Source organism: Sorex araneus, chromosome 6, assembly GCF_027595985.1.
Source record: "Sorex araneus isolate mSorAra2 chromosome 6, mSorAra2.pri, whole genome shotgun sequence".
Taxonomy (NCBI): domain Eukaryota; kingdom Metazoa; phylum Chordata; class Mammalia; order Eulipotyphla; family Soricidae; genus Sorex; species Sorex araneus.
The window spans coordinates 119,646,883-119,718,971 of NC_073307.1; the positions used below are offsets into that span (position 1 = coordinate 119,646,883).

Consider the following 72,089-nt stretch of genomic DNA (forward strand, 5'->3'; position numbering starts at 1 on the left):
TCCGACCACTTTGAAACTCCTCCTTTGCTCTGAGCTGAAGGGAAACCGAGGAATTCCCCCTAGAGATCTTCCCTGCAGCCAACTTTCAGGAATCTGGCTCACAAAGTAAAGGGGTAAGGGGGGGGGGGGGGAAGAAAAGAAGATGGAGTCAGGGTAGTATCTACGGAAAGACCCACGAGTTCCCCAGAGAAAGGGAGAAATGTTAAACCCCAGCTCGAAAGAGAAAAAGGGAAAGTCCTACAGATCATGAGAGCAGCAGACCTGAGGGCAGAACCCTGTCCATGCTGGAAAGAGGAACGCGCACGGCCACGCCACCTCCCTGCTACTCTGGGAGAAGACCCTGGGTACAGGGGGCATAGTCCTGGGATCCCCCTTTGGGGCGTGCCAGCCTGCCACACACCTCCATGTGTGTTTTCTGCTGAGCACAAACTTTATTGGTTGCTCCACTGCCTATCTGGGATTCAGAATACAGGGGCTCACTGCTGAGCTAAGTCATATCTTGCCACCTGGCTTCCAACAGTTCAAGATGACCATTTTGAGCTCCCCTTACATGACTTTCATCTGTCTCTCAAGTGAGCTCCAAAATCTGGTAGTAAAATGAGGGTTGAGGGGGGTGCTTTTACTGAGTCCACAAAAATCCCAACAAGACCAACAGACCCATCAAGAAAGAGGATTAACGTGAGCGAAACGATGAGATAGCAAAAACAATTTCCATTCACCCCCTGCCTGCCTGCATGCCTGCATCTCTAAATCTTGACAAAGCCCACATAGAGGACTCAGAAGAAGCGAGGGCCTTACCTGTCACTCTGCTAGGTTCCTTCGCTGTCAGAAACAGGGGCAGGGTCTGTCCAGGGCACAACCGCCGTCCAGAGGATGCCAGGCCAGTTCCCCACTGGAACAGGATGCCACTTGCTTCCCAAGAAGAGGAAAAGAAGACAAGACTTACTTCTCTGGATCAGACTTTACAGCTTGTTGACCCTCACAGTTATGGAAGATGATCAATTCACTCCAGTGAACATGCATCTTGGGGGAAAGTCATGGTTCAAGTGACTTCCATAGGAAAGATCACAGAATCACCACCAGGCTCATCACAAGTCCAAGCTGCAGGGCAACTGGAAACCATCAGATAAAACTTCAACAAAACAAAACTCTCTCCACAAGATTCCAGAATTACTGGAGTGACATCTTGTGCATGATTAACCTGAAAGGGTAACTCAAACTGCAGGTCTAGTAAATGAGTAAGTCTGTTCCCCTATATTTTCTAGATAAGAAAGCTGAGGTCCCGAGAGGGGATAAGATTTATAGAGGATGAGATTTACAGAGATGAAATTTAAAAGGAGTGAGATTAGACAATGTCAGATAAAGACCAGATAACAGAGAAAAACAGCTCTCTTGCTTTTGGACCCGGCTGTGGAAGGAGCATGATGGAGGGGCCCGAGGGAGCGCCCTCGGACCCCAAGCAGCCCACTGAACTAATTCCGGCATGGGACCAGAGACCCCATGGCGTGCTGAAGCTGTGGGACCCGGGCATCCCCCAATTCTTTTAACCTGTCTCTCTCTCAACTCCTCCCTCCTGAGCACAGCGCAGGGGCCGCGGTTTTCCTGAGCGCAAAACGGAGTCGCCGATTCAGCCAAAACAGGACGTGAGCGCGCTTGCGGGAGTCCCCAGGGGGCGGGGGCGACCCCCGCCCACCGCAGTTAGATACTTAAACCCACCTCCCCCACGTGTGCTCTCTTTTGGACCCGGCTGTGGAAGGAGCATGATGGAGGGGCCCGAGGGAGCGCCCTCGGACCCCAAGCAGCCCACTGAACTAATTCCGGCATGGGACCAGAGACCCCACGGCGTGCTGAAGCTGTGGGACCCGGGCATCCCCCAATTCTTTTAACCTGTCTCTCTCTCAACTCCTCCCTCCTGAGCACAGCGCAGGGGCCGCGGTTTTCCTGAGCGCAAAACGGAGCCTCTCTCTAGGTTTCTCCATCTTATGAGCACCATAAAAGGGTAAAAGTTTATAGTGATGTTATTTCTGGTTGTACTTTCCCTGGACTTTATACAGAAACCCAAAACCGCGCGGCCGCTGCCGCGGCCGCGCGACTTAATGTCATCTTAGTATGAGCAATATGTAATGGTTCCTTTCTAATGGGGCGGACTTTTGTGGGAGATCCTAATAGTAAGTCTGTTGCTGAAATATTGAAGGCAATCAAAGTGGTAGCCATCTCACTAGACTGATCTAAGCTATATCCCCACGCCGGCTGAGAAGAAATTTTCTTCTTTCTCGGGAAGAAACGCGGTGTGTCATCAACTACAGTGTGATGTCCATTAAGCAAACAGACCTGGTGGCGTGGGAATGGGATATAAGGGGAAAAATTATGTACAAGGAACAGCGGGACGCTGGTGGAATCTCGAGCCGGAGCCGACACCAGCGCAAGACCGTCGGTTCCAGAGACTGCTTGCAGATACTCTACAAGTCTATCAACTAAGCCAGAGCCCCACGCCTGCTGATGACGGGAAATAACCATCCTTTTCGGTTTTTTTTTCCCCTTGTCAGGCAGCGTGGCGATTACTAAAACAGGCGTGAAACTCGGTGGCACGGGGCAAGGGGGAAAAAGAAAAACTATGTAACAAACAGCGGGACTTAATATCTCTATATTCTTAGCAATGGAGAACTATCAAATGCCTCCTTGGCAATAGGACTGCTTTTCTTTTTTGGGGGAAACCCCAACAACGGTAGTGAGTTGTGTGTTGAAACATGGAATGTAATCGAAATAAGGCGTAAACGAAGTGAAACATATCATGTCCAAGGGTTGGGACTGGGGAGGTGGGAGGGGGCGGCAGGTATACTGGGGGGGTTGGTGATGGAAGATGGGCACTGGTGAAGTGAAGGGTGTTTGAGAACTGTATAACCGACATAATCCTGAGAACTATGTAACCCTCCACATGGTGATTCAATAAAATTTAAAAAAAAAAAAAAAAAAAAAAACAGCTCTCTTTCCACCAAGAAGAATTCAAACAAATCCTAATTATTAAATAGATAGTTATGACTTCAAGATAGCATCTCAATAGCTTCCACTTCATTCAAAGTAGTGGCCTTTTATTTCAAAGTTCACTGAGTTTGATTCATGTTCCCAAGTTCTAAATTCCACACAAATGCATAAATGAAACTTGCTCTATTTAGTCTACAGTTAGAGGTAGGTAACTAGGATCCATCATCCACTGGCAACATGAAGGGTCTGTACCTCTGGAGGTATCCTACAACCAATGGCTGGAAGTAGACTTCTTTTTTTTTTTTTTCCTTTTTGGGTCATACCCAGCGATGCTCAGGGGTTACTCCTGGCTCATGCACTCAGGAATTACTCCTGGCGGTGCTTGGGGGACCATATGGGATGCTGGGGAATGAACCCAGGTTGGCCACGTGCAAGGCAAATGCCCTACCCGCTGTGCTATCATTCCAGCCCCTAAACTTACCTTGTTTTGTAAGACAGAAGGGATGACAACTGAGGGGCCAGAGCAATAGTACAGTGGCTAGGACACTTGTTTTGCATGCAGCCAACCCAGTTCAATCTCTGAACCACATTAAGTCCCAAAAGTCTGCCAGAAGTGATCCCTGAGCGCAGAGCCATGTATAAGCCCTGAGAACAGCTGGGTGTGACCCAAACAACAACAATAACAATAAAGGGATAACAATGCAAGCAAAAGAATTTGGGCTAAAACAAAATTTTTCACCTCTTCAACAAGTTACAAGGGGGAAAAGAAATGTATAGAATAAGAGAAACTTAAAGCATCTTAATATTCAGAATATATGTACATATATACATATGTGTGTGTACACACACACACATCCTAACACAGCTACACAGCTACATATCTGACTCAAAGTGAGCAAAACAACAGGCTGGAACACAGGCTTTTCAGGTAGAACCCTCAGGTTTGTTCCCTGGCAACACACTATACCCCAAGCTTTGCTCAGTGCAACCCCAAAGCCCTGAGCCAGGAGTAGCCCCTGAGCATCCCTGGCTGTAATCCCAAGAAATAAATAAAATTTGGGCAGGAGAGATAGTCCAGAGGTAAGGTGCTTGCCTGGCACACAGTCAACCCCAGTTCAATCCCCAGCATTGCATATGGTCACCCAAGCCCTGGCAGTAGGGATTCCTGAGCACAGAGCAGGAGTAAGGTCTGGGCATAACCAAGTGTGGCCCCCCAAAAAAAACCCTTTATTTATTTTAAAATGTTAAAAATGTGGGGCAAGAGAGATAGCACAGTGGGTAGAGCACACCTTGCACACAGCCAACCCACGTTTAATCCCTATCATCCCACATGATACCCTAAGCCCACCAGGTGATCCCTGACTGCAGAGCAAGGAGTAGGCTCTGGGAACCACTGGGTGTGGTCAAAAACACAAACAAAAAAATTGAAAAAATGAACAGAGGGTATTGGGGTAGAGTTTTTATCCCAAAATAAAAAATTTAAAGTACACTGAGCCGGAGCAATAGCACCGCAGGCAGAGTGTCTGCCTTGCATGCAGCCAAACCAGGTTGATCCCCAGCATCCCAACCACCAGGAGTGACTCCAAAGTGTAGAGCCAGGAGTAACCCCTGGGCATCAGCACGTGTGACCACAAAACCAAAAAAAAAAAGTTCACAGCACACTCAGGCAGCCATCAACACAGCTCCCCTCCCCACAGCTGGACGGAGGAAGCACCAGAGGCCTCGGTGGCCACACCAGTGGCTCAGAACCGCTAAACCCACAGGAACGGGAACACCAAGATGAGTCAGGTGAGAAAAAGGGCCACGCGCCCTCCCCCAGCCTCAACCTCAATGTCAGCCCTGCGCCCCTCGCCCTCTCACGGCACGGGAAAGAAGCTCACTTTAATCTTCCTACCTATGAAATGTTCAAATCCACCAGCAAAGCCACGCAGTCCATGGGAAACAAGGTGGGCCGCAGACTCTAGACTACTTGGGAGCGTGTATCTATGTGTGTGAGTGAGTATGTGAGTGTGTGTGAGTGCGTGTATGTGTGAGTGTGTATACGTGTGTGAGTGTGTGTATATGTATGTATGTGTGAGTGTGTGTACATGTGTGAGTATATGTGAGTTGTGTGTGAGTTGTAAGTGTGTGTGTGTATGTGTGAGTGTGTGAGCGTGTACATGTGTGTTAAATTTTTTACTCCCAGTCAGGTTCTAATAAATGCATTCCTATAATTGTTCTTAAGCTGTTTTCTTAGTCCGTGCCTATTTGTAGAATAAAAACAAAAAGGATCACCTGTAGCAGCCAAAGCATGCCTCAGTCCTGCAGCAATACTGACGACCTTCTCACTCAAGAGCAGCTGAAACAAAAAGGAAGATCTCAGAATGATTCATTTTCAAACTTGTCTGTCACGGACCTGTGACAATGTGGCGTGGCACTCACGCCGTGCCTGACTGGTTAGAGGCCCCCACCCCCAGCATTCCATCCACAAATATTTGATTCCTAAAAGACAAAAATCTTTTAAAATGCAGTGTCCCCATTCCTCTTGGAGCTTGACGGGATCGTCAAGCCCTGGGGTTGGCAATATTTCCTATCAGCGGCCAGGAATAAAGTCTGAAAGACTTCACAGACCACTCTGCCACCATCACATAAAAGCAGGGGAGGGGGCTGGAGCAAAAGTACTTCTGGGATGACTCAACCCAGGTTCAATCCTCGGCATCCCATATAGTCCCCCAAGTACTATCAGGAGTGCAGAGTCAGGAGTAACCAACCCCTAAGCATCACTAGGTACAGCCCCAAAACAACAAAAAAGCAAGGCAGACAACAGCCAAATGAATGGATGGGTGTGGCTATGTTCCAATAAAGCTTTCTTTCCTAAGGGTTCTAGTTTGCTGACCACTAAACTAGACCAACGCCTCTTCAAGCTAGAAACCCCTCTGCAAGTCCCCCAGCAAGATGTCTAGTGGGCCCAGTGACGTGCATGGGTTGGTCACCTCCCCAGGTGCCTTTCATCTTTGTACAGTCCAGTGTACCTCCTTAGGGGGAGCCAAAGCTGTCAACGTAAGGACAGTTGTCATGTCCTTTCTTAAACAGTAATAACCATGGAGGTGGGAGATATACAGCAGTTAGGGCACACGCCAGACACACACCCAACCCAGGTTCAGTTCCCAGCACCTCATGATCCCTCAAGCACCACAAGCTGCAGCCCTAGAGACTCCTGAGCATCACCAGGAATATCCCTGGAGCACCGTTGGGGGAGCCCAGGATTCCCCAGCACCAGAGGGCCTGAGCAACACCACATTCAGACCCCTGCACTCAACTGTTGGTCCAGTTGGCCAGGAATCGCCAGAGGGGCCCCCAGAGCTCCTGAGCACTACATGAGAGCCACCCCTCCAAAATCAAGTATTCAAATTCTTTGAGACTCCTCCCATCAAAAGATAGAATTTAATTCATGTCCCTTAGATTTGGCCTAAATATGGTGACCTGCTTCTAATGAACAGAGTGAGAAAGTGATGAGGGACTCAGATTCTAGGTAGTAAAATACACTGAGGCCTTTTGCATGCTTTCTCTCTCTCTCTCTCTCTCTCTCTCTCTCTCTCTCTCTTTCTCTCTCTCTCTCTCTCTCTCAATCTCTCACTCTTGGAGAAAGCCAACTGCCAACTGCTATGTCAGGAAGATTCTATAAAGAAGCCCCTCTAGAGATGAGGACTAGAGTGATAGCACAGCGAGTAGGGCATTTGCCTTGCATGCAGCCGATCCAGGTTTGATTCCTCTGTCCCTCTTGGAGAGCCTGGCAAGTATCCCGCCCGAGGGCAGAGCCTGGCAAGCCACCTGTGACATATCCAATATGCCAAAAAGAGTAATAAAAAGTCTCACAATGGAGACGTTACTGGTGCCCGCTCGAGCAAATCGATGAGGAACAGGACGACAGTGCTACAACAGTGCTACAGTGCTCTGAAGACGAAAGGGAGGGGGCGGCAGTGGGGTATAGCAGGTAGGGTACTCGCCTTGCACATAGTTGGCCCGAGTTTGAGCTCCAGAATCATGGAGGGTTCCCTCCTCCCCCCACCCCCACCCTGGTCCCTGCCCCAGGAGTGATCCCTTAGCACAAGAGTAAGCCATGAGTATAGCTGGTGTGGCCCAAAAATCTTTTCAAAATAAAGAAGAGAGAAAGAAAGAAAGAAAGAAAGAAAGAAAGAAAGAAAGAAAGAAAGAAAGAAAGGAAGGAAGGAAGGAAGGAAGGAAGGAAGGAAGGAAGGAAGGAAGGAAGGAAGGAAGGAAGGAAGGAAGGAAGGAAGGAAGGAAGAAGAAAGAAAGAAAGAAAGAAAGAAAGAAAGAAAGAAAGAAAGAAAGAAAGAAAGAAAGAAAGAAAGAAAGAAAGAAGAAAGAAAGAAAGAAAGAAAGAAAGAAAGAAAGAAAGAAAGAAAGAAAGAAAGAAAGAAAGAAAGAAAGAGGGAAAGAGGGAAAGAGGAGAGGGAGGGAGGGAGGAAGGAAGGAAAGAGAGAGAGAGAGAGAGAGAGGATATGGGCGTGTGTGGGTACAGCCACACCCCAGTGGACTACGTGTATCCCTGACTGACATCTCAATTCCAAATTCAAGAGTGACCAGCTACATGGTTTCCAGGTTTTTTGACCTCAGAAATTGTGAGACAATAAATTTTTGCTGTTTTATACATATTTTTTCTTGTTTGTTTTTTATTTGGGGGCCACACTTGGCATTTCTCAGGGGTCACTCCTGGCTCTGCACTCAGTAATCATTCCCAGTAGGCTCAGGGGACCAGATGGGATGTTAGCAATGGAACATGAGTCAGCCGAATAAGGCAAGCACCCTACCCACTGTACTCTCGCTCCAGCCCCTGTTGTTGTAGATTTCTAAACTTGAGGGTAATATATTACTCATCAATAGAAAATTGAAACATACCTAAGCTAAGCAACCAAGATTTCTTCTCCCTCTTGATTTTTCTTTTCTTTAAATAAGCACTGATTATTTACATTCCTCCTTTGTGGGAAAAGGAAGGGAGGGTGGTAGGGAGCCACACCCCATGGTGCTCAGGGCTTACTCCTAGCTCTGTGGTCAGGAATAACTTCTGAAGGTGCTCAAGGACTAGATGTGGGATTGGCCACATGCAAGGCAACTGCTTTAACCCCAAACCCCAGACTCTCAAATTCCTTCCTTTTTTTGGGGGCAGGGAGGGGACTGGGGGTTGGGGGAAGTGGTTGAGATACACCTGACTGTGTTCAGCCTGACTCTTGGCTCTGTGCTCAGGGATCACTCCTGGAGGTTCGAGGGCAATCTTATGTCATGCCAGGGAACAAACTGGATCTGCCACATGCTAGGTTCTTACCCACCATACTATCTCTCCAGCCCAAATGACTTATTTTTAAAGAGACTGAATATTCTGTCCACCACAACCCCTTATTGTAATTTACTACATATATATGCATAAGTATATATATACACACACATATCATCATCATTATCCTGTTGATCATCGAATTTCTCGAGTGGTCTCAGTAACCGTCTAGTCCTAGCTCTGAGATTTTAGAAGCCTCTCTTTACTCGTTCTTCCCAGCGATGCCACATTGGAGGCTCTCTCAAGGTCAGGGGAATGAGACCCATCATTGTTACTGGTTTTGGCATATGAATACACCATGGGGAGTTTGTGAGGCTCTCCCATATGGGCAGGAAACTCTCGGTAGCTTGCCAGGTTCTCCCAGAGGGAGAAGCAGGCTATAAGATATATATATATATATATATATATATATATATATATATATATATATGTATACATATACACACACACATATTTTGTTTCCAGGCTCTTTCTAAACTTTAGTCATTTTCAATCTTTTCTCACCTGCAGCCCAGCACCATTCATAAACCAGCAGTTGAAATCTGCTGCTGTAGACGTCTCCAGAGGAGGTGTGAGTCTTGTTCAACTTATCACACTGGGCCAGAGAATGAAACCACATCTGAACACAGTACCCCAGATGCAGCATTGTGGAGCCCAAGCACCAAACCTTCCGAGCTGATTGGTGGAGTTACATCAGTGACTCCCAGGGCCCTTCGCATTGCTTGGGAAGCCCCTCCCAAAAAAGTTCACTCATAGTATAATCTTCAGGGAAAAAAATGACCATTTTCAGTATAGAAGGGTCCTGACTAACACTTGAGCTGCCTATCAGTAGCCTTGAATTAGACACATATACCGAGCACTCGAAATGTGAGAAACTGAACCGAAATATACTGTAAGTGGGAAAATGTATACCACAGTTCAAAGCTTAGTACAGAATAAAAAATACAGAAGATCTCCTTAATAAAGTCTTACGTTGATGACAAATAAAATGAAGTGATTACAGTTTGATTACATTTAGTTAAGCTTAAAAGTTGGCTGTCTTCCCCGGGGCCCTTTGGAGGGGCTGGGTTTCAGTTTCCCTCCCCACCTTGAGCAGAGCTCCCGTGGCCAAAGACCTGTGGAGCCTAGCCACAACCATGCTCAAGGCCCCTCTCCACACGTTCGGACAAGCCTAACGCATGAAGAAACCAGCAGAGGAACCCAGGTGTGTGGAACCCGGGGCTGAGACCTCCAAGCCTGCTCTGATCGGGACTGGGCCTCTTCCACCCAGATCCCCCATTTTCCAGTAGCAAGGCGGTCACACCCAGGGACTGCCCCTGGCGCAGTGTAATCCCACCAACGGCCCCTTAATAACTTAAAAGACTATAAAGCCAAGCTCCCAGAAGCGAGAGACATCTTATAGCCTAGTTCTCCCTCTTGGAGAACCTGGCAAGCTACAGAGAGTTTCCTGCCCGCATGGGAGAGCCTGATAAGCTCCCCATGGCATATTTACATGCCAAAAGCAGTAATAATGATGGGTCTCATTCCCCTGACCCTGAAAGAGCCTCCAATGTGTTGGGAAGGACGAGTAAAGAGAGGCTTCTAAAATCTCAGGGCTAGGATGAATGGAGACGGCTCGAGAAATTCGACAATCAACGGGATATGATGATGATGATGATGAAAGTTACTAAGCCGGAGATAAAGTTCAGTGGGCCGAGTCTGGGCTTGATCCCTCACTCTACTTGGCTCCCCAAGCACTGTCAGAGCAACCACCAAGCACAGAGCTGGGAGCAGCCTCTGAGCACTGCTGGATGTGATGCAAAACATAAACAACAGAAAGTTATTAAGGGGCCAGAGAGATAGTACAGTGCTTAGGGTGTCTGTCTAGCATGCAGCCAGCTCAGGTTCAATCCCCAGCATCCCATACAGTCCCCCTGAGCACTGCCAGGAGTGATCTCTGTATGCAGAGCCAGGAGTGACCCCTGGGCATCATCGGGGGTGGCCCATAAACAACAACCAAAAGAGTTAATTAAAATTAATTATTCCAGCATATCATAACATATATAAACTTGAAAACATGTGAAGTAAAAGAAGCCAGAAATGAAAGGCCACAGATTATATGATTCCGTTGATGTGAAATGCCCCAAACCAGCACATCCAACCCACACAGGCAGCAGCCAGGGACAAGGGAACCAGGAGCATAAAGAGTAAATGTTGGGGCTGGAGCAATAGCACAGCAGGTAGGGCATTTGCCTTGCACGCGGCCGACCCGGGTTCGATTCCCAGCATCCCATATGGTCCCCTGAGCACCGCCAGGGGTGATTCCTGAGTGCAGAGCCAGGAGTAACCCCTGTGCATCACCGGGTGTGACCCAAAAAGCAAAAAAACAAACAAACAAAAAAAAAAAAGAGTAAATGTTGTGTATACAAAGTTTCTTTCGCAGTGATAGAAATATAAAATTAAAAAGTGAAAACTGCACAGATCTAGAGAAAATACTAAAAGCCACTGAATTATACATCTTAAAGGCAATAATAGGGTATATGTATGCTTTAATAAATATTGATATATGTATTATATTTCAATAAAAATTAAATTCACCAGTCTCCTTTTACCTTTTGAAATGGAGTTACTCAAAATTTTTTTCAGATATCATGTTATGTGAAGTAAGCCAGAAGAAGAAAGACAAACACAAACAAATCTTATTTATTTGTGGCATACAGAACACTGGAGGAGGAAATGTAGTAAAAGAGGGATGCGTAGATCCCCCTTGACTCCAGAGTTTAGGAAGGAGAAGGCCAGAGAAGGAAAAATCTCAAAGGAGGAAGAAGAGAACGAGAAGTAATAGGTAAACAGGCATCAGGGCTTCAGTTATACCGTAATATGGGTGAGTGACATAGTCACATATTCAAACCTCACAAACTCAACAACACTGAAAACATGAGATCTTAGCTGCGACCACTGAAACTCTGTAATGTGCCTGTCAAGTTGACAGGTGGGGATGGAGCAGGGTTGGGGTTGGGAGGGATTGCGGGAACACTGGTGGAGGGAATCTGACATAGGAGATGGGGTTGGTGTTGGAATTTTATATGCCTAAAGTCAACTACTAAAGGCTTTGTAAATCATAGTTCTTTAAGAAAAAAAATTTTATTTTTATCAGAGAAAAATGTGTTGTCTTTTTGCAGTGCAAGGGACTGAATCCAGGATCTCATACATGCAAGGTAAGTGCGCAACTGCTGAGCAGTGAAGAACAATATTGAAATAATAATGAAAGATTACAATTTGTCCTCCCCAAGGAAAGTTTAAAGCACATATAAAGCTCACATTACATTTCTATTGGATCACACCAGCCTGTACTATTGGCCTAGCTTAGAGTGTAGGCAAGAGTTAAGTATTTCTATGCTGATTTACTTCTAATTCAGTCCCATAATTACTAATTTTATTTTATTTTTCCCAATCCGTCATTATTACTAATTTTAGAATTGCAAAATTTCATTGATGCCTCTATAAGATATATTTATCATTTTTGTTTCATAAAAAATTATAATGTAGAGGATTGGAGAAGCAATATAGGTGTTAGGATGCTTGCCTTGAGTGCAGCTGACCCAAATATGATCTCCAGCACTGTGTGGAGTCCCCTGAGCACCACCATGGGTAACTCCTGAGCACAGAGTCAGGAATATCCCCGGAACATTACTGGGTGTGGCCCAAATCCTTCCCCTCCAAATATTACAAATGTATGGGCACCGGGGAAAATAGTATAGGAGCTAGGGTCATTGCCTTGTATGCATCTGACCTGGGTTCAATCCCTGGCACCACATGGTCCCTCAAGCATTGCTGGGTGTCGCTCTGGGGGCCCCAGGCATTGCCAGGGTGGCCCAGAGGTCTCAGAACCACAGAGTTTAAGCATCAACACATCCTCATGTCCTAGCATCAAATAGCCCATCACACTGGCCATGGACACAGGGCTCCAGCCCTCCCTGAGCTCCACTTTGGAGACCGTCCCCCAAATTATAATACATAGGTGAACTAATAGAAATTTTTCATTCACAATATTACCCACACGCCCCCACCCCCGTCATCTCCATCTAATTTTTCCCAGAAGAACTTAAGTTTTTTAACTTCTAACTACCCCCTCAATTTTCAGGAAGCCAGCAGTCCTTTCATTCAGAGAAGGAATAAATGGAATAAGCTGGGTATGTGGTGCTGTTCCTACCTCGATGGCCTGGGGAACCACACATCTTCGAGGTCCATGAGGAACTCCTAGCTGGCCAAAGGCATTGGAGCCACATGACAGAACTTGACCATTTTCTGCAAAATACACATACTTAAGTTGCAAATCTAAGAAGTTAAGATACTTGTGACTGATGGGCAAACGGAGAACAATGAGAAGAAGAAGGGGATAAGAGGAACAAGTAGGGGCCCTGCACTTCAGCACATCAACCAGACACCCTATCTCTCTTCCTGCAGGAATAAAAGCACTAGGCCTACTATAGTACTCCACCCAATTCCTCCAAATCTGCTGCACAGAACGCTCAGCCCAACGCCTGGCTGTGTCAGGATGGAAGCGTGCTCAGTCCCCAGCTTCTGCGGGAGGGGATTTCCATTACCGTAACACTCCAGACCTTTCTCCCTGCTGTCCCCCAGTCTCGATGCTTTCCAGCATATCTAACCAAACTAGTGCGCCCGAAGAAGCAAGAGAACATGTAGAGCTTGACACTTCCTCCCGGGCCATCTAAGCTGACACACAGGAGGGGTCTGTGCTTCCTCAGGAAGCAAGAGATGGTCAGGTAGGTCTGAATGAGCAGAGGATTAGCAGAAACACTTTTCCTGTCAATGAACCCTGTCCTCCAACTTAAGCTCTTACCAGTAACCAGCCAATAGTGAGATCTCAAACCATCTGATTGCTCTTTGCACCTCTCACAATTGGTACCAAGTAGGAGTGAGAAGCAGGGCTACCTTACCTACAGACTCCCTCTAATCGAAACACAGGCCCACACCAAGCACTTCCTTAGAGGGGGCCGCTATCTTTAGAGTTCAATTGCTATTGAACTTGACACAGATGAGGAAGGCCCACTGCAAGAAGAGAGCTGGTGACATGAAGGTCTTAAAGATGAGTTAAGAGTTCATCTGATAGCATGGGTAACAGCTGGGGTAGCTCCAAATAGAGAATGTGCTGGCTGCTAGAAAGAAAAATACAGAGTCTGGAGAATAAGAGGCAAGGTCTAAGTTATATCCTTAACAGCTTGTGATTTGGTTGCTACACCTGAGAATCCATGAGGGTTGGAGGCAGAGATGACAGGGTCAAAAGAAGCCAGAGGACTGGGATAAAGAGAGCGCCTAGTTGAACTAAATGGCCAGATAGACAAGGCAAAGATGAACAGAGAAAACAAAGCACTTCTGAGGAGAAGTCAGCTAATAAAGTAATGGCTGCCAGCAGCTGCAAGAGCACCCATGTGACAGAAGTCATCTGGTTGCTGGGACACAGACACATCTGCCTTACAGCCGAGGCCAAGCTGCCCACAGCAATTTGTATCCAAGAGCACATTCCTCAACATCCTTTGGTGCTATCTGGCCTCCCTGGGATAAGCCCGCTCTGCCCAAGCATCTCTACTTCATTTTGAATTCCTCTTTGGCAGAAAAGCCGCCATCGCAGTCACCAACTCTCAATATCCTATGTGTTCTCTGTCAGTAACTTCCTGGGAAATAAGGCACCCCTGCTGGCCAGCTAGCCCAGGGACTTCTGGGCCAGGAAACAATCACCCACAGGTGACCAAGTCCATTGGCAAAAGTTTTCCAGTCCATAGTTTTGCTCTGAAAACTTTCCTTACAAAACACACCCCGTGACTTGCAGTGATGACCAGAAAGAACCTGTGTGTGGGTTTTCTTGGTTGGTCTGCTTTTGTGTGTTTGCAGACCATACCCAGAGATGCTCAGGGATGACTCCTGGCTCTGTGCTCAGGAATCATTCTTGCTGATGCTTGAGGAACATATGGGGGCCAGAGATTCAAACCAGGGCTGGCTGGCTGCAGGGCAAGGAGCCTTCCTATGTACTTGCTCTGGCTACACATGTGTTTGTGTTTTAAAAACACAGAGTTTTTCATTTAACCAGGGTCCTCTGCACCATACTCTTCTCACCCCAAGTCACTGCAGTGATAAAGGAGGAGGAGGAGGGAGTTGTTCAAGTTTTAGAGCAGGTTTCTCAAAAATGGAAGGCCCTGGATTCCATGCCCGGCACTGGGACTCCCAGCAACAACAGTCACAAGGTCAGCTATAGCTAAGAGCAAACTCACCGGTGAGCAGGATAGTGAAATCCCAGCCGCAGGCCACCTGTCGGATGGGACAACCAAGGAGGGACGTGCAGCGGGTAAAGCACAGAACATCTTCTGTGTGGCCCAGCCCCAACTGCCCATCTTTGTTTAAGCCACAGACGAAAAGGCTTCCTTCATCTGCAAAATACAAAGGTGATAGTGTACACGGGGAACTTGTAACTGCCAAGGCGAGCGGAAGGACTTTGCTAAGGCAGAGGCAGAGACCTAAGAACTTTTTCCCACCTGCATTCAAAAGCCATGTTTTGTTAATATTTTTCTTTACAGAGGCAGAGTCCTAAGAACTTTTTCCCACCTGCACTCAAAAGCCATGTTTCGTTAATATTCTCTAGACAAATTCCTTAGGGTCAAGAGGTTCAAGTCTATAGGATAACATAACCTCAGGTAGTTTAGGTTTATTGGGTTACTCCCATCACCGTGTTCTCATTCCTCTGTGTTTATTTGTAACTTCTTTCTTTGTGTTCTGTTGACTTGTAAATGTTGTTGTTCTCTTCTCCTTGAGTCCTTTGCATAGTTTATTCAGAGCCATGTCCTTTTGTATGGACACAGGAAGACTGCACCAAATGCTATGCTTTGTAACCTGGGAGTCATTTGACTCTACATGATAGTTTCCTCCTGGGCATCTGTTCTCTCAACCTAAGCCTCAGTTGCCCTTATTTCCTAGCACCCCCAAAAGCAGGGTCCCGATGAGAGTAACCCAATAAACCTAAACTACCTGAGGGAGGCTATGTTATCCTACGCAAGTCTATTATTTAAACGGAACCCCCACATTGTATTACAGCAGCCAATCAATCTCTAAACTTAACACCTACTGAATAAACAAATATTGATTCAGTGTTTAGAATGTGCCAGATACTGTTTGAAAAGCATTCCATGATGGACTGATTTATCCCAGGAAGCGTAACAAAAGTATGTCATGCTAAACCTAGTCGAGTTATATCAATCACTTAATTTTTTCATAAAGCACCATGATTTATTAAGTTAGGTTTTAAACATACAATGTTCCGGCACTGATCCCACCACCAGTGTCAACCTCCTTCCACCAGTGTTCCCAGGTTCCCTCTCCTATCCACCCTCCACCCACCAGCCTGCCCTCTTAACAGGCACCTTTTTAAGTTCAGTTGTTAAAGTTTAGGGCTCATGATTTCAGTGCTGCTGACTTTGTGGTTTGGATATGTATTTAGCCCTATCATTTCCTACTGCCACCGATGTACCTGAATCCCCTTAACCCCTGGCCCCCCTCTCACCCTGTGCTTCTCAGCTATTTCTTCTCTACCTCCCCTCCGTTCTATTTCTTTCCTTCTCCTCCCTATACTCTGGAGCTAAGAGTGATCTAGGCATCACCCCTTTATACCATTACGTTGCCTCATTCAGTTTTTCCAACTATCACATATAAATGATATCACCCTATGTTCACCCTTCTTCTTCTGACTTACTTCATTTAACATGATCTTCCAATTACATCCATGTTACTGTGAACTGCATGATTATGTTAATCTTTATAAATAAAGCTGTAAAATACTGTTTGAAAAAGAATTTTGGACCAAACGCAGTGGGGTTTGTGGGCTACTTGTGGTGTGGTGTCTCAGAAACCATGGAGTTTTGGGGATTGAACCCTGGACTCCCATAGGTAAAGCATTTTGAGCTATCACTCTGGCACACAATTTTTTTTGTTTGTTTTTTTAGGTCACACCCAGTGATCTCAGGGGTTACATCTGGTTCTGCACTCAGGAATTACTCCTGGCCTTGCTGGGGGACCATATGGGACACCAAGGATCAAACCTGGGTCAGCTGCATGCAAAGCAAACACCCTATCCACAGTACTATAGCTCTAGCCCCTACAAATTTAATTTGGAGGAAGAAACCCACAAAGGTTTTCACCAAACCCACTTTTGGTGCTCAGGACTCATTAAAGCTATAATGCAGCCCTGATAACTTGGATTCTCTTCATCCACCACTATTACCCTTGAGAAATAATCAAGGTAACTGGGATGGAGGAATGAAGCCATTTGCACAAGGTCACATAGCTAATAAATAACGAGGTAGGACTTGACCAGGTCCAGAGCCCAAATTCTTAAGCAAGTTGCAATCAAGCTCACCTTTGAAAGATCACAGTGTTTGTAGTGTTTGTTAAGTACTATCTATCTTAAGAACTGTGAGGAGAAATCAAGGAATATGCAAGTTTCCTGTTCTCATGGAAAATTCATTCCGACTGCAAACACTTTCAGCAAATACAGAGTATAAAATGTGATATATATAGAGAGAAATATAGACATATATACATATATTGCAACTCTACCACCAAACTGTCTTGTAGTTTGAAACAATGTTTCTCTGAGACTCCTGTGTTGTTAACCCACTCGTGTGGGTTAGCTCTGACACTCTCAATTCTCTTACGATAAACTGACCTTTTCCTCTAGAAAACACAAAAGGCTGAAGGAGGAAATAAAACACCTGCATGACAGGGTCTCAGAGGAAGTCACCTGTGACAACTGCAGAGTGGCCGCCTCCACCAGTGATCCTCTGGACACTCTCCGGTTTGCAGAACTCTGTCAGCTGCTGGGGCAGAAGTACATCTTCCTTATGGCCAAGGCCAAGTTGCCCATAGCTATTTGCACCCTAAAGTTAAAATAATCTAAGGTTAAAAAAAAGGACACCATTAATTTATTAATTTCTATTTACCTGCAGGCTGGAGCGATAGCACAGCGGTTGGGCATTCGCCTTTCACGTGGTCGACCTGTGTTTGATTCCTCCGCCCCTCTCAGAGAGCCCGGCAAGCTACCAAGAGTATCGTGCCCGCGCGGCAGAGCCTGGCAAGCTGCCCGTGGCGTAGTGGATATGCCAAAAACAGTAACAATAAGTCTCTCAAGGAGAGATGTTACTGGTGCCCGCTTGAACAAATCAATGAGCAATGGGATAACAGTATTTACCTGCTCCTATCCTCTTCACTGTGATATATCTCCCAGAGCCCAGAATAGATGAGACTTCACAGGTTTGTTCTTTTTTTTTTCTTTTTTTTCCTTTTTGAGTCGCACCCAGTGATGCTCAGGGGTTATTCCTGGCTCTGCACCCAGGAATCATTCCTGGCGCTGCTTGGGGGATTATATCGGATGCCAGGGATTGAACCCGGGTTGGCCGTGTGCAAGGCAAATGCCCTACACATTGTACTATTGCTCCAGCCCCCCCCCGTTTTTTTCTTTTTAAATGTAGGAGTACTGCTATTTATTCAGCCACTGATTAAACTGAAACAATACTTTCTTTTTTAATTTTTTAATTGAATATCCGTGGATCAGACCATTACAAAGCTGTTCATAATTGAGTTTCAGTCATACAATGATCCAGCACCCATCCCTCTACCACTGTACATACAATTCCCACCACCAATTCTTCCTATTTCCCTTCCACCATCCCCCAACACCCCACCCTCCACCCCCAACCTCCTTCTATGGGAGGTACTTTCCTTCTTATTCTCTCTCTCCTTTTCCTTTTGTGCACTATAGTTTGCAATACAGGTACTAAGAGGTCATTGTGTTTCTTCAGGGCATTTGGTATTTTTATCGGGATGGTAAGGCTGGAGTAGCTTTTTAACTGGGTGGCAGCTTTGGGGTGTGGACGTGACTGCCAGGACTCCCAGAAGTACAGGAAGGTAGGGGGAGGTAGCCCATCCCTGACCCCGAGAAAGCCTGGAGATTTCAGTCACAAAACCGACATACCAGAATTTTCAACAGATTATGTCTCAGTGAGGTCCATCATGAGATGATAGTGTCAGGAAGGGGATCTGACGACGATTTTTGATTGTGGAAGCAAGCAGCTGTCAGTGCTCTGCTTGGGTGGGCATCAGGCTAACACGTCCCCCTCTAATTTACTCTGGTCTGTTCAGCCTTGCGTGGGTCCAAGATTAACTGTGGCTTTTGATCTCTTTCAAGATTTATTTATGGGTCTCTGAAGCAAGGTCAGTAGAAGAACATACAGGGTGGAGCTGTAGTTGGTTCACAGCAGTGACTGCCAGTGCTTCCAGGGGTATTGGGAAGTGGGTGGAGGTAACCTTTCCCAACTCCATGAAAGCACAGGCATGTTCTTAAAGAGAAAGTTACCAAATCACACATAGAAGTGGTCCAATGCCCAGTACACCAGGTTTCCATGCAAGAGGCACTCTTAGCATTCATGACTTAGCCAAGAATATGCCTCACTTTCTCTCCCAGGACCCCAGCCTTTGGGGGACAGCACAAGAGCTCCTTCCTGCCCCATTTCCAGGATTACAATATGTAGGTACCCTAAAACAGAAATGATGAAAGGGAAATAGGTACAAAGTGGATGGGAAATATATAAGACTATTTCACATTCCTTCTCCCCTACACCCTCACTGGGAAAACTGGCAATACTTTTCTGTAATCAAAGATAATGAAGGACTGTATGCCTGCCAGGAAAGACCATCACTGCTATATGATTGGTGCAGTGAACACAGTTGGTAATGATTTCAAAGGACCTCTTCAAGTGCAGAACTTTACAACTATAAGATCCATGTGCTGAGATTCCTATGGGGAACAGACTGCCACTTAGTGGGCAATATACCATTGTTAGGAGCAGGAGTAGAGTAGATAGGGGGTTTGCCTTGCACACAGCCTACCTGCTTCTATGCTCAAGCACAGCCAGGAGTGATTCTTGAGCACAGAGCTCGGGAATAAGCCCTGTGCACCACAGCTGTGCATACACAAAAAAATGCAACTACTATATAATAAAGGTTCATTCTCCTAGTCTCAAACCTTTGCCACCAGCTGTATTTCAAGTTTGGAATTGTATAGACTTTAGTAAAAGAATTCATTATGTAAATTCTATACACTGCTGCAAGGTCAAGAAACACAAGCAAAGCAACAGTAGTTATTTCTTCAGGGAAAAGCACCAGTACTCACAGTAAAAGGCAAACATTATAAACAGTCTTATTTTTATTTAGGTGAGATTGGGTTTCATAGAAATTTCTGCATCCAAACCTGAAGGGATTGTGGGGGTATGAGGAGAATCTCAATAAGATTTCAGAGTTCTTTATCATTTCTCCAGGTATTTGCTACTCGCTGGTTCTTCCCAACCAGAAGTAAATGTTTAAAATGTGTGCTCTTTGGGGAGAGGAAAAAAATGAAAAATAATTAATAAATAAAATGTGCACTTTTTAACAAACCTGGAAGAGGATAATTGATGTAACGTAATTACAGGGGAAATGCACACGTGCCCTTGGTCATCCCATAGCCTCTCTGGGCTACAAGAACACAGGCTGGAAGCATAAGCCACGGCCAGGCCACAGGTCCCTGAAGCCCTCAGAGTAGGTGCCCTCGGGGTATGGCCCTCAGGATAAGGCACCTATATCCTAGCAATCAATGACTAATGCTTCTCCAAGAGCTGGAATTTCACTCCAATCCTCACACCCATGGAAAAGATGAGCACTTTCACTCTCATTTTACAGAGGAAGAAGCTAAGCTTCCAAAAGATAAAGAAATATTCCACAGTCACACAGCTGGATGCCAAAAAGCTTCTACCTGTCATAATACCACAGTGTCATAAGGAGGAAAATTGCATGGTGCGCCAGCCCAGAGGTCAACAGGCAGCAGGCTAATCAGATGATCAGGGGGATAAAGCAGGTACCTCCTTGAAATGTATATAATATTATAAGGCACTGCAACTTCAATAGAAAGGAAATAGTACCCCAGTACCTCTATTCTCTTTTTCTGCCTAAGTTCTTTTCCCAGTACTCCCTGACTTTATGTATTTGTTTACTTCCTTCACTATAAAATACATACCACAAGGACAGGAATGTCATCACTCACTTAACCTTCCCTTGCACATGAAACTAGGCTAGGCCTGAGAAGGTGGGCAAATGTTTTTGAATATAAGACCCTCTGAGCCCCAAGAAAAAATCAGTGCACAGTGTAACGTGGAAAGCATATCCACAGGATTTCTTCATCAGCCCTGAGGTCTCTATGGCTACCCCATGTCTAGGATCACCAGTTGCTGAACAGAAAATTGAGGCACAGGTATTAAATATTTGTAATGAAGTGAGAAGCCCTAATTTCATGATAAAGCAAAAGAAAAATGGCATTCAACTTATTTCAGTTGAATTTGCTTTCATTCCTTAGGAAACCTCCTATAAACCAACACACACACACACACACACACACACACACACACACACACACACGATGTCCAGATCACCCTTGGTGCCAGAGTATAAAGAAAAGGAAAGAAATTAAGGGGGGCAGAAGAGGCAGACAGGAAGCAACTGGGGGTCAAAGGTATTCAATACATCAGTGGCATAAAGGAGTAGCGTAGCTAAATGTCAGTGTCAATAACACTGAAACCAAATTTTCAAAGGTACTGTCAAGGTGGCAGGCTGGAGGGAGTGGGACAGGACCTGGGGACACCAGTGACAGGTAGTTAATGCTGGTGGTGGGACTGGTGCTGAACACTGTATGTCTAAAGTCAACTGTGAATAACTCTGTAAATCATGGTCACTGTCCCAGTCACTGTCATCCCATTGCTCATCAATTTGCTCGAGCAGGCACCAGTAATGTCTCTCCATTGTGATGTCTCTCCATCACTGTGCAGGCGAGATACTGTCAGTAGCTTGCCAGGCTCTCCAAGAGGGGCAGAGGAATCGAACCTGGGTCGGCCGCGTTCAAGACAAATGCCCTACCCATTGTGCTATCGGTACTTTGATAAAATTAAATTTTTAAAAAATTTTAAATAAAACTACCCACATACACATATATATATATACTCAAAGGAGGTAAATCCCCTCATTAGTGACTGAATCATGAAACCCTAAACTCATGAAACCTCCAAAACCTCAGAATGCAACTGTACATGGCAATACAAGCTAGAGGCTGGAGAGATAGTACAGTGGGAGGGACGCGTGCCTTGCACGTGGCTGACCTGGGTTCTATCCCTGGTCCCCTGAGCCCAACCAAGAGTACTTCCTGAGTGCAGAGTCAGGAATAACTCCTGAGCATCACTGGGTGTAGTCAAAACCCTTGCCTCCCCTCCCCCCACAAAAAATGGGGATCTAATACAATAAGAGCAGGATCATTAAGAAGAAATCCCTTTGTAACTTTCCACATGGTGATTCAATAAAAAAAAATTAAAAAAAAAAAAAAGAAGAAATCCCACAGAGGCGCTCTGGCAAAGAAAAGAGCCCTGTGAAGAACAGCAAGAAGGTAGCCACAGAAAGCCAAAGTCGTCTCAGAAAAAAAGAAAAGGGGCTGGAGCCATAGCACAGCGGGTAGGGCGTTTGCCGTGCACGCGGCCGACCCGGGTTCGATTCCCAGCATCCCATATGGTCCCCTGAGCACCGCCAGGAGTAATTCCTGAGTGCAGAGCCAGGAGTAACCCCTGTGCATTGCTGGGTGTGACCCAAAAAGAAAAAAAAAAAAACACCTGGGCCAGGAGGCACCATGCTCCTGCAAGGAGTTCAAATCCCCTGTGCCAAAGTGTGATCCCCAGAAGCACAAAAATAAATAAAAATTTAAAAGACAAGAAAGAAAACCGAATCTTGGACTTATTTTCTACAACTGCTGTGAAAAAACATTTCTATTTCTGAATGCTCCCCATGAGCCCTGCTCACTGATTTCCTCTCACCACCAGTTCTCCAGCCCAAGATTACTCTCAAGCCTCCAGCTCCGAAGCCCGTTAGTTTCAGCAGTACCTTTGTTTCAGTACACACATGATCTTATCTAAAAGGCTTTTCTATGGGACCTTTCCCTACCTGGGCTAAAGGCTGAGAAAGCAGCCCCCACAAGATAGCACAACCAATCCCCACCTCCACAGACCCTCAGCCAGACTCAGGGTATACCATCTCTCCCTTCCGCCAGTCTGCTGCCTTACATTCAACAAGTGCTGGTACCTGTAATTCGCTTGTTTTAAGGCTGGACTTGCTTTCATTAAGAAAAGATTTTGGGGGACCAAGCGGTGCCAGGTATTGAACCTCAGCCTCATGAGTGCAAAGCATGCCCTGCAACCCTCTGGACCATCCATCTCACTTGCAGGATTTTTTTTTTTAATTGAATCACTGTGAGATACAGTTACAAAGCTTTCTTGATTGGATTTCAGTCATAACAATGTTCCAAAACCCTTCCCTCCACCAAGTGTACATTTCCCACCACAAACCACCACCAATATCCCCTGGATCCCTCCTGCCACCCCCACCTCCCCAGCCTGCCTCTAGGGCACTTTTCTCTCTCTCTCTCTCTCTCTCTCTCTCTCTCTGTCTCTCTGTCTCTGTTTCTCTGTCTCTCTCTCCCTCTGTCTCTCCCTCTCCCTCTCCCTTTCTCCCCCGCCCCCCCCTCCCATTTTGAGCATTACGATTTCACCTGCAGGTTTTAAACTAGCCCAGACACACTGGATTTCACAAAAAGAAAGGTGCTATTATGCCCCCATGCCCAGCATGCGACTTTCACGCCTGTGATTTTCCCAAAAGATCAACACAGAGGATTGCACAGAAAACGGAATCAACTCATTCATTCGTCAACAAGTACTTACTGGGTCCCTTAAACAGGGAGGCACAAATCAAGCACCGTGAGCAAGACAGGTACAGCAGCGGCGGCAGCAGCAGCAGCCCATGGGACGCTGACATTCCAGGCCAGGGGCTTGACATGAACAAATGGCTCGTCCCCTTACAACTGGGATACGTACAAAGCAACACCATAGGACTCCCCATCTGCTCGCTCGGCGTATCTGGCCCATGCCCACCACGCAGAACTGAGCCCCCCCGACCCCCACCTGGGGGGCTCCTCTCGCCCAGCTACAAACACATCAAAGAGATCCTGTGTCTCGGCCGGGCTCCGGGCGAACAAACCCTGGGCAGACACCCACGCCCCTGGCATCGACAAAAGGACGGGGTGGGGGGGTCCCCGAGGAACCGTCGCCCAAGGGCTAGGTCTCCGCCTCGTGCGCGGCCAAACAACGCAGGCCTCCCCGCAAAGGATGCTGCTCCTGCCGGGCTGGGGCGCGGCTGAGTCCAGGCCTCTTGGAGAGGAGGCGCACAGGTGGCCCCGCGGGGCGGCGCTGGCACCGAGCGTGTCTGTCCAGCCTCCCCGCCTGCCAGGCGCTCTCCAGGCCCGAAGGCTCTCCCCGAACCACACGTTCTTCCCCAGGCGGCGGCCCCTCCGCTTCGGACCCCTCCAGCTTAGCAGGCCCGAGGTGGGGTGGAGGGGGAGGGGGCTCTGGGGAAAGAGGGGGTGATCGCGTCCCCTCCAAGCCCTTTCATGCTCAGCCTCTTCCAGCCCAAGGGTCCTGCAGCCCAGAGCCCACTGGCTCCGATCTGGGCAGCGCTAGTCCTGGATCGCCCCCATCGATGCTCGCAGCGCTCAGCATCCCAGCGCCCCGCGGCCCCAGCCCGGGGGCGGAGTCACGTACCCAAGCGAAGAGCGCGGCCGCTGCAGGGGCGGCCTCCGAGGCGCCGGGCCCGCGCTCCATGCGGGGACGCTCCGCGAGACGCTTCCGGGAGGGGCCGCGCGGAGGCGGAGCTTCCGAGGGGCGGGGCCGCTAGGAGGCGGGGCCAGTGAGCGTGGGGGCGGGGCCAGTGGGCGCGGGGCGGGGCCAGTAGGCTCGGGGCGGGACCATTGAGTGCGGGGCGGGGCCAATAGGCGGGGCCAAGCGGGACCGGCGGCCGCCCTCAGATCCGCCTCCAGGGTCGCCTCCTGCACAGCCTCTTTCCGTGCTCGTTCACACGCTCACTCCCAGCCTCTCCCGGTTTTTTTTTTTGGTTGTTTTTTTGGGGGGCGGGGGGGATTTGCTTCCCTAGAACACCGTTCGCGCTTTTTCCCTTTTTTAGTAAGAATTCAACAGGCGCGTGCCCCACGTTCCACCGTGCACAGAGCTCTCGGTTTTTATGTGTCGTGGATCCCACGACAGACCCAAAGTAAAGGCTGATAGGCACCCAAAAAAAGAAGGGCTGACAGGCAAAGATTCTAGCATTATTTGTTTGATAAGGAAGAACTTGAACCCGGGAGGGGACGGAAAGAATCCAGTGTCGCAGGCTGAATTCCCGCTCTGGAGTGTCTGATGTGCTTTTGCAGAATCTGCGGGAGCTTCTGGGTAGACGAGTGTAGTAATTGACAGCGTTAGTGTCGCTCACAGCGCTTGGCACCCAGTGGAAACGTACACCTCCGCAAGCTGAAGCGAGGAGCTGGATCGATTCCTGCCAAGGCTGTCTTGTGTGTGTGTGTGTGTGCGCGCGCGCGCACACACACACACACACACACACACACACACACACACACCCCACACACACGCACGCACGCACGCACACACCTCCCTCTCCCCGTATGGCTCTGCCCTACTTCTGATTGCCATTCATTTCGCCCAACAAAGATTTCCATATACAGTGGCTCTTGTCAGACACCCTCATACACTGCTGGCGCTGGTAGAAGTTCTTAAGTACAGGTTTCCTAAAGGAAAATGTGGCCATGTACATGAGAAATATGACGATGATAGGCCGCTTGTGCAGAAGTTCCACATCTGTAATTCATCACAAGAAAATATCAAAAGAAAATAAGTGTACAGGAATGAGGTTGTGGCCTAGCCATATGCATGAGACCTGGGCTTGACTACCACACAGGAAAAAGAAAAAAAGGAAACAAAGAAAACAAAGTGTACAAAAGACTTAAGATTGCACAGTAGTCAGGGCTGGAGAGATAGCACAGCAGGCTGGCAGGCAGGGTGCTTGCCTTGCACATGGCTGACCTGAGTCCCATCCCTGGCACCCCATATAGTTTCCTGAGGCCCCTGTGCATAGAACCAGGAGTAAGCTCTTAGCACCGTCAGGTTTGCCCCGACCCCCCCCCCAAAAAAAATCGACTGCATGTTATTCATTATGAGGTTAGGTAAAAAGGAAAGACCTTAGAAACTACCTGAAAAATAACTAAAAATCCAAAATTAAATTATGACATAACCACACCATAAAATTTTGCCTTTAAGAGAGAGATATGTTTGATAGAAATGATCAGTCTGGACAACAGTTCAATGCTGGAAGGAGGTAAAATGATACACATAATAACCTTTCAATGACTGTACTCTACAACCCAAAATGCCTAAAAGGGGAGGGCGAGAGAAAGAGAGAGAGAGAGAGAGAGAGAGAGACAGAGAGAGAGAGAGAGAGAGAGACAGAGAGAGACAGAGAGAGACAGAGAGGAGAAAAGTGTCTTCCATAGAGGCAGGCTGGTAGGAGGTGGGGGATAGGAGGGAAACCAGGACCCTGGTTGTGGGAAAGGTTAGGTGTTGGAACATTGTATGACTGAAGCCCAATCATGAGCCACTTTGAACTGTGTATCTCATAGAGCTTCAATAAAAAAGGAGTGGGGAAAAAACAGACAGCAAGAAATTTAAAAAGAAGTTTGAGAAGATATTAAATAAGGGAAATTTTCATGCAATGTCATTGTTATGCCAATTTTCCATGCACATACACATATTTGGGAGAGTGGGGGATCATAGGTGATTTCTTTGTGTATGTGTGTGTCTGTATGTGTTGTGTGTGTGCACTTCTGTACATAACCTGTATTTTCCAAACACACACATGACATTGTGGGTCTGATTCAGATCAGGATAAAGACAATAATCCACACTCACTAAATTTTAACTTCTCTGATACATGCATCCAGTGCTCTCACTCCCAGTACCTGGGGAGCCCCAGAAAGCGTCTCCAATGAGCCCCTTTATGCTGTGCTTCTGTTCCACTCCACCCTCTCCTGGTGGGCTATCAGACCACTTGAGGCAGTACCTCTCTTTCCCCTATGCAGCCTGCAGCATCTTGAGACCCTTGATAACCAATACTAAGAAAAACAACAAAAAAGCAAATTTGAGAGGGGCCAAACAGCCTCTCATTCTCTTCATTCTCTAGAAGCTGTAATATTTGGAAATGATACTGCATTTGCTGATTATATCATAAGAAAGGCCTTGGTTTGTTCTGAGTATTCCTTTCAAGCTTTTGCAATGAGATGTAAACACCCGACCCTTCCTAGGACCAGTTTTGGCTCAGATCCCAAGGCAATAAGTGCCAATTCCAACCACATTCTAACAATCACTTCAAGACCGCAGAAGCAGAACTTGGGAAGCAACAGAAACAACGTGTAGCTTCTTATCTCTGAGAGGTTGGAGAGACAGAATTCTGATCAGATTCGTGATGATAGCTGTCAAGTGCTGTGAATCCTGCCCCCCTCGGGCTAACGAAATGAGGCCTTCTACCTACCAGGCATATAGGAGCGCCTGGTATATCTCCTTCCAGATGGCAAAACCAGGACCCAATTCAGGGGGGCAGGGAGAGGGAAGGGGGAAAAACAAAGATAGAGACACAGAATAAAGGCAGTAAGAGCTTTCTGTTGTCTGAGAGTGAGTAGAAAATGTACGGCAAAGAACTGAGATTTTGTCCAAAGGGACAAGGAGGAATTACCCACAGAGCCAGTTGTAATACAGGATATGGGTGAATATAGTTATTTTCTGATTTCATCCCTTGGATGTATATACATCAGTACCTGACCTAGCCTATAGTTATATTATATATATTCTTTCACACAATTTCTTGAAAGTACTGTGATATTCCAACTAGTTCACCTACACACATACCACTGACTAGTTCTTCCAATTAGCCTGAGTTAGAGTTCTTAAACATGGCTAATTTAATTAATGGCATTGATTTTAGACGCATTATCTCCCCATAAAAGGAAAGTATAAGTATTGAGAGCTATACAGACTAAATTTCTATACCATGTAGGCTAGAGAAAATTTTCCATTAGAATACCATATTTGATCCCCTCTCAGTTTTAATAGTATTGCAAGTATTGCAATATTTTATAGATGAGAAAAAGCTGATTAGCAGCAGGCCAATTCTCGCCTAAGAATAAGTTTAAAAGGGTGGGAGGAGTACTTTAAGTTTGTTTCAGATCACTAGAGAGCAATCAACAAGGCAAGAATTTGAAGGGGAGGTTATTTTGGGCACTACTTTTCTCCTGAAAGCCTTTGCTCATTAGCAAGCAGCGTCTGGGAAGCTACAAGACTGGATGGAAAGCAGCAGCTGAGGAAGTGAGAAATGGAGCAGGATGCTATTAGCAATCTTACAATCTTCTGGAGCGAGAGGGGTTGGGAGCGAATGAGGGCATCGACACATGAGTTCACCAGGCGTTCATAGCCCCCAAGAAGTCCTGGCACACACCCAGAGCTGTCAGTTGAATCCGTAAAGAGATGAATTAGAAACAGACCCACCCTCACAAACGCTGAAGCTCAGTTTCAAATTCTCTCAACTCCATGGGGCTGGAGCACTAGTATAGTGGATAGGGCATTTACCTTGCATGCAACTGACCCAGGTTCGATTCCCAGCACCCCATATGGTGACCCCGAGCACTGCCAGGAGTGATTCCTGAGTGCATGCGCCAGGAGTAACCCCTGTGCATTGCCGGATGTGACCCCAAAACAAACAAAAATTCTCTCAACTCCTGATTGAACTAAGATCTTCCTCTGCCATTATATGCTGCCTGCTAGAAACAAATGTTCATGTCTCTGGAGAAAGGTGAAACTATCCAGAAGCCATGCGGGATCTCATTAGGGGAACACCTTATGAATGATTTTTCACACGGAGATAACAAGTTTCTTTTTACAGGGTCCTCTCACAGTATGATTCATTCCTCCATCAACCTAGAAAAATAGAGCTCATTCATTTTAAGAAACGAATATGAGATTGAGACCTTACCAGGAATTTTGAAAAGTAGGGTTCCAAGCTTCCAGGTATTGTTAACTTCTCTTGTCTCTCATATTCACTTTTTTTTTCTTTTTGAGTCACACCCAGTGATGCACTCAGGAATTACTCCTGGCAGTGCTCGGGTAACCATATGGGATGCTGAGAATCGAACCCAGGTTAGCCAAGTGCAAGGTAAACACCCTACCCGCTGTGCTATCGCTCCAGCCTCTATTCACCTTTTCCCCTTTTTTGCTTTTTGGGTCACACCTGGCGATGCTCAAGGGTTACTCCTGGCGGTGCTTGGGGGACCATATGGGATGCTGGGAATGGAATTGAACCCGGGTCGGCCACGTGCAAGGCAAACACCCTACCCACTGTGCTATTGCTCCAGCCCTTATTCGCTGTCTTTTTAAGAAGTGTAAGCTACAAAAATTGCTAACATATGTTTTACTTCTAATATTTGACAAAAGCACAATGAAGAACATGCATTTTGTGTTCTTTTATTTTCTAATTGCTTGTCAAACTTGCAAATCATAAACACGTTTTGTACGTTTTTTAAAAGACTAAACTGAAATATAGCTTCAATATACTTCCAGAAATTAACAGAGGAACAATTAAATTAGCTATAATTCTGCATATTTGGCGAGTAAAACTCCTAGTGAAAAAAATATGCAGATCAAGAAGTATAGGCAAGGAGGGAAACTGGGTACAAAGTGGGTGGGAAATGTACAATGGTGAAGGGAAGGGTGTTGGAACATTGTATGACTGAAACCCAATCATGGACAACTTTGTAACTGTGTATTTTATGGTGACTAAATTTAAAAAAGAAATAAAATAATTTTTAAAAAAAATACAGAAAAAAAAGAATAAAAAAGAAATACAGGCATTCTAACAACCAGTTTTTGGAGCTGACTTCCAAAACTCAGAAGGATACTCTCTCCGTGTCTTTGACTAATAACACATGGATAAATATTATACAATTATGAAATATAGGAGTGGAGCACATACTTTGCCTGCTGGGGCTCTGCTTTCCTGCTGATGCCCTGCACTGCATGTTTCCCTGAATACTGAAAGGTGTGGCCCCAAAACAAAACAAACAAACAAAACCCAAATGTTTAAAGGCTGGAAAGTACAGTGGGTGAGGCACTTGTGTTGCCTGGTGCTTTTATGATCCCCGGCACTGTGTATAATCCCTAGACCCCTGCCAGGAGTAATCCCCACACACAGAGCCAAGAGTAAGCCCTGAGCAACACCATGTGTGGGCAAACTTTTTTTTTAAGAATTATGAGACAAACTTTGCTACAAGTCTGTTCTCATATTTTGGTAACTTTGAATATATTCCTAGGTGCTTTAAAGATACATATTTTAAATATATGAAAATATATGAATATGCTAAGATTCTGCAATTCCTAACTTATCAAACATTACAAATAAAGATTTTGGGAGAAAGATCTAAACTGAATAATTATACATTTTAATTATTATGAGGTTATTGGAAAGATTACGCCATTAACTTTTATTTTAGTGTGCTTTAGTCAGTGATATTTGAATACCATCATTTTAATTTATTTATTTAGGTTTTGGGGGTGCCACACTGGCAATGCTCAGGGTTTACTCCTGGCTCTACACTCAGGAATTACTTCTGGCTGTGCTCAGGGGACCATATAGGATTCTGGGCATCAAAGCTGGGTGGGCCACTTGCAAGGCAAATGCCCTACCACTATACTGTCCCTCTGGTCCAAGTACCATCATTTTAAAGTTCAGTATTGAATGTTCATCATGTTCAAAACTAGTGAAAATAAGCAAATACAGCATGAATAATTTACTTTTATCTACTATGTATCATAGTTTGTTGACAACAGATTTCTTTGCAACCAAATATATTACCTAAAAACTAGTTGATCAATATTTCAGAATATTTTGGGTTAGCAGACTTAGCTCTATTAACTATCAAATATATATATTTAATAGTTGATTTGCTATGGAAATATATAATTAAAATTCTGAAATAGCATAAATTACCCCTCGTGGTTCTATTTCCTTGCATAACATAACATTTAAAAAATTACAAATCTGATTTTTTTTGAGGTCTAGAAGAATTAAAATCCAAGTGAAATCATCCATCTATTGAGTCAAGCTTCTCTACTTTTAAAAAACAGTAACCAAAAATTTTATGTTGTGTAGATTATATTTTTCTAAATTTGCTACACCCCAAAAATGTCAAAAGCATCCAGTAGAAATTTTCAAACACCAATAGCCCATTTGAGAAGAGGAATCATTGTTCATCCGCTGTCTCTTCCTGAACCATGTGTTCAGGAAAGCACGAGTTGTCCCAGACTCCTGAATTGCTGCTCAGGTCCTTTCAAGGATGAGGAGAGGCGACTGTCAGATGCTCAGCTGTCTGTTGACCTTGGCAAGAGCATCACTGACCACATCAAGGTCATGCCGCAGCTCGTTCATGGCGCTGGTTATACTCTTGGTGTCTTTCAAGATCTGAACACTCTGTGTATATGGATTATACTTCACTCCAAATGGACGTTTAATAGTTTTGGTGAATTCTCTATTTAAGACAACAAATAAGAGGCCATCAATTTCTGAAGAGGATGAAAAGTAATAAAGAGCAGCGAATCTATTCTACACATGAGGCAAAAGACACATTGGTGCTACCAAACTGACCTACTTCCTGAACTTGCAGAAATTTTAAAATACACAGACATATATACCCCCTGATTACTAGGGAAAGATCCTGTAGGTACTTTTATTAACCACTTATTATTTTCTTCATCTCTGATTACACTTAAAGAGACCAGCCACAATAACCTCAAGTAAACAATAACATGTTGCCACATAGTAGCAGACCCTTCAGTAATTTTACCACTTCCCCTTCCTACATGTACATTCTCCCTGTGAAGAATATTTTCCTGGTCAGGATACATATTACATAAGGTAAGGTGCTTGCCTTGCATGCAGCCAACCATGGTTTGATCCCCGGCACCACATATGGTCCCCAAAACCGCTCCAGAAGTGATCCCTGAGCACAGAGCCAGGGATCACACTGCCAAGTGTGACTCAAAAATATGAGAAGGGAGAGAGATAAAGAGAGAGACAGATAGACAGACTATACCTTTCTCTAGGCTGCCTTTAAATGAACTAAATCATATTCTTTCTGCAAGTAAGAAGAGTCTGTTTTTTTTAACTCAACACTTAATCTTTCACTTGGCACCCCACAAGAGCAGCTGTGTTAAGGACCCCCAAAGTCATAACTGAAGAAAACTGTACATGAGTAGGGGTTTAAAATCCAACTTGCAATCCATCTGGTCCATCTAGAAGGGACCCCTTCTTCCAATCTGCACAAAGATACCATATATATACGCTAGAGGGATTCTTACAGGTGTTATTATTCTTTGGTTATATCATTGTCATTGTCATCCCATTGCTCATCAATTTGCTCAAGCGGGCACCAGTAATGTCTCCTTTTTTTTTTTTGAGACTTGTTGTTACTGTTTTTGGCATATCGAATACGCCACGGGTAGCTTGTCAGGCTCTGCCATGTGGGCGAAATACTCTCAGTAGCTTGCCGGGCTCTCCAAGAGGGGTGGAGGAATCAAACCCAGGTCAGCCTCATACAAGGCAAATGCACTGCCGCTGTGCTATTGCTTTAGCAAAAGTATTGGTTATATGCAAGTTCTAATCCCCTAGTTAATACAACAATTCAATTTCTGGAAGATGAAGAGTATGTCCTTTAACACTGACTCTCTATCACCACATCACAGTATGATGTCATAACACCATTTATTTTTGTTGATTCTACTTCCAGAGGCCTTTCCTTTTCTACTACCTCTCTCATTTCAGGCTTTTATTTTCTCTACCTTCCATATCTTTTTCTATATTTTTTAATTGCTTTAGTTTTGGGGACACACTTCTCAGTATTCAGAACCTACTCCTGACTCGGTACCCAGGGATACCCCTGGAAATGCTCAGGGAACAATACAATGCCAGTGATCAAACCCAGACCAGGGCTGGAGAGATAGAACAGTAAGACACTGTGCTTGCATATAGCATATCCTCAGAACTCCATATGTCCCGAGTCCCCCAGGAGTGATCCCTAAGCACAAGGTCAGGTGTAAGCCCTGAGATCACTGGATGTCACCCAAACTCCCTCAAAAATAAATAACTAAAATTAAACATGTAAAGCAAAATGTGTAATGAGCCTTTGGTGCTAACTCTCCAGTACTTCAATATCCTTTCTTAACACACTTAGCTGATAAATTGTGTTTCACATATTTCCTGTATTTTACCACCTCCTCACCTTTTCTAATATTGACCCTTAACCTAAGAATCAACAAATCTATATCATTTCTGTCCTCTGAGTTTATTTATTGATTTTCCCCCACCTAGAATAAGATGCTTCTAAATAAAACATAGAGTAACATTTTATCATAATTTCTTTTCTTTTAAATTCTGATGGAGAAAATGGGAACAAACCAGTATCTCAATATATCTGAGCCATATCTACAATGACTAAACATGATTATTAACAACATACTCTAAATACTGGTTGTTACAGGCAAAAGGTGACTCATAGAATTCTAATTATCTAGCTGCTTACTTCTGTAATTGTGACCGTTACTGAATCTACCTTTCACAAAGGAAATTGAAGCATCAGGAAGATATATTTTACCTCATCTTCTCTTTGGCATCTTCAAAGCTTTCAGATACAAAATAGACATCCTGAAAAGTGGTGATGAGACACTCCTGTTTGCAGGTAACCTTAGGGTCAAAGGGCTTGACTTTGACGTGTCCAGAAAGTGCATGCTTAGAGGACAAAGAGTCAGTGAATCACATATGACTGATTTTTATAGGTAAGAGTCTACACACAATGGCAAGAACAGCACGTTTATTACTTATATAAATTTATTACTAATACCAGCAGTTCCAAATTCATTTCCCATACCTCTACCTAACTCATATTTCAATTCTGCAAAAGGGAACAATACAATTTGCATTCCCCATAAGTGCTCCCCAAGATCATCTCTAGACTTTACTTCTATAACTCTTCTCCATGAAGGAGTCACCAAGGATCCATACTTCCTCCCTCATTATAGCTCGACTCTCTACTAGTTATTTTATTCAATGGAATAATGTCTTATCCCAACCATTCATGACTTATACCTACTACTAAGTGGTAGGTTCATTGAGAGTAAGACACTGCTTTGTATGGTGTTTCACAAACCTAAATTCTTTCCATTATTACATAAATTTAAGAATCTCATTTAGTTCTCTAAAATTTATTGCTAACACACCAAAGGGAAATAATAAGACTCCTTAAGTAAAAGCTTTAAAACACTTTTCTCTAAAAGATATGCTGCACTGATATGTATGGGCACCTGGGAAATAAAGAAAATTGTCCCTTAAGTAATGTTTATTCCCATCCCAAGTATTTTTCACTCTTACTCCAATTAGAAAACAATGTCTCAAAGCTGGAGATAATAGAGCCAGTAGGGAGCTTGCCCTGCATGCTGCCTATCCAGGTTTGTTTCCTCAAGCCTCAAGTCTCACCAGGAGTGATCCCTGAGTATAGAACTGGGAATAAGTCCTGAGCACCACCAAGTATTTGGCCCAAAAGCCAAAAAATATCAAAACTGTCCCATCTTATCAGTTATATTAAGTTAACATGATTAATGTGCAAACACAACTCTTACTTTGAGTTCACTGATAGAAGAAAGTAAGCCAGCACCGAAGACTCTTAGTTGCCCATCTTGTTTACACAGTCCAAACTCCACAGTGAAAAAGTAGCACTGCAAAAGCACATCAATCTTACTTCCACATAATGAATGAACAAATTTAAGACTCTTTGTCACCAACCCAAAGCATCCTAGCATAAAGTCCAAGACCCCCAAACTAGCTCACAGCCTAACCTCCTTGCTCTGAACCAGCTCTGTTCCAAATTCTGTTCTAAGGACTCTCATACACTCTTTTTTTTTTGCTTTTTAGGTCACACCCAGTGATGCACAGGGGTTACTCCTGGCTCTGCACTCAGGATGTACTCCTGGTGGTGCTCGGGGGACCATATGGGATTCTGGGAATCAAACCTGGGTTGGCCGCGTGCAAGGCAAATGCCCTACCTGCTGTGCTATCGCTCCAGCCCCACTCTCATACACTCTTAAAATTTATTGAGGACCCAAAAAATCTTTTATTTATGTGGGTTATACATGACTATATTTATAATATTAAAATTAACAATGCATTGAGGTTGGAGTGATAGTAGAGTGGATAGGACACTTGCTTCGCACTCACTAACCCAGGTTCGATCCCCAGCACCCCATATGGCCCCCAGAGTCCAGCCAAAAGTGATCCCTGAGTGCAAAGCCAGGAGTAAGCCCTGATAACTACTGGATGTAGCTCCAAAAAAGAAAAGAAAAGGAAACAACAACAAAATCCAAAATTAATAGTGAGGAAAAAATGAAACACTGATTAACAAAATTTCTAGTGTAATAAACTACTTTGTGGCACATAAGTAACATTTTAATGGAAAGTAGCTACAAAGGTTGAGAAAAGTGACATTGTTTCACATTGTTGTAAACCTTCTTAATGTCTGGCTAGACAGTATTCAGTGCTTCACTGGGAAGCACATTCTCTGATCTGCTTCTATATTAACCTGTTGCAGCCAGGGTGTTTTCATTAAAGCCAATGCAAAAAGATAAGTCATTGGAGGAGAATTTTAACTACTTGCTTACTAGCTTTTAGAAATAACTGAATTTTTTTTTACATTATATATAAAACAATGAGTGACACTTTCTTAAAATTGAGCTGCAATGTGTAATCTGAAACTCTATCAATGAATGATGTCTCTCACACTAAAATCCACTTTGCATTTTGGACATTTGACCTACACCTCATTTTATTTTCAAGAATTCCATGAAAGGGTCAGGGACCCCAAAAGAATAATTTGATAAGCTACACTCTCAGCATTTAGCCTATTTCACCCTGCCTCCCCACCCCATTTTGCTCTAGTTTCTTGGCGTTCCCCAGGCACACCAAGGATGTTCTTATCTTTTCTATGTACCCTTGTCCCTCCCTCCTTGGCATGTGGAAATGTCATTCTTCCTTCTTAGGCTAGCACAGAGACTCCTCTGCCGGGAAGGAACCCTTCCCACCGGTCTCTGTAGAGGAAGCAGTTTGATCTCATTCTAACATATCTGTCTCCTTGAGTAGAATATAAGCTTCTTAAAGGCAGGAATCAGGGGCCAACGAGATAGTACAGAGAATAGGGCACTTTTCTTGTACACAATTGGCCTGGATTCAAACCCTAGAGCCCCATATAGTCCCTTAAGCCCTGCCAGGAGTGATCCCTAAGCACAGAGCCAGGAGTAAGCCCTGAACACTGCCAGGTGTGACTTTAAAACAAAATGGCGGGGGAGGGGGGTGGAACTGGCGGAGAAAGTAGGAATCAGGACTTACTTATCTGCATTTCCAGCATGGTGTCTTGTACCTAGTGCTCAAGAATACTTTGAGCAGCATTTTAAGGATGTGATTATGATTGTGGTTTTGGAACCACACTAAGTGGTGTTCAGGGCTTATTCCTGGCTCTGTGCTCGGGGATCACTCCTTGAGGAGCTCAAGGACCATATGGGGTGCTGGGGATAAAACCTGAGTTGGCTGCTGGCAAGGCAAATGCCCCACCTGCGGTACTATCCCTTTAGGCCCAGGACTCTATTATCTTAGCAGAAAAATGGAAGATACACAAACCATCTATAGTATTCCAACATTCCTCAACTTGTGTGTGTGTGATGCTGGGGATAAAACCCAGGTCCCCACATGTGTATGATGCGTGCTCTACTCCCGAGCTACCCCCTTAACTATCACAATCTGGGCTTCTGTTTTTGGTTTTTAGGTTTCTTTTGTTTTGGTTTTAGTTTGGGGGCCACAACTGGCTGTGCTCAGGGATCAGTGCTGGCAGGCTCAGGGGACCATATGACAGGCTGGAGATCAAACTGGGGTCAGTCACGTGCAAGCCATACACCCTATCCACCGTACTACCACCTGGCACCTGTCTCAATGCTTTTAAAGCTTGTGTGTCCTTTGCACAAACCTTAAGTTTTTTCTCTGAAGTCATTTAAATTATTCAAATTACGTAAAGTACCATGGGCAAAGGCAAATGTTCTAGTGGTCGACTTTAATAGTCTCCTCTAAATTAATCAAATCCCACCCCAATTAAGAATTGCTGATCTATATATACAGCTGTTTCCAGGCTTATACCGTTGCCAGTTTTTGAACTGCCTCCTCCGAAGCACCCAGAGAAGCCAAGCCAATTTCCTGGGAGAACTGAGCAAAACTGGGTTCGGCCAGAAGAGGAACATGACCTAAGAGTTCATGGCAGGTATCTCTGAAAAAGAGGCACAAGATTATCATCTTCTGAATCTTAATACCAGTGCATAACTACCAAGCACATAAAAATCTGAGATTTATTCAAATTAACTGGATTATATTACTTTGGAAAAGAACCACAAAGTACATTTATAATATATATATATATATATATATATATATATATAGTTGTTGTTGTCATCCAAAACCTTGGCCACTCCCAATTACCCAAAGACATCTGTATCTTCTCTGCCTGCACCCCCAATCAGTTTTCTTCAAATGTCAGTTTCCTAGCTAATCCCTTATGGAAATAAAAGACACACACACAAACACACACACACACACACAAAACCCCCCTCTCTATTCCATTCCCACTTTTTCTCAATGGTACCCATCACTATCTGACATAATACATATATTTACTTGTGATAATATGACTATGTCCTTATTAGAAAATCAAACTAGGCCTCATATAATATATAATATGCTCTAGAAAGGCATAATTTTGTCTGATTTCTTTCAGAGTTGCTTAGGACAGCGCTTGGTATAGAACAGGTTAAATGTCAATTAATAATAGTAATAATAATGGCTGTAATAATAATAGTAATAATAATTACTATTATTTACAATTAATAATAGTAATAATAATAATAGGCAGAGAATCTCTTGCCCGCACGCCTGGCTGTCTTCCCCAGGGCCCCTCAAAAGGAATGGGCTCCAGCTTCCCTCCCCACCCCGAGCAGAGCTCCCGGCAGCCAAAGACCACTGGAACCTAGCTACAGCCATGCTCGAGGCCCTTCTCCACACGTTTGGACAGGCCTCATGCATGAAGGCACTGGCAGAAGAACCCAGGTGTGTGTAATCCCATCAATGGTCAACGTCCAGAGACTTAGAAGCAAACTCCCAGAAGCGATATCTTGTAGCCTACTTCTCCCTCTGGGAGAAACTGGTAATCTTCTGAGAGTTTCCCGCCCACATGGGACAGCCTTGCAAGCTTCCCATGGTGTATTCATATGCTAAATCCAGTAACAAGCTGGATCTCATTCCCCTGACCCTGAAAGAGCCTCCAGTGCCTGTGACATCGTTGGGAGGGCCGAGTGGAGAGAGACTTCTAAGATCTCAGGGAAAGGACAAATGAGAGGTTACTGAGCCCGCTCGAGAAATCACGGGGTTTTGTGATTCGTGAATAATAATAGTAATAATAATAATAATGTAACAGTAATAATAATAATAGTGAAACTGGAGCGATAGCACAGTGGATAGGGTGTTTGCCTTGCACATGGCCGACCCAGGTTCGATTCCTCTGTCCTTCTCGAAGAGCTTGGCAAGCTACCAAGAGTATCTCACCCGCATGGCAGAGCCTGGCAAGCTACCTATGGCACATTCGATATGCCAAAAACAGTAATAACAAATCTCACAATGGAGGCGTTCCTGGTGCCCGTTTGAGCAAATTGATGAACAATGGGATGACAGTGTGACAGTGCTACAATAATAATGGCAAACAACATAGCGCTCAGAGCATGTATTGTGTACCAAGCACTGTTCTAAATGCTTCACACATATTAAAATCATTTCTTACACACACACACACACACACACACACACACAAAATCTACGAGTTAGGTACCATTAGAAAAAATATTTGATGAATACCAAGTAGAAGTACTCACGGCTCTGGGGTATAGAGGGGATCTGAGCTGTGTCTCACATACTGTGTGCAGTGAAAAACTCGAAAGGCTAAACCTGATAAGAAATCTCTTGGTGATAAGTAACCAGCCACAGGACGAATGGAAAAGCCTGTGCGCTCTGCAAAGCCAAGGAGAAAACACAATTAAATCTTCTCCAGCATAGGTCATTTTCTACAACACATTTTTTGGGGGGGCAGGGGATTGGGGGTTGGGGAGGGATCACAGCAGTGCTCCAGGCTTGCTCCTATTTCTGTGCTCTGGAGTCATTCCCAGTGGGGCTCAGGGAACCATATGTAGTACTGGGGATATATTCTAGGTCTTTCCTTTTCCCTTGCCTTCCCCTCCTCTCTCCCCTCCTCTCTCTTCCCTTACAGTCTGATTTTCCACTGACTGTTTCCTATGTGAATTTTCCTCCTCCAATGGGTACATTTCACCATTCCCTGGAACTTTGCATGATGGTGGGAGCATTCTATAGCTAGGTATCTGATAATGTTGCTACTAGTCACATATGCTTTTTGGGCACCCGAAATGTAGCTAGTGGGGATGGAGTAGGGCTAATATTTTTATTTTAAACACTTTATTTATTTATTTATTTGCTTTTTGGGTCACATCTGGTGATGCACAGGGGTTACTCCTGGCTCTCTACTCAGGAATTACTCCTGGTGGTGCTTAGGGGACCATAAGGGATGCTGGAAATCAAACCCGGGTCGGCCACCTTCGAGGCAAACTCCCTACCTGCTGTGCTATCACTCCATCCCTATTTTATTTTATTTTTTTTGTATTTTATTTTATTTTTTTAATTAATAGTTTATTTTTAATTAGTGAGTCAACGTGAGGGTACAGTTACAGATTTATACATTTTTGTGCTCATGTTTCTCCCTTACCAAGTTTGATAACCCATCCCTTCACCAGTGCCCATTCTCCACCACCAGTAAACCCAACATCCCTCCCCCCCTCCCCAGTCCCGTCTCCCCCCACCCCACCCTGCCACTATGGCAGGGTATTCCCTTTTGTTCTCTCTCTCTGATTAGGTGTTGTTCCATCCCTATTTTAAATACTTTAATAAAAAAATAAACAGGTATCAAGTGATTGTCTAGTTCGACTGCGAAAGAAGCCCCTTCCAATAGATATTTTCTTTGATGGGACATTGGTGTTGGAATATTGAATGCCAGAAACTGTATTATTAATAACTTGGTAAACCACAATGTTAAATACTTTTTTTTCTTTTTGGGTCACACCGGCGATGCACAGGGGTTACTCCTGGCTTATGCACTCAGGAACTAATCCTGGCGGTGCCTGGGGAACCATATAGGATGTTGGGAATTGAACCTGGGCCAGTCACGTGCAAGGCAAATGCCCTACCAGCTGTGCTAAAATAAAGTTGTAAAAAAAGAATTCTGGTATAATCGGAATCAGGCAGATAACTCAAAAGGCTGGAGTATGCACTTATGCTGGAGTTCTGGGTTTGATCTCTAGTACCACATGGTACCAAAGAATGTTCTCCCCTAAAACAGTGTCAGTGTAGCACTGTCATCCCATTGCTCATTGATTTGCTTGAGCGGGCACCAGTCACATCTCCATTGTGACTTGTTACTGTTTTTGGCATATCAAATATGGCATGGGTAGCTTGCCACGCTCTGCTGTGTGGGCGGGATACTCTTGGTAGCTGCTGGGCTCTCCGAGAGGGACCAAGGAATCAAACCCTGGTTGGCTGTGCGCAAGGCAAATGCCCTACCCACTGTGCTATTGCTCCAGTCCTACAAACAGCTTAGTAAATCCTCAAAGATTTAATGGCCCTCTGGTGAGATATAATTTTCATAAATTTTTTACTGAAATATTATTGATAATTCCTTTTGCCATTTGGTTGTAACAAGCAATATAAAACAAATCAATGTGTGCCTGCTGAGGGGGCAGGTTTGGGGGATGTTGGGAAAATGGGTACAATAGTCGGGGGGAAGATCACTCTGGTGGTGAGACTGGTATAGGAACATCAAAAGCCTTTAACGACTGTATTATGGACAACTTTGTAAACCACAGTGTTTAAAGTACAAAAAAGTTAATTTAAAAAAAAAAGCTAAAAACTAGGGAAAAAAAAAAAGAAACTGAATTAAATGGTAACTACTAGCGGCCAAGCAATTCAAAGCAGAATTTAACATTCCCTATACAAAAATTTAATCAGTTAATTACCTTTTAAAAAATTTGAGACATCTTCCAATTGTGGGATGTTATCTTCCCGATAACCACAATATTTAGAAAGCAAAGGTAAGTTTTTGAGATACTCTCTGCAGGCATGGGTCGGGTAGAGTTTGAGGAGCTCTCGAAATACAGTGCCCCAGGTCTTAATCTCCTCTTCAGTAAACTCAACCTTAGGAATAGGTTCTCCACTGAAGGAATAAAGGAAGAAATTATTTTGGATTCATATTCAGTGAACAGTAACATTTGTTCTCTTTTCTACTAAATGAGCATAAAAAATTCATTAATTTTGTTAGTGAAAAATTGTAATAGTTGCATTTCTGATCTACTTACTGTTTATAATTCATGGCCAAGTCTGCAAAATATTTTCGTCTTTTACGGTAGACATTGTCTTTGAAGCCCTAATAATTGGAGACAAATTTTTTTAATATCCATACTAAAAAACAGATGGTAAACAGTATTTAGGAAACATTTCGCAATGGTTTGGGTTACTATATTAAGATATTACATAATTGCTATTATGAATAAGTATATTTAAGTTGTTATCATTTTAACTTGAAAGCCAATAATCTATGACAGCTTTATATATGGTAAATACAAAGATAAAAGATACTATTGATGCAAAGATACTATAACTGTCATAAAAAAAAAGAAGTTGGGGCTGGAGAGATAGTACACAGGTAGGGTGTTTTCCGTGCACACAGTGGACATGGTTTTGATCCCTAGCACCCCATATGGTACCCCAAGTCCTAGAAGTAGTCATCGCTGAGTGCAGAGCCAATAGCCAGCCCTGAACATTGCTGGGTGTGATCCCAAAACCTAAATAAATAAATAAAAAATTGGAGTAATAAGAAAAACACCATTTGGGGGCTGGAGCAATAGCACAGTGGGTAAGGTGTTTGCCTTGATGAGGCCAACCCGGGTTCAATTCCCAGCATCCCACATGATCCCCTGAGTACTGCCAGGAATAATTCCTGAGTGCAGAGCCAGCAGTAACCCCTTAGCACTGTTGGGTGTGACCCCCCCAAAAAAAACACCATTTCGACTGGGGACATGACTCAGGAGAGAGAACACATGCCTAGTACATGCAAGTTCCCAGGTTTGAGCCTCAAAGCACCACAGAAAGGTCCTGGTGACTTCCAAGTACCATCAGGTCCAAGCCCCAAAGCCATCAGGTTTTATCACCAGGCAAAGCACCTTTGGGTACTTGGAGCACATTTGGGTATGGGCCCTATAAAGGAAACTAAATATAAACCAGAAAAGTTAGCCCTTATTAAACGTGTGGCCAGTGAGAGAGCTAAACAGCTGGAGCGCATGTCCTGCAGGCAGGAGGACAAGATTTATCTGTCTGGACCCAGTGGTCACATCAACACCACCAGGAGTGGCCCCCGAGAACAGAGAAGAAATAGCCCCTGAGCACTGCCCAGTGTAACCCCAAATGTAAAGCATAGGCAGACAGACATAACTGGTTCTTCTTCAAGGGTGAGGGTTTTTAATTTAATTGTTTGATTACAGGCTGGAGTGATAGCACAGCGGGAAGGGCGTTTGCCCTGCACACGGCCAACCCAGGTTTGATTCCTCCGTCCTTCTCGGAGAGACTGGCAAGCTACCAAGAGTATCCCGCCCACAGGGCAGAGCATGGCAAGCCACCTGTGGCATATTCGATATGCCAAAAACAGTAACAAGTCTCACAGTGGATATCTTACTGGTGCCTGCTCGAGCAAATTGATGAACAATGGGATGACAGTGCTACAGTGTTTGATTACATTTTCAGTTCTATTTTCATGTCATAGTAATTAATAATTAAATATTACTCAATCGAAATCATAGTAGCTGGATCTATCCTTGTAATTCATTGTAAAAATGCAAACATAATCATTTTCTGTTTGTTTTGTCTTGTTTTGTGAGACACACCTGGTGGTGCTCAGGGTTACTCCTAGTTCTGTGCTCAGGAATCACTCCTGGCAGGCTTGGGGGACCATATGGGATGCCAGGGATTGAATTTAGGTCTGCTGTATGCATTACCTGCTCTATTATCTCTCCAGTCCCTCATTTTAGAAGCAAACAATAATTTAAAAAGACAAAGCAGAACCAAGGGACTGAAGAGATAGTACAGTGGGTAGGTGTTTACCTTGCACCTGGCTGACCCAGGTTTAATCCTCAGCAGCACATAGGGTTCCCCAGCACTGTCAGGTATAGCCTCCAAACAAACAACTCAATCAGCATCTACAAAGAGCTTGCATTGACTTGTGACTCTAAAACAGTACAGGAAACCCTTTCAGAGAAAACGCTCTCAGACTCGAAACAGACACTCACAATCCAGAGTACGTGGAAGAGGAGGGTGGGGCTCAGGAGCAGCTTCCCAACAGTGGTTCCTAATGGCCAGTGAGAAGGGAAGGGCTGGACAGGGAATACAGATAAGGGGGAAAGGCACGTATGAGGCAGACCCAAGCTTGATCCTTGGCAACATATGGTCCCCTGAGTACTGCCAGGAGTGATCCCTGAGCACTGAGCCCAAAGGAAGACCTGAACACAGTCAGGTGTGGTCCAAAAACAAGAGAGAGAGAGAAGAGACAGAGAGAGACAGAGACACAGAGAGAGAGAGAGAGGACAGAGAGACACAGATACACATACAGAGGTGGGGAGAGAAAGTGAGAGAGTGAGAGAAAGAGAGATATAAAGAGAGAGAGAGAAAGAAAGAGAGTGAGTGAGAGAAAGATAAAGAGAGAAAGAGAACTGCACAGTAGAGGAGTCCGAAACAAGGACAGTGCCCAGGGCACACAGGAAGGTGAACATCACCAGCTGTGCTTCAGAAACACAAACCACCATACAGTCCAGTGCTGCTGGCACATGGAGACCAAGGAGGAGTGTGCTGAAGGTTATTTAGGGGTGTCTTAAAGAGCTTGGGTTTTAGCTTGAGAACAATGGCTGGTGACTGAAGAAGAGATTCGGATTCTGTGGCGGTGCAATAGCACTGGGATTTAGTTGATGGAAGTGATGACTCCTATACACAGAGGTATGACGGCAACTCCTTGAAGTCCCATAATACTGTAAATTATTGGAAATATATAAATTTATCATTAATAAAATAATTGAAAATAAAGCTTTATGAAGACATATTTCACTTGCCATAAAGTAAACTTTTTAGTTTGTTCTGGAGCCACAGCTGGCTGTGCTCAGGGCTTACTCCTGGCTGTGTTCAGGAATCTTTCTCTGCAGCGTTTGGGGGACCCATGCATGGTGCTGAGGCTCAAACTGGGATCAGTCGTGTGCAAGGCAGGCACAGTATTACTTGTGCTCTCTCTCTGGTCCCTAAAGCGAACATTTTATTGTATTTTATTTTTGGTTTGGGGCCACATTTGGCGGTGTTCAGAGATTATTCCTGGCTCTGAGCTCAGAAATAACTGCTGGTAGGCTCAGGAGACAACCATATGGGATGCCAGGGATTGGACCCGGGTCAGCCATGTGCAAGGTAAATGCCCTACCCACTATACTATCTCTCTGGCCCCTAGAGTGAACATTTTTTTTTTTTTGCTTTTTGGGTCACACCTGGCGATGCACAGGGGTTACTCCTGGCTCTGCACTCAGGAATTTCCCCTGGCCGTGCTCAGGGGACCATATGGGATGCTGGGATTTGAACCCGGGTCGGCCGCGTGCAAGGCAAATGCCCTACCCGCTGTGCTATCGCTCCAGCCCCTAGAGTGAACATTTTAAACTATATAACTTGGTGGAGTTTTGTATATTGACAAAGTTATGCAATCATCTCCACTGCAACTTTAGAATATTTTTCTCTTCTCAAAAACAAAACAAAACAAAATAAACACCAAGTTCATTAGTCTTTCTATGTTCCTCCATCTCTGACCCCTGACAAGCAGGAATCTATTTTCTGTTTATTTGAATTTGCACCTTAAGGACATTTTTTCTTTTTTTGTTTGTTTGTTTCTATTTGGGGGTCACTCCCAGCAGTGCTTCAGGCTTACTCCCAACTCAGGGACCACTCTTGGCGGGCTCAGGGGACCATAGCAGATGACAAAGATTGAACCCAGGTCAGCTGCACACAAGGCAAACACCCTATCTGCTGTACTATAACTCTAGCCCTAGCATCTTTTGGACATTTTAAACAAAAGGTATACTTCGATATTCTTTACTACTATAATGTTCTAAAGAGTCAGTGATAGTGTAGCAGGTATCAGTATTTTACACTTTTTTGTTATTTGATTTTGAGCCATGCTACTCCCAGCTCTGTGCTCAGATATCATTCCTGGTAGTGTTCAGGGACCATGACATGTGGGGATCAAACCCAGGCTTCCTGCATACAAAGCATGTGCTTAGCCCAGGGAGCTATCTATGGGCCCTATGCTTCTTCATGACCAATACAATTCTATTTTATGAACATACAATGCTTTCTCCATTCAGTAGTGAGTGGATATGTAAGTTGTAGTTCTCCTTTTGATATCATGTGTAATGCTACTATGAATATTTGTGCAGAAATTTCATTGAGGAGTTATGATTTCAGTTCTCTTGGATATATACACAGGCACCATTTTTGGTGATTTGGATAATGGGCATGATAGAGGGATAATGGCCACATTAAAGCTTTTGACTATCTTAGTGACTGGTAGACAGTTGGTTTTGAGGTGGCAAGTCCGGATGATCATTTAAAGAATTTGGTTATAGGGATAAATAAGAAACAAATTTAAATAACTGAGAGGTGAAAATCAGCAGGACCTTGGTGCCTATCAGTAAAACTTATGCATATTTTCATAAATATTCCCCAGGATTTTTGTCTCTGGACAATAAATGTCCTTCTTCCCCATCTCACTCTTGTCTTAATCTGGTAACATCTAGGTATAGTGCTGACCTTTTCTAGTCACTTTAGCTAGAAGGCTGGGTTTTTCCATGTAACCTGTCCGTGCCACTTAGCACACTTCACATTTTATCTTGTATGTACTTCTTTGTACATGTGAGATCTATCTTTTCAATTAGACTGTAATCTTCTTGAGGATAAAAAGTGCAATTTATTGATCTTAATGTTACACTTGAAAGGTATAATATAAGAGGATGGACTGGCTAGAGGCTGTCTAAGGCAGTGAACAGTCATATTCACATGGTAACTAAGTGGTAAAAGGAATATTTAATTCCTGATCCATGTGACTCCACAAATAACTTTTTCCTTTCCTCCCCTCCCAGATTCTAGGGTTCCCTAATCAATGTATTGTTCTGATCCCAGCAGTTCTCCAACTCATGCCTTTACAAATTACACATATTTTTCTCAGAAAACAACTTTCTAATTTCTCAGCTGAATGATAAATCTTTTACTTTCCTACCTCTCTTCCCCTTTCCATTACTTCATGTCATTTTAATAAAGTCTGCCTGCAGACACTGATTTCATTTTACTGTAGCTCTGGAATAACTGTCAATAACAGAAAAGCCAGGCACAATGCCAGACAGAGGTTTTGGACCCAATGAAGTTAGATGTTCCCAGGCACCACTTTCAGTTCCACTCAGGTATAGGTTTCCTATCACTTCCTGAAATCCATATTAAAACCAAATTCTCCATAGTCTATAGTAAGCACATCTCCCCCACTCTGCCCAATGTTCTCCCGATGGAAAATGCCGTCCTTAATTTTTAATTTTCTTAACATTATTTTGTGAAAATATTCATTTGAAATATTTACAGGATGATCCGCATCTAGTTCAGATCCATACATGAGAACTCTGTTGGCACAAAGATCCAGGTCAGAAATCTTCTTTGGAAACCAGGGAACTGTCTCCATATCTGAAAAATACAAAAACAACTACAGTTGAAATGATCATCTTAAATAAAGCAAACATGAGGTTGGAGAGCTAGTACAACAGGTAGGGCATCTGCCTGACATGCAGTCTCCTGGGCTCGATTCCCCGGCATCCCATAGGGTTCCATGAGCATTGCCAGGAGTAATTCCTGACTGCACGCCAGGAGTAGCCCCTGAGCATAGTAATGTGTGACCCCCCCAAAATAAATAAATAAATAAATAAATAAATAAAGCAAACAAAAAATTAAAGAAAGCCCAAAATGTATTTGGATGAGATTTCTAATTTTAACTTTACATGGATGCAAAATTTATATAGGCAAGCTGCTTTATTTCCAGTAATTGCTTTTACTAGAAATTTGGGAGCTTTAAGATTCTTCTGAAATCTCAGGTTGATTTCAGAAGAATCTTAATAACACATTAATAACAGATCAGATGTTCAAAAAATAGTAAGCAACATATGTTATCCTGAAAAAAAATCATAATGAGGAAGCACAACGGGTCAAGTTGCAAATTTATTTGAACTTTTTTGGGTCATACCTGGTGATGCAAAGGGGTTCCTGGCTCATGCACTCAGGGATTACTCATGGCGGTGCTCAGAGGACCACATGGGATGCTGAGAATCAAACCCAAGTCGGCCTGTGCAAGACAAATGCCCTACCCACTGTGCTATGCTCCAGCCCTATTTGAACTTTTAATGCCTAATTTTGTTGAAGAAAAGAACCTTATAGATCAATCATGCCTATATCACTTTGATCTCACTATCCCTCAGCTATTCAAGACTCCAAGGTTTTTTGCACATGTTGTTTTCTTGCCCAGAATCTCTACCTCACCCCCACCTCCCTCTAGTCCACCCAGCATTTGTTTTCCTTCTGTCCTCTTCTGCCTACAACCAAGTCAAACCAGCCTTCTTTGAACCTGAGTGGGCAGGACGTAAACTCTATACTCTGGGTTCACATAACACAGTTTCTGACTCTTTAAAGTTTTTACTAAGCCTTTTATTGTTTTTGTTTGGGGGATACACCCGGTGATGCTCAGGGTTATTACTGGTTTTGCACTCAGGAATCACTCCTGACAGTGCACAGGGGACCACACGGCATGCTAGGGACTGAACCTGGGTCAGCCCGCCCACATGCAAGGCAAACGTCCTACCTGCTGTACTATGGGGAGAAGGTCTCCCAAGCAGTGCCCTTGAAGCTCAGGAGCCCCTCTTGGAGATTTCCAACCCCCCACACCAGCTCTTCCACAGGAAGCCCAGAGGATGTGGTGCTGGGGGAGCCTGCAGTGCAGGGAACTACCTGGCCCCCTCTGGCAGTGCTCAGGGGCCAAGCGGCCAAGCAAACTACAAGAATTTTTTCAAGATAGATGATCTTAGTCTAAAGAAAAACCAAAGGGCACATGAACTGGTCCTTAGTAGGAAGCTTGCCCCAGAGGGGGTGGTGGGGGAGAGGTCAGGAAAGGGGCTCCAGTGACAATAACAGAGGTGGTCAGTCTGGACCAGACTGAAAGGAGGTAAAGTGATGTGCACAATACCCTTCAGTAACACTATTGCCCATGACAATGCCTAAAAGGGGAAAAAAAAAACAGGAAAAAAGAAAACAAATATCTGCCATAAAGGCAGACTGGGGGACAGGAGGGAACCTGGGGGCAGGAGGGAAACTAGGGACAATGGTGGAGGGAAATGAATTGGTGAAGAGATTAGTGTTCAAACAACATACACATGAAAGCTAATCATGAATAACTTTGAAATTTTACAATCCATGATTCAATAAAAAACAGTATTTTTAAGGACTGGAGCGATAGCACAGCGGGTAGGGCGTTTGCCTTGCATGCAGCCAACCCGGGTTCGATTCCTCCATCTCTCTCCGAGAGCCCAGCAAGCTACCGAGAGTATCCTGCCTGCACGGAAGAGCCTGGCAAGCTACCTGTGGCATATTCAATATGCCAAAAACAGTAACAACAAGTCTCACAAAGAAGACATTACTGGTGCCCACACAAGCAAATCAATGAACAATGGGACAATAGTGCTACAGTGCAATATCTTTAAAAGAGAAGATCTTAGTCTAGGGGCTGAAGAGATAGCCCAAAGCAACGGGACACATGCTTTGCATGCAGGAGTACTGGCTTTGCACAGTAATCTGAGTGCTCCCAAGAGTGACCCCCAAGCACAGAGTCTGAAGCAAACCCTAAACACCACCAGGTGCATCCTCCCAAAATAAAAAGAAGTCTATATCTTTGCTATTTGATTATCTGAAACATTAGTAGGCTTGATTGTTTTTTCATTAGCTTTTGGTGGAAAGCGGGTAGGGAGGAATATTGTATATTATACTTTTCAAATCATAGATGTCTGCAACTGCAACATTTTCAACAAATTCGAAGGCTCAATTTCATAGCCACAAGACACTAAGTACTGTGATAGCTACTAAGTGCTTATTTATTGTGTGCCGGATGTTTGTGCAATCAAGAAATGTCTGATGACTTGAAAATGGCAATAATTTAATTGACATAACTATTCTGAATCTTTCTGATATTGAAGACTTCCTTTTCTCTCATGCATGATTAACTATTGCTTTGCAAGTTTCCTTTACTACTTTGAGTAACTATTCTGTGCTCCCTTCTCAACAGACTATATGCAATTTGAAAAGACAGTGTTTTATATTTACTGTAGTGCCTTCAAGATAAATATAATATGAACACTTATAATGCATTTACTCCTGCAAAATTGAGCTTTTTTCCCCCAAACTTACCATCTTCCTTTGCTATAAAATTTTCTGGAGGAGTCACAGAAATTACATTAGTGTGAGATTTCAGGAGATGAAAAACATCATTCAATTGTTCTCTGTTGATATCACAGTCAACAAATATCTCAAATTCTGAGTTTCTTCTCTTTGATTTTCGGGACTCGATGTGTAGCAGGTTTACATGCTTCTCCTATGTAAATAGAGGGTAGAGATTTTTTTTAATTATTGCAGGGTTTTTACCATATGATTGCTTCAAATGGCAAAAGTCTTCCACTAAATTACTTTTACTATCACTTCAATCACTACATCACACCAAAGGGAAACAAAACTGCCTCCATTACAACTAACAAAAATGTTTTTACCTTAAATTTTAAGCACAATTCACAAAATTTTATTCTGGGGTGGGGAAGGCACATCTGACTATGCTCAGAGCTTACTCTTGGCTTTGTGCTCAGGGATCATTCCTGGTAAGACTAGGGGGACCATTTGGAGTACGAGGGATTGGACCCAGGTTGGCCACATTCCAAGTTAAGTGCCCTACCCACTGTACTATTATCTGGTCCGTCAAGAAAGCCCTTAAAAATTTACCATATCCACCAGAAATTAATACCCATTAAAAGTTCCTTGGATGGTGCTGGAGCGATAGCACAGAGGGTAGGGCGTTTGCCTTGCATGCGGCCGACCTGGGTTCAATCCCCAGCATCCCATATGGCCCCCTGAGCACCGCCAGGAATAATTCCTGTGCAATGCTGGGTCTGACCCAAAAAAGCAAAAAAAAAAAAAAAAGAAGCTTCTTGGATTGTCAGAAATGATGGACCTTCAAATCAAAATACCAAATATCCTAGATAAAAGAATCTTTGGAAAGTTGTCACAAAGGAAAGCCCACTTTCAAAATGTTATGTCAATGTTAATCCCTTATTTTTTCCTTTCTCTTTTTATTTTTTATTTTGCTAAAGCAAGAGATTTTTAAATGAAACTTGTCTAGGAAGATAGGAAGGGAGAGTCAGGGAGAAGTACATGTTTGAGAAAGAACACAAGCTTCTCTACAGTGAAAATAAGCACAGATATCAGATATGTGTTGAAGGGAGAACATGGGCTGGAGGAGCAAGCCATTAGTGTTAACCTTTAGAAAGAAGTTTCTTTTGCAAAACATACTCAACAAAATTTGATGAACAGCTTGAACACTAATACCTCAAAGCTTTCAAACCATAGCTTAGTGACCAGCTAAAGCAAACTGCTGCTGAACTCTCCTCATGCAAAGCCTGAGCTATGGGTCCCAGGCATGAAGACCTGCGGGAAAAGGGTTTCTTCTCTTCCCAATGGGGGCAGCCAAGGAACAGCACTGACAGCATAATAATGAAACATAAGAACGAAGCACCAGGGGCCAGAGCGATAGTGCAGAGGGTAGGGCATTTGCTTTGCACACCGCTGACCCGGGTTCAATACCCGGGATCCCATATGGTTCCCCATGCACACCGCCAGGAGTAGTTCCTGAGTGCAGAGGCAGGAGTAGCCCCTGAGCATCGCTGGGTGTGACCCAAAAAGAAAAACAAAAAACCCAAGCTCCAAACAGGGTTTTCATCAGATAAGCTTAGAGAAGATGATCTCCACTATTCATCAGCTCAATCTAAATTAACACTGTGAACACCTGTTTAGCCTAGTAAGAGTTGTGAAGGATACACAGCAGGCTAAGATATATTTGCAATCTAGTTAGTTAAGACTTGACAGACGAGGAAAAAATACAAGTGGTGTATGTTTAAGAGCTTAATATGATCTGCAAGAGGTGAAAGCATCTTTTCACATTAAAGGAAGTAGGAGGTTCATAAAGCAGATGAATGAAAATGACTATTGAAGAATCAACAGAATAGGAAGGCAAAACGGGAGGAGAAAGACTGTAAACATAGGAATTGTGTAAGTAAAAGCAAGAACGAGTCAAGAAAATAGGAATATAATCCAACAAGGCAGGAGAATTTCACAGATGTTGGGAAATTGAAACAGACAGGCTGTGTCCTGTAATAGAAATTAATCATCAGATCACTAGAGGAAAGCCAGTTATAAGATATACTGGAATTAGTCAGGAGTAGAGTTTCATTGATATAATTTTTATGAATCTTTACAATAATAATAAATTAATAAATATCTTCTAAAATATAACCTGAATAAAGAGAAAAGCTAAACTAGTTTTGGAGGGAAAAATACAATACCTATTTATTCCTGTATCAATCTACAAATTGAATGTTCCTAAAATCAAAACCTCCATGAAATTTCAAGAGAAAGCTAACCAAATAGTTTTAAACAAATCTAGAGGAATGCAATGAAATGATTTAAAATTCATCTGGGAGAAAAATTTAGTCTAGACATCCCAGGAAAATTCAGTAAAGCAAGAATACTCAGTGAGATATCCTATCAGGTGTTTCCATTATAGACAGGGAAGTACAAAAAGGCTAGGCATACTGGGACTGGAGCGATAGCACAGCGGGTAGGGCATTTGCCTTGCACGAGCCGACCCGGGTTCGATTCCCAGCATCCCATATAGTCCCTCGAGCACCGCCAGGAGTAATTCCTGAGTGCATGAGCCAGGAGTAACCCCTGTGCATCACTGGGTGTGACCCCCCCAAAAAAAAAAGTCAGGCACAAGGCTAGAATCCAGACACCGCCAGACACCGTCAGGCTTCATAATCCATTAATCTTAAATACTAGATTGTAAAAGAAAGTATTAATCAGCATAATGGATAAACAACTCTTCCCTGAGCAATTCTTATGTAATTCTAATACTGAAAAAATTTGAATATTTCATAACCAAAAACTAAGATAATTATATTGAGAGGATTATACTGGGAAGCAAAATTGAGCATATCACTATAGAGTTGCATTAAGAAACACAGATCATTGGGGCTGGAGCGATAGCACAGCGGGTAGGGCATTTGCCTTGCACGCAGCTGACCCGGGTTTGATTCCCAGCATCCCATATGGTCACCGCCAGGGGTGATTCCTGAGTGCAGAGCCAGGAGTAACCCCTGAGCATCGCCAGATGTGACCCAAAAAGAAAAAAAAAAGAAAAGAAAGAAACACAAATCAGAATCTGAAGAGATAGTGCAGTGGGTAGGTCATTCCTTGCATGGGCTGACGTGGGTTCATCCCAGGTACCCATATAGTCTCCTGAGCACACCAGGAGTAATCTGTGAACACAGAGACAGGAGTGAGCCCTGAACACTGTGAGGTGTGGCCCCCAAACGTTTTTTAAAAGGCAAATCTGGGGCTGGGAAGATTATACAGCAGGTAGGGTGCTTGCCTTGGATGCAGTAAGATTGTTTCTCTTCACTTTATATATACCAGTGTATCTGAATGCCAAATGCACTGAAACTTTGAAACGTATAGGGAACAGTGTAATTGTAAAACTTGCTATTTTGCAATGTTAAACGTCATTAGCTGGGCTGGAGAGATAATCCAACATGATTTGCACATGGGCACGAGGTTTCATCCCTGGTACTGCATCACCAGGAGTGACCCCCAAGTACAGAATGAGGTGTGGTTCTCAAACAAAAAATAAATAAAAATCATCAACAATATTATTAACCCATTATACGTAAATATTTAATGAAAATCTACTTCTCTGAAATCAAGGAAGTCCATCTTTCTTCCGCCATTTCTTTGTTTACTTTTTCATAAACCATTTGTATCTCTGCTCATCCCTTACAATCAAGCAATCTTTTAGAAATATAAGTTCTTATCCCCACCTATATCAACCACTCAACTCCACCGCCTCACAAATATTCTCTTCAGAGAAACCAATCTCTGAACAATTTCAGGTACCACAGTGCACGCTGAGAACACTTGGTTGTTTTTTTTTTTTTCTGGAGTCGGGGTGGGGGCCTTTCGCCAACCCATCTCATACTTCCGGAAGCCCCAGCAGCCCCACCCACCACCCACGTCTGCCTCCTTGTTGTCTCTTTGGCACCCCAAGGCTGCGAAGCAACAGAAAGTTTAATCAATTCTTAGACAAGGTCTTACCAACCATGCAATAAGATATAACAATGTTTACATCAATTTATTTTTGAGATCTATTGATATTCATAGTGCAACATTGTTATCTAATCAATTTTAATCCTAGAATTGTATCAACAGTGGCCGCTTTTTTTCTACATTAAATTTAAAAAACAATAAAATAGAAGTGCAAGTTCTTAACAAATTTCCGTAGTCCATCTGTGATGAATTTATAATAATTTATCTTCTAAGTATAATTTATCTTCTAAGTATAGTTTTAGAAACTAATTTTAGAAGAGTTATATGCAGAAGCATGGAAAGTGCTCACCTGGAAAATTTTCAGGGCTTTTATAAGTCCTCCAACTTCATTCTTTAAAGAAAAAATGAGAGTTGCTCTTCCCTTTTCTAAGGAGTGGTCTTTGTGTTCCTTATTATCTTCGATCATGATTAATCAGGTCTACTGTCCTAAAAACAATGCGTGAAAATGGAAAGGGATTAAAGAACTGTGCAGGAATAATCTTATTTTATAACACAGATAGTATCTGCTATTGCAAAGTATTACAGAGGCCAGAGTGACAGGTCAACAGACTGAGAACCTTCAGAGCATCTTGGGTAACCTGGCTTCTAGTCTCAGCACCGCGTGGCTTTTGAGCGTCACCAGAAGCAAACACCATGCACAGAGCCAGAAATGGTGGCAAGCATCATTTTGGGGGGCCAAAATCAAACAAAAATATGACATTATTTGATAGCATAAACATAAATCTAGTTTCCATCTTCTCACCTTTAAAACAGATACAGAGATTTCTTTGCCAGATTGTAAAAAAAAAAGTCCAAAAAAGATACGACATGGGCTAGCATGGTGCTTAGACTGTAATAAATTTTTTTTTCTCTTTTTGCTTTTTGGGTCACACCTGGCGATGCACAGGGGTCATTCCTGGTTCTGCACTCAGGAATTAGCCCTGGCGGTGCTCAGGGGACCATATGGGTTGCTGGGAATCGAACCCGGGTCGGCCGCAGTGCAAGGCAAACGCCCTACTCACTGTGCTATCGCTCCAGCCCCACTTAGACTGTAATAGATAATATTACAAGCTGTGGTTCCCTTTTCTTTTTTTACCTAACACAATGCTTTTAGGGCATAACTCAAGCCCACTGACTTCAGCTTTTCTGAGTTTTTTGGCTTGTCTGTTTATTTTAGGGCCACACCAGGCTATGCTCAGGGATCACTCCTGGCAGCCTCGAGAGACCATATGTGGTACCAGGAATCAAATCCAGGTCCATAGTATGCAAGGCAAATATCTTACTTGCTGTACTATTGCCCCAGCCCCTTACTGTTGGCCACTTAACTACCGTGATGTGACTTGATCTAGTTCTTCCTCTCTAATGTCTGCTCCCTTCTCTCTCTCTCTCCCTCAACCCCCACTATTTAGCACTCTATTATACCAGCTCCGGAATGGCTTCCCCACGGAGTCATTCTTAGATTTCTTGAGTCCCTAACAAGGCAGCTAGCTCTTTCAGAACAGGAACAAAATGTTTCTTTTGTAAATTGAAGAGCCAGGAGAACTCTGGACACATATGAACAAGAAAAATAACAGATACCAAAACATATCATTGTTCTATATAAGTATTCTCCTTTGCCCACGGTCCCTAAAACATCTTCAATTTTGACCTAAAATGTATTATGAAGCCAACTGTGTGTGGGGGCACACATACACACACCTGTGTGAGGGGAAATAAGGCTATTTAGGACATTAAAGTAGGGTATAGTAATTTTGTATTGGCAAATATTCATCAAGATAAACATAGTTGTAATTATAAATGAAACAACATAATGAGAATTCGTCGGTCTGTTGCAGTGTTACTGCAGTTTGAGTCCAAGCTCAGAGATCACATGAGCACTTTACCAATGAGCTTCATCCCTAGCCCAAGGACTTAGTCTTTCTTTCTTTCTTTCTTCTTCTTTTTTTTTTTACTGGGTATAATTTGCCCACTTGCTCAGAAATCACACTCACTGAGTGAAGCAGGTTTGATAGTTTAGTGCCTGGGGGAACCGTTCAATTCTGGGAATTGAACATACAAGACATGGACTCCAACCCTTTAGTTATTTCCCCATCCCTGAGGATTCATTCTTACTCATTTTTGTGTGAATATTAATTTGTCCTAATTGTGGCATATTCGATATGCCAAAAACAGTAACAAGTCTCACTATGGAGGTGTTACTGGTGCCCACTCAAGCAAATCGATGAGCAACCAGATGACAGTGACAGTGTGATGCTTCGTGTGCTGGGTCTAGTGGAATTACTCATAATAATTTATTGATAAAAACTGATTCCCTTGTCTTTCTCCAGCTCTCGCTCACTGTTCCAAGCCTGTGACAGAGCCACTCAGAACAGGAAGAGTGATGATAATTGTGGGCTTGAAGGCAGAGAGACTGTTTCAATGCCCCCACCAGCTCCAACTTCATTTACTTTTGGAAGCATTCCCTGACCTCTCAAGTTACCCTTCCTTCATTGCACCACATGCCTTTCATTCATAACTCCCAGCACAGATGCACTCAGAGCTCTGTTTGACGAGTATCTGGTTATGTCTGGTTCCCCATCTAGACTTTACTTACCATTGTGTTTCCAGCCCCAGTACAGTAATCACACATAACAGACAACTGTAAGGAGGTCAATGGATGAATAACTTAATGAAATGTTCATTAGAGGGCACAGAGTCTAGGAGGGGAAGAAATGCCATGCAGAAGGCGAGGCACTGTAACAGGGATGAGAGATAACATCATGATAGCAGTGGCTAATACACGTATTCTGATACATATTCAGAGATGCCTCATTGAATATGTGTGAACTGATTCAAAAGGGAACGGGGAAGAAAAGTTGGTGAGGCGGTAAAAGACAAATGAAGTGGAGGTGACCAACCATTACAGAAAAATGACAGGTAGGCAAGGTAAATGAGGCCAGACCCTTCAAAAGAGTCTGCACAGAGAACACAAAGGGCCTTGGCTTCATCCAAATGCCCACATAAGGTCACTGGCCATTGTGGTCAAAGGCTACATGAGAAAGGGAAGTACATGTAACCACCATTAAACTCTGAAATAGGATTCGTTTATGTCTTTCTAGCAAAGAATCTTTATGATAATTCTAGAACTTAGTTTAGGGATGGAGAAACAATACAGCAGAGACAATGCTTTCTTTGCATGTGGTCAACCTGGATTCAAATGCAGGCACCCCATATGGTTCCCTGAGCTCCACCACGGATCACTGAGTGAAGAACTGGAAGTAAGCAAGCCCTATGCATCACCAGGTGTGACCCAAAAAACAAAAACTAGAACTTAGTTTAATATCTATTGGATATTACAAATTGGAGGAATTCTACATATTTATTCAGAAAGTATGAATAAGTTTTTCCCTATATGAAGGCAAGATTACAGCTTTTCTTAGCTCTTAGCAATGCAAGAGGTGGGTGAGAGAACTCATAGTTAACTATTATCTATAAGTACCTGTTGGTATACAACATCCCATAATCTCAGGCCTAGCTAGGCCTGGATGTAAACGGTTTATGTTTTGGTTACTGTAACTTTAAATGGCGGTTACTGTTTCCGTTGGTTGATTTGCATATTTGCCTATGTGGCTAAATATGATTGGTTTGTATGTTAATTTTATAAATAAAAGGAGGTTGAACAGGCTGCTCTCCGGCAGGCCATTAACATCAAACCTCCGGAGACAGTCCTGTGATCCTCCCCAAAAAATATATTTATTCTCCGAGTAAAGTGCCTCTGACTCTCCGGTAAAATTGCAACATTGTTGCAACAAGTACCAACAGCTAATTTTTATTAATCTTTATTAGGTGGGATAGGAATTATTTATATTTTATAATCAAGAAAACTGAAGCTGAGGCCAGAGAAATGGTACAGTGAGTAAGGTACTTGCCTTGCACATGTTCAACTCTGATTCAATCTCTGGCACTCATTGTAGTGATTCCTGAGCTCAGAAAGGAGTAAGCCCTGGGCATTGCCACTGTGAAGTAAAGAGAAACTAGCCTGTCCATGGTCAGACAGCTAGAGAATGTAAGATGGCATTTAAAACTCTGCCCTCAGCACCAGAGAGATTAAGGCACAGGCCTTGCGTGCTGCCAATTCCAGTTGGAGACGCCGCATGATCAGATAGTCCACTGAGCATCTGCCAGGTGTATCCCTGGAGACCAAATCAGGTGTGACCTAGAGGCCCCAAATCATCATTGGTGTGGCCCTGGGAGTCTCCAGTAGTATTAGGGTAACCTGTGTCATCCTTGGCAACACAAGGAAGAAAGGAAGGAAGGAATTCTCACCCCTCTACACCTCACCTCCCAAAATAAACTTACATCGAATAGGGCTTTGATCTTTACTCAAATTTTGGCTATGACTTTGTTTTAAAGATCTATGCAGTATCAGTTTACCTCCCTTTATTCAACTACCTTCAATCCCTTTTTGAATCTCAACATTTTCACTGGTCGCTTTCATTTTTTCCCCTTTGGTCTACCCTCCCCCCCTTCTTTTTCAAGAGCTAAAAAGGTAGGAAAGAGATGGCTTAGAGGGCTGGACCCTCTGATTCTCGCTTCACATGCAAAAATCCTCAATTGGATCCACTGGAAGATATCATGCAGCACTGAGCTAGGGGTACCCGTGGCACTACTGGGTGGGTCAACAAAATAAATAAATAAAATACTAACCTGGTAAGATAAAAAGGCATAAAGTGTCTAGAAGGTCACATCTGCTTGAGTTTGTGTCTCATTAGGAATCATGTATTTTCGAGGAACAAATGAAGAAAAGTAAGTTTTTAATGATGTATTTTCTTTCTTCTTGTTTGCTTGGATTTTTTTTTTGTTTGGGGTCATACCCAGAGGTGTGCAGGAGACCATGTGGTGCTGGGGACAGAGTCTGGATCTCCTGCACGCAAAGCCTGTACTTAGGGGCTGGAGCCATAGTCCCAGGTGGGAGGGCACTTGCCTTGCATGCAGCCCATCTGGATTCAACTTCCAGCATCCCATATGGTCCCCCGAACACCGCCAGGAATAATTCCTGAGTGCAGAGCTAGAAATAACCCTGAGCATCACTCAGGGTGGCACAAAAACAAACAAAAAGCTTACACTCAGTTCACTATGTCCTGCACCGTCTCCTTAAAGCAGCGTCCTACTAGGCAATGCTGACAGATAACTGCTTCTTTCCTGTGAGAGGCGGGGAGCCAATCCCTACTGTTTCCTCGCCTGTCCAGAGATGCACAAGAAGGACAAGGCAGAGGGCAGAAAAGCCACAACCCCTTGTCAGAGCAGAGGGGCAGGTGCAGACACAGGGTGACTCTTCAATCAGCAACACTATGATTTAAATCTGTCTGCACTAGGAAGCACAAGTCACGCTCATATTTAAGGATTTTGAAAGTCTGATTGCTACTGGAAGACAGTACTAATGCCTTGGGAAAGACCTGTGTGGAAAAAGAGAAACCTCCAGAGAAACCTGATTTTCTTTTCTAAATAAAGGAAGGGAATGAAAATGAGCATCAAGTTGAAATAGCAAAGGGAAATGTTGTTCATGAAAAACAGTATTCTGGAAAACTAAGGAAGTAAGCTACAGAAATGTAGATGGCAGACACGACTCTATAGGAAGGTAATCTAATGTGAAAAATAAAACCTGTGGGAATAACCCTGTGAAGAAATTCATAAAGCACAGGCTGCAGGGCTACAGAAACACCTGTGGTTACTAACAAGCTCGGCGCACCTCTACTCTTAAACCCAGTAAGTGAATTCATCACGAGGCGGGTGGGCTTAAGCTTCACAGGGTTAGAAAGTCTCCTTTCCCAGAATCAAGCAGAAGAGCTTCAGCGGGGAGTTCATTTTGAACCTCCGCAAACCAAACGATCAGGGGCAAGATTAACCTTCCCTGGACTATTAACTGTGGGCACTCTGCCTCCCTGTCCTTAGTGACCTTGAACCCAAGCCCTTAGTCCCCACGTTGAGGAGGAGCTGATGAGGGCAGAAGGATGTGATGCGGGGACACTCCGCATGCTAGCTAGCCCCTTCGTCTTTGAGGGTGTCTAAGGATGGGGAGGAGGAAGGAGCCTGTGCTCACAGTAAGGAGTCCCCAGATTATAGAATTCAACTCTGAACTTCAGCCTCTTTTAAAATTCCAAACGTTTCCCAGGGTTCAGGTGAAACCCGATGACAGTGAAGAGCCTGTTCCTGGTACACAGGAGGCTCCCAAAAATAGAAGACGGTAGGGAAAAAGAGAAGAGAAGAGTGACCACACAGGAAATCGAATTCCCCTGCTGCTCCCCTCCGGTATTTACCTCCCGGTGCTCGCGCCTCTGCTCCCGTCCAGGCGATCCCTGACCCTGGACGGCCGACTGACTCCCGACTCACCTGGGCAACTGCGGCAGAGCTGGTCAGTCCCGGGCCCGCGCGGCCGCCTCTTATACCGAGGTGGGCCAATGGGCGTCCGAGGCAGCAGGGCAGTGGCCAATGAGAAGGGGAGCGACAGCCAAAGCAGACCTCCGCGGGGAGCTGGCGATTCCTTGATCTTTAGGTGTATCTCACCTGGCTAATTAAGCAAATGTTAGGTCATCCTTAAGTATAGAAGTCTGAGTAATAGCAAACGACACGGAACTGGAAATTCCCCGCTAAGAATGACAGCTCCTTTGATAATCAATCGTGCAGAAACACCCCCTCGGCTCCCAGATAAGGGACTCTGTGCTAGGTTATTTGGGGTGCTAGTTATGTCTCATCACTCTCTTAGAGCCTGCCTTAGGGCAAGGCCATAATAACTTTTTGGAAGAAAAGTGCTCAGTACTTTTCCAATTAAAGAAATTCTGAAGCTGCAAGCAGATGTGCATGTTATATTATATTATATTATATTATATTATATTATATTATATTATATTATATTATATTGCTACGTGAACAATAAGACACAGGAAAAAGAATGTGCCAGGTTATTTACTGAGTGCTCAGTCCACTAGACTTGGTCCCGCAGGACACAGAACATTGCAGAGTGATTTCAATTTTTGAAAATTTTGTCAAAAATTCGTGCACGGTGAAGCATCATTTGATATGTTATGTATGTTTGGCCAAACTCATACTTTGTGACAATCAAGAAATTCACTTCCTTCTGCTCCACGTTTCCTTGTCTTTACCTTCATAAGGAGACAAAATTGGATCCCTCTTATCCCAACACCTACTCCCGGGCAACTATAATATTTACTTCTATCCCTCGAGTCTGGGCTGGAGAGATAGCGCAGCAGGTAGGGCGTTCGCCTTGCACGTGGCCGACCCGGGTTCGATTCTTCTGCCCCTCTTGGAGAGCCTGGCAAGCTACCGAAACTATCTCGCCCTCACAGCAGAGTCTGGCAAGCTACCCATGGCACATTTGATGTGCCAAAAACAGTAACAAGTCTCACAATGGAGACGTTACTGGTGCCCGCTTGAACAAATCGATGAGCAACGAGATGACAGTGGCAATACAGTGACAGTATCCCTCAAGTTTGGCCGTTCCTTGTCATCATACAAATGGTCACCTGCATCCCTTGGCCCTTAACCCTTTCATTCACCTACAAAACTAGCAATGTAGCATCTCCATCTCTGGGTCTCTGACTCTCATCTTCCTCAGGTGTTCCTCAGGAGCCCCCAAGGACTTCTGTCTATACACCCTGAGAATACCTATCTATACTCCCCAAAGACTTCTGTCTATTAACTGTCTATACATCCCAAGGACCTCTGTCTATACACTGTCTACACACCCCAGAGGACTTCTGTCTATAGACTGCCTACTCACCCAAGAACCTCTGTCTGGGGCTGGAGCGATAGCACAGCTGGTAGGGCGTTTGCCTTGCACGTGGCCGACCCGGGTTCGAATCCCAGCATCCCATATGTTCCCCTGAGCACTGCCAGGAGTAATTCCTGAGTGTAGAACCAGGAGTAACCCCTGCGCATCGCCAGGTGCGACCCAAAAAGCAAAAAAAAAAAAAAAAAAGAACCTCTGTCTATACACTATCTATACACCCCCAAGTACCTCTGCTATATACTGTCTATATACCCCAAGGACCGCTATACATTGAGCCTACCCAGATCATCTACAATAATATCTCTATCTCATAACCCTTCACTGAATGACATCCACAAACTCTCTTTTGCCTGAAAACATATCCATAGGTATATTAAACATTTAGAACACCGACCTACAAAAAGGCTGGACTTTGGATGGTACCCAGACGTGAGATGGCATTTCTCCTTAGGCTGAACCCCACTGTGAAATCAGTAGTAAAGGGATTTTGCTGAAGTCTGAGATGTGGCTTTTGAAATACTGCCAGACCTTGCCCTCCAGGAGCGGTAAAACAGGATGCCTGACTCAACTCCCCAGATCTTCAGGGGAGCATAGATGAGGGGACCCATGTTCCTCGCTGGCTTCTTGGCAGTTTCCTGTTGATCTCTCCTTTTCTTCCCTCAGATCTTCAGAGTTCTGGGCTGGGAGATGGCTCAAAGGACTAGAATGCATACTTTGTATGTAGGAGCCCCAGCTTTATTCCCTAGCACCACACACTTCCCCAAGCACACCAGATATTCAGAATTCTGAGCAAGGATTTAGGCCCACTTCTCTTCTAGTCAATCATTTCCTGTCCTATTTTTTGGTAAACATTTTCCTCTCAAGTCTGTGCAAGTTTTATTTTGTTTTAGTGTATTTTGGCATACACAATTTTCTTTCTTCTTAAATATGAATTATTTTTATTGAGATATCATAATTTAGTACTGAGTTCATTTTACTTAATTGTGTGTGTGTTTTAGGGGCCACACCCAGCTATGTCTGGGGCTTACTCCTAGCTCTGCACTTAGGGATTATTCCTGTTAAGGCTCAGGGACCCATATGTGATGCCGGGGATCAGACCCAGATAATCTATATGCAAGGCAATTGCCTTAGTCCCCGTATTATCTTTCTGGTCCCCTGAATTTTATAATTTCAGAGGTACAACACCAATCACTCCTCTACATCATTTTCCTGTTCAATGTCATCCCCTCTCCTGTCTTTAAGTAACCTTGATACACTAGCCAACTCTAGAATGTATATTTCAAATCCAAATCTTCCTTTTGCACTCCAGACCTTTATATCTGATAACATTTTATTTTTCTACTTCATGATATAAGGGCATTGTGACATATTCAATAATAAATTCTGTTGGAGGGGCTGAAGAGATTATACAGTGGCTGATCCAGGTTCGATCCCTGGCACCCCATATGGTCCCCCTAGTCTGCCAGGGGTGATCCCTGTGTGCCTGAGAGCAGAACCAGGAGTTTAAGCCCTGTGCACAGTAGGTGTGGCACTAAAACAAAAGCAAATAAACAGATAAACTTTGGGGGTGGGGGTAATGGGAGGGAACTTGGGAACACTGGTACTAGGAAATGTACACTGGTGGACAGATGGGTCTTGGAACCCTGTATTACTGAAATCCAACCATGAACAGTTTTGTAAGAGTCTATATCACAGTGATTCAATAAGAAAGTTAAAAAAAAAGCTTTGAGGGGAAACAAGTGCTAATAAGAATGTGGAGAAATGTTAATTCTTGTACATTGCTAGGAATGTACAAGAAAATGAAAATGAAAAAGGTTCAAGCACTGTGGGAAAAAAGTCTGGCACTTTACCCAAAAGTTAAACAGAACTAACATATTAGCCAGCAATTCCACTCAAGGTATCTACCCCAAAGAACTAAAACCAGGCAAATACACAATATTCATATCACAAACGTCAAAAATGGAGAAAAAACTAACAAAAACATCACAAGTGTCCAAATGTGAAAATAATCAAAATTTTCATTCGTGGATAAATGGATAAGCAAGCTGAATTTATGTATAATGGAATACTATTCAGATATAAAAAGGAGGCATTAATACATGTATTGGATGAACTTCAATCATATTATACTACTTTAAAGAAGGCAGACACTGGGGCTAGAGAGATAGCACAGCAGCTAAGATGCATGCCTTATACAAGGTCAATCCAGGTTTGATCCCCAGCATCCCATGTGGTTCCTCAAGCATCCCACCACGAGGAGTGATTCCCTGAACACAGAGCCAAAAGCAATCCCAGAGCATTACTACATGTGGCCCAAAAATGAACAAACAACAACAAAAAAGGTAGACATGGCTTGTTCTTTCAAGCCCATGCTCTCCCTTAAACACATATTCCTTTCTTTTTCTCCCCCTCTTGCCTAAGTAAATTTCATTCAATAAAAACTATCTTACTTCACTAAAAATGAATAAGGGAGATATGAAAGGTCAAATGATTCCATTTGTATGAAATATACAAAATAGGCAAGCCCACAGAAACAGGGCACAATGTGGAAGTTACCAGAGGAGAGAAAATGGGGGTGGATGGGAAAATAAGGAAAAGGATTCTATTTTGGAATGATGGTAATGTTTACAAACTAGATGGAAGTAGTTTCACAATGCTATGAACATATTAAATCCCACAGAATTGTTTGTTTGGGGTTTTATTTTTGGAGAGGGGGTTATTTTTGTTGTTGTTATTGCTGTGGTTGTGGGGGTTTTTTTGCTTTTATGGGGGGTCATACCCCACAATGCTCAGGGGTTACTCCTGGCTCAATACTCAGGAATTACTCCTGGCAGTGCTCAAGTGACCATATACGTTGCCGAGGATTGAACCAGGACTGGCCCCATGCAAGGCAAATGTTCTACAGGCCACACTATTGCTTTGGCTGCATGCAAGGCAAATGCCCTACCCGCTGTACTATCACTCCAGCCCCTCGGATAGTGATTATTTCATCCAAACTATTTTTCTGGTATACAGGCTACCTGTGAAGGACATTACTCTTTCTGGTGTTTTGCCTCTGATCCATTTCTTTGGTTACTAGAAACCTGGCTTTCCTGTGAGACTCCTGGCCTCTCCCAGCCCTAGTCCATCTGTTTCCAGGGGATGTGACGCTAGGCCCTCCTCCCGCATGCTGGGGTAGTCATATGGCTCCACAGAGTTGATCAGGGGATTTCAAGCCTTTAGCTTGATTAATTGGCTCAATGACAGTCCCATGATTCAATTTGACCTGCTGGGAGTTAAGCCTAGCACTTGCTTACATTATAGAAGAGGTTCTCTTTCTTACTTATGACCTTGAGAATAAGGAAAAAGCAAAAGGAGCTCAGTGAGGATGCTGCCCACACGAACAGTCATCAGTAACTAGCAGCTAATGACAATGGTGGAATGTCTGGAACCAGTCATGCCTAAACTTTGATCCCCTTCTTACTAAAGCAAAGAGCTGGAGGTTGGGCTACCTCCGGTGGGCTCAGAGTCTACTCCTGTGCTCGGGGATCACTCTAAGAGGTGCTCAAGGGACCATAGTCAGCCACATGCAAGGCAAGCACCTCAACCCCTGTACATCTCTTTGGCCCCATAACAAAAAGATTCTAATTCAAACTTGATGTTTTTTCTATCCCATAAATTCATTTTTAAGTTTTTGAAATAAATCCTTAAATTTTTCCTCCAGAAATAATTGCACAGATATCACACTTTCAGGATACTCTTACAAGCAAAGGTGTCCATATTCTGGGGTCTTGCTAACTTTGCCGTTTCATATATCTCCTTGGGAAAAGCAGCATTTTTAGGTAAGGAAATGAGTTGCACAGTCAAATTTTAATTCAAATTCCTGTATTTTCTTTGCTAACTGTGTCAGAGATTGAACCCAGCTTAACTCAAGCACTTATGATATGAATAACTTCCTTTTCCCTCTAGTTTTGGGGCCACACTCAGCAGTGCTCAGGGCTTACTGGTGGCTCTGTGCGCAGGAGTCACTCCTGCTGGACTTAGTGGAACATATGGGGTGCTGGAGATCGAACTGGGGTCTGCCACATGTAAGATAAGTGCTCTACCCGCTGTACTATCTCTCCAGTCTCGTGCAACAATTATTTTTTAATTGTATTCCCAAAGATTCATACTTCTAACACAGTAAAAGTGATGCTGAGGTTTTTGTTTTGAGTAATTAAAAAAATATACCAAACATGAGTGTGCAGCTTTAGGAATGTACGAAGGCGACGTTCTCTCGAATGCAGTAAGACTAAAGCAGAGCACACTGCTACATATTCTGCATCGTTCACCGCACAGTCTTGGAGGCTCACCGAGGGGATCTATCTGCATCCTTTGCAATTTACAAACTGAGGGGCCAACATGCGTACTTACTACCTTGTGACTGGAGAATTACAGAAAAGGAGGCAATGCTTTGGATAGAACAATGTGATTTATATGTATTATTAAGAAAAAGTCTTTTCACAGGGGGGAATAAGAAGGCCCCAAGTAAAAATTTTGCTTATTCTTCTTCAATAACATGAAGTTTGAGTAAACAAGGGACAAAGTGGAGTGTGTTCCTTTCCTAGTACTTAGATGTACTGTTTTTAATCTTAATTGTTTAAATTTAATTAAATAACTTTGCAATTTATAAATTTATTGATAGTTGAGTTTTAGGCATATAATGTTTTTGGTTTCATTGTTTTGTTTTTTGGGTTACACCCAGTGGTGCACAGGGTTTACTCCTGGCTCATGTACTCAGGAATTACTCCTGATGGTGCTCGGGGGACCATATGGGATGCCGGAAATCAAACCCGGGTCGGCTGCATGCAAGACAAATGCCCTAACCGCTGTGCTATTGCTCCAGCCTCAACAATAGTTTAACACCAATCCCACCACCTGTGTCCACTTCCACCAGTCACCCAGTGCTCCTTCTACCCTCCTACCCCCTCACCTGCCACCTGGACAGGTACCATTTCAAAGTCTGTTGATCGCAATTAAAAACTTCATGTTTTCAATGTTGTTGAGTCTGTGCTTTGGATATATAACTGGGCGGGTAGGGCATTTGCCTTGCACTCGGCCGATCTGGGTTCAATTCTTCCGCCCCTTTTGGAGAGCCCGGCAAGCTACCGAGAGTATCTCACCCGTACGGCAGAGCCTGGCAAGCTATCCGTGGCATATTCGATAAGCCAAAAACAGTAACAAGTCTCACAGAGACATTACTGGTGCCCGCTCGAGCAAACTGATGAGCAATGGGATGACAGTGACAGTGACTCCCACATCACCAGTAGAACCAAAGTCCTGACCCCTGTTCCCCCATTACTTCCCTTTTTCATCTTCTTCTTTGCCCCCTTGATTTCTTTTCTTCTGTGTCCTCCTCCCTATACTCCTGGTCAAGGCATCAAATATTTTCATTTATAGTGTTTCCGCTGGTCCTTAATGTACCCGGGACTCAGCTTGGTTCCATACATCTTATAAACAGCATAGCAAGAACTCGACACCCACTGTTCTTCCTCAGCTCTGCTGTTTCACTCATTAGCTGTCATTTTTAAGAGGAAACTTGGTTTCCAATGCAGTAAATATTTATCTACACTTCATCACTAGATGGAAAGGGGATCTCGGAAACAAGCTACAACCTTCCCCCAGAAACCACACTGCAGTTAGATTGCTCCCTAAACTTCCTTCTGCAGCTATTATATAAACTGCAGTTATTTTGTTTCCTTGTCTCTCCCCTTACTATAAATTCCTCACACGGCAAGATTTGTGCCCTCACCTCTGGAGCCTGGTATGCAGCAAAGTGTATGTTATAGAGAACGTGCTCAATAAGTAATTGTTTAATATGTGTTTGTGAGAAGGAATGAAGGAGTTAAAAAATAGGCAAGTCACACGGTCCTCTAAGCACTTCCAGTAATGACCCCAGAGCACACAGCCAGGGGTAAGGTGCTAGCACCACTGGGGTGGTCCAAACACACCCAACCCCCCCAAAAAAAGAGCAGGTCTATTTGAGAGTAATTAGAGGTGTGATAATAGGGCCTGAGCATAGTACAAGTGGGTAGGGCACTTACCTTACACACAATAAGCCAGGTTCAATCCCTGGCACCGCATACCGTGCCCCAAACCCCACCAAGAATGATCCCTGTGTACACAGCCAGAAGCCCTGGGCACAGCTTGGTGTGGCCCAGTGCTCTTCCAACTCAGAACAGCAAAAATAGAGATGTGATAATGAAATAAAATGCTGTCCATAATCCTTGGAAGAAAGGTCAGTGCCTCACTTACATATGAGTTTGAAACCAAGGCAGCTTCTATAGTCTCGGATATTCAAACTCTAGCCATGTCCAGATGGATATTAGTTTGATTAGGCACAGGGATAAAGAAAATCAGGACAGGGCAAGACATAATCCAGCACTCTGAGATCCAACTCTTCACTCTCCCCCCAAAGGCACAGCACTGTTCCCCCCATGAAGCTGTACTCTACCCCTCCCCCTGCCTCCGTGATGCTGTGTCAGTGCGTCCTCGCTTCAGCCCGGTGACCGAGTGAGCTCCTTCCTGGAAGAATTGATAAAAGCCTGTTTACTGCAGCTTTACTTTTCTCTCCACAGTTACTGCTAATTCCCAATTATATTTGCTTCAGTCTTTTCAACTATCTCTCCAGTCACAATTATACTTTTTATCTAACACTTTTTGCTCTAACACATTACTCCAAGGAATAGTGGCTTGTGGTCATTTCAGACACATTGTGAAAAAGACCCTCATTAGAGTCAGTCATGGTAAAGGTCTCTATTTGCTGTGCATTATGATTTGCTTAAAGTCACACATTAGGGTCTGAGTGATAGAACAGGTGGCAGGGCACCATGGTCTTGCACCCTGCTGACCCAGGTTTAATCTCTGGCATCAAATGGTCTTGCAAGCCCTGAACAATACCAGATGTGGCCAACAACAACAACAACAACAACAACAACAACAACAACAACAACAACAACAGAAAAACCCCCCAAATAAATAAGTAAACCATAATGACAAGACCTTACCTGACCTTCCAAATTTTCACCTCAATGTACCACAACATTTCAAAAATAAAGAACTATAAGGAACTCGAAGGAATTACTTCTTTAAATTTCCTTAGGCTTTGGGGCTGGAGTGATAGCACAGCGGGTAGGGTGTTTGCCTTGCATGCAGCCAACCCAGGTTCGATTCCCAGCATCCCATATGGTCCCCCAGCACCACCAGGAGTAATTCCTGAGTGTAGAGCCAGGAGTAACCCCTGTGTATCGCTGGGTGTGACCCGAAAAGCAAAAAAATAATAACAATAATAAATAAATAAATTTCCTTAGGCTTCTAGACTTTGACTTTAGGTTCTGAATCTTACAAACAAAAAATACCCTCCTGACCTATTATTAAGAGATAATTATCGAAGTACCAAATACTACCCGAAAACGCCAAGACAGTCCAAAACCAGGAAGCGTTATTTACATACAGGCAAAGAGGAAGCCACGGAGACGGCTCAGAGGGCTAGAGCGCAGGCTTTGAAGGCTGGAGCACTGAGACTGAGCCCTGACACGGCACAGTCCCCTGGAAGGAAGCCCTGAGCACCCAACCAGGATCAGCCCCAGAGGTGGCCCCAAACAAAAGAAACCAAGACAATGAGAATGGTAGGGTCACACAAGACATTTCTGCTCCTCCAACTAACAAGCCCTCAATATAAGAACTAATAAGCCCTCCATATAAAGAAAATGTTACTAATTTTAGAAATGTAGGGTGTGGAGTCATTAGGAAGGGCCAGCAATTCAGAAGTTTAGAATGACTCTAAGTCGATGGGGGCTGGAGCGATAGCACAGCGGGTAGGGTGTTTGCCTTGCACACAGCCGACCCAGGTTCGATCCCCGGCATCCCATATGGTCCCCCAAGCACTGCCAGGAGTAATTCCTGAGTGCAAAGCCAGGAGTAATCCCTGAGCATCGCTGGGTGTGACCCAAAAAGCAAAAAAAAAAAAATAGAATGACTCTAAGTCGAAGGCTGAAAAACTATCTTACAGGCGACCAATTCTCTTAAGAAGACTGGGGTTTCCATACTCCTCTCAGCATGTGCTTCAAATTTTAAAAGGCTACCAGGGACAAGGATGGTCATTTTTTAATGATAAGGGATCTATACAGCACGAAGAACTCATCTTCCTAAACATCTACCTCCTAAGCAAGTAAGCACCTACTGATGGACCTTCAAAATATTTCAAAACGCCCGCTCCAGATGAAGCCCTGGCGACCACGAGCTCCCACAAGCAAGGCTCAGGGTTGCAGGATCCAGGACTAAGACTCCAGGCCACGCGGCAGCGGCTGTGGCAGAAGAGTTGCGCTGTCCCTCCCTGGCTCCCCGCCCTCTCGGGATCCTGCTGTCATGCCCACAGTCTGCCTCCGGGCACCATCTCAGCACACCAAGGGCCCTGGCCCAGGGATACCCAATTGAATCCCCAAATGGATTAGTGCCCTACAGAAATGTCTCCGGACCCCAACCACTTACAAACTTAGGATTCCAAGAAGCACATGGCCGATTTTGCAGCCACACGACCTCTCATCATATACAAAGTCACTGTCATCCCATTGCTCATTGATTTGTTCGAGCGGGCACCAGTAACGTCTCTCATTGAGAGACTTATTGTTACTGTTTTTGGCATATCCAATATGCACGGGTAGCTTGCCAAGGCTCTGCCATGCGGGTTCCATACTCTCGGTAGCTTGCCGGGCTCTCCAAGAGGGGCGGAGGAATCGAACACGGGTCAGCCGCATGAAAGGCGAACGCCCAACCACTGTGCTATCGCTCCAGCCCCATATTCAAAGTATGCAATAGAAAACAAATTTTCTATTCTGGGACTGGAGCAATAGTACAGTGGGTAGGGCATTTGCCTTGCACACGGCTGACCCAGGTTCGATTCCCAGCATCCCATCCCATATGGTTCCCTGAGCACCGCCAGGGGTAATTCCTGAGTGCAAAGCCGAGTTACCCCTGTGCACTGCTGGGTGTGACTCAAAAAAGAAAAAGAAAAAAAAAACAAAAAAAGAAAAAACCTAGCGTCTGTCCCTGATAGGCAGGCTTGAATGGTGGTGGGAAAATTCCAGCAAACTCTAATGCCCCAAAGTAGAGTGTATTGGGTAAATTGTTGCCATAGATGCAGGGTGAGGACTGGGATGTGGCGGGGTGGTGGGGGGGAGTCGGGGACACTGGGGACACTGGTCATGGAAAATGTGCACTAGTGGAGGGATGGGTGTTCAATCAATGTATGGCTGAAGCTCCAACATGAAAGCTTTGTAACTGTATCTTATGGTGATTCAATAAAATATACATATATATACATATATATATATATATATTTCAAACAACAGACATGAAGGAAGATACAGCAACAGAAATTTAGAATGAGGGAGGCCACCTTCCAGCACAAAAAGCAACTGCTCAGAGAAGTAAGTCCCCCTGCCTTGGGACTTTCAGATCCCCCAACGTCTGCTTTCTGAAATGTTTGCTCTGTACTGTTGAAAGAGGTATTGTCGCCTCTCATTCAAGGCAACTAGTCATTTCTCCTACAAATCAAACAGTAGTACGGAGTAAAGTCAGTACCATTCATCTCATTAATGACCGATATAGCGTTTATGAAAAGGTCTCACTGAGTCTACATTAAGAAAAAGGAGTAAATGATGATTAATCTCTTCTGTGTTTTTCCTGCCTACTCCAGGCAGTGAACTAGGCTTTCACAGTGATCAGGAAGGTTCTGAGAGATTCTAAATGTAGCATTTTCTCGAGCCACCTTGAACCTTGAAAGGTCACTATCCAGGACCTTTCCAAACTCAGGTTAGAGCAGCCTCAGGCACTCACAACTGCACAACCTGGTCACACATGGGCCCAAACACCGAACCTGCACTCTGCCCAGGCCCACTGGGAACATGAGACAGAGAGGAGGATGGAGGAACTCACCCACACAGATCAATCAAGACCACTGGGAAAAATACTCTTGGGACAACAGTGCCACACAAGTTACTAACGAGAACTTCAAGGCATTATTACGATCATAATGATAATGATAAATTAATAAATAATAAATTAGCATCATCAATCCTAATGATACTCACTGAAAAGAGATCAAAGCAAGAGAACATCAACAGAGAAACCATGAAAAATCTGAAAAAAGCCCATACCGAAATACAAAAATCACAGAATTAAACAATATAATACCTGAACTAAAAGTACGATGCAGTGCTAGAGAGAGAATACAAAAGGAAAGGGTGCATGTCCAGAGCAATGGTACAAAGGGTAAGGTGCATGCCATGCACACGGTCAACCTGGGTTCGATTCCTGGCACCGTGTATGGTCCCCCAGCACTGCCAGAAGGGATCCCTGAAAGCAGAGTCCAGAGTGTGACCCCCAACCAACAACCAAACAACAACAACAATATAGCGGAGCTTGACAGCAGAATAGCAAGACGGACTTAAAGGTAAAGCAATGGATCCCATTCACCTACGAAACCAGCCCAAACAAAGAATTGAGTGCCAGAGAGATACAACAGGAGTGAAAGCACTTGCTTTGCATGTGGCCAACCAGTTTCATCCCAGCATTGCATAGTGTCCCCCAAGTACTACCAAAAGTAAGTCCTGAGTTAAAGGGGCCAAGAGGAATCACAACCACCCACAGCCAAAAAAGAAAGCCTCAGAGAAATGGGAGAAATGGGCGTGTTGGTTCTGTGTGGATGGTCTGGGCAAACCCGGCTCATGTGGCCACTTAGCAAGCCGAGGCCACTGAAAGCACCTCATCGGCTCCCGCCCTGTGAACGGCTCAGTCTTCTTCCTCTTCAGCCGACTGGTGCTCACTCCAACGAAAGTTATGCAGACACATGTCCAGGTGCACACCTGGTCTAAAGTAGAGACCGGGAAGTTCCACGCATGGCCGTCCTGTCTGCCAACAAGTCCACAGGTGCAGCAGAAACGGTTACTGTTTGCCTCTGTAATAAAATCAGTCAATACATTTTGTAGAGCTTTAAATCAGTCTCATAAGTGTTGCTAGGCAACCCTTGCGGGTAAGTTAGGGAGGATGGTAGGTACTTTCCTGGGACCTAGAAAAGGACCTGTGTGCTGCTTAACAAAGACCTTGCACTGAAAATACTATTAAGTCTTTAAGTTACTCAAGGCAACCATGATTATAATCCATATAATGCAA

General features: G+C 44.0%; 2 protein-coding genes across 11 annotated transcripts in view; both read right to left on the minus strand.

Annotated features, from left to right (window-relative positions):
• Positions 1–24,128, minus strand: part of SERGEF (secretion regulating guanine nucleotide exchange factor) — a 277,657-nt gene extending 253,529 nt beyond the window's left edge. For 4 of the 10 annotated variants that reach the window (XM_055142478.1, XM_055142476.1, XM_055142477.1 and 1 more), the window contains exons 1-6: positions 24,019–24,128; positions 17,103–17,238; positions 14,584–14,739; positions 12,507–12,601; positions 5,257–5,320; positions 799–912 (exon numbers count right to left, since the gene is read on the minus strand). In XM_055142478.1, the coding sequence (XP_054998453.1) occupies positions 799–912; positions 5,257–5,320; positions 12,507–12,601; positions 14,584–14,739; positions 17,103–17,238; positions 24,019–24,078 (625 nt within the window). In that variant the 5' untranslated portion in view covers positions 24,079–24,128. The remainder of the gene's footprint in view (positions 1–798; positions 913–5,256; positions 5,321–12,506; positions 12,602–14,583; positions 14,740–17,102; positions 17,239–24,018) is intronic. The other 6 variants (XM_055142484.1, XM_055142483.1, XM_004621666.3 and 3 more) reach the window with 5 other exon arrangements.
• A 6,587-nt stretch (positions 24,129–30,715) lies between these two features.
• TPH1 (tryptophan hydroxylase 1) lies at positions 30,716–53,540 on the minus strand. Its single transcript, XM_004621659.2, has 10 exons — positions 53,424–53,540; positions 49,118–49,301; positions 46,257–46,357; positions 40,912–40,979; positions 40,573–40,769; positions 38,368–38,503; positions 36,590–36,716; positions 34,033–34,128; positions 33,012–33,145; positions 30,716–30,890 (listed from the first exon to the last, which is right to left on the minus strand). The coding sequence occupies exons 1-10, from the start codon at positions 53,538–53,540 to the stop codon at positions 30,716–30,718; spliced, it is 1,335 nt and encodes a 444-aa protein (XP_004621716.1).
• Positions 53,541–72,089: the final 18,549 nt, after the last annotated feature.

Coding starts and splice junctions, on each gene's coding strand:
- TPH1 (XM_004621659.2), bottom strand. CDS start 53,540: ATGATCGAAGATAATAAGGAACACAAAGACCACTCCTTAGAAAAGGGA. Junction 38,504..40,572: donor TGTCTCAAATTTTTTAAAAG/GTAATTAACTGA, acceptor TTGGCTTTGCAG/AGCGCACAGGCTTTTCCATT. Junction 36,717..38,367: donor CCCCTCTATACCCCAGAGCC/GTGAGTACTTCT, acceptor CCTCTTTTTCAG/AGATACCTGCCATGAACTCT.